At 68.0% G+C, this 54,581-nt stretch overlaps 1 protein-coding gene across 1 annotated transcript; it reads right to left on the bottom strand.

Moving 5' to 3' along the window:
- Positions 1-23,749: 23,749 nt before the first annotated feature.
- On the bottom strand, positions 23,750-41,789 carry GLDN (gliomedin). Its single transcript, XM_048519744.1, has 8 exons — positions 41,398-41,789; positions 36,263-36,314; positions 35,126-35,143; positions 34,520-34,618; positions 33,486-33,632; positions 32,170-32,298; positions 24,143-24,226; positions 23,750-24,045 (listed from the first exon to the last, which is right to left on the bottom strand). The coding sequence occupies exons 1-8, from the start codon at positions 41,704-41,706 to the stop codon at positions 23,750-23,752; spliced, it is 1,134 nt and encodes a 377-aa protein (XP_048375701.1). The 5' UTR covers positions 41,707-41,789.
- Between the last annotated feature and the right edge of the window lie 12,792 nt (positions 41,790-54,581).

The raw sequence follows: 54,581 nt of genomic DNA, 5'->3' as shown, positions 1-54,581 counted from the left end.
GGGTGGGGGGGGGGGGGGGTGGGGGGGGGGGGGGGTGGGGGGGGGGGGGGGTGGGGGGGGGGGGGGGTGGGGGGGGGGGGGGGTGGGGGGGGGGGGGGGTGGGGGGGGGGGGGGGTGGGGGGGGGGGGGGGTGGGGGGGGGGGGGGGTGGGGGGGGGGGGGGGTGGGGGGGGGGGGGGGTGGGGGGGGGGGGGGGTGGGGGGGGGGGGGGGTGGGGGGGGGGGGGGGTGGGGGGGGGGGGGGGTGGGGGGGGGGGGGGGTGGGGGGGGGGGGGGGTGGGGGGGGGGGGGGGTGGGGGGGGGGGGGGGTGGGGGGGGGGGGGGGTGGGGGGGGGGGGGGGTGGGGGGGGGGGGGGGTGGGGGGGGGGGGGGGTGGGGGGGGGGGGGGGTGGGGGGGGGGGGGGGTGGGGGGGGGGGGGGGTGGGGGGGGGGGGGGGTGGGGGGGGGGGGGGGTGGGGGGGGGGGGGGGTGGGGGGGGGGGGGGGTGGGGGGGGGGGGGGGTGGGGGGGGGGGGGGGTGGGGGGGGGGGGGGGTGGGGGGGGGGGGGGGTGGGGGGGGGGGGGGGTGGGGGGGGGGGGGGGTGGGGGGGGGGGGGGGTGGGGGGGGGGGGGGGTGGGGGGGGGGGGGGGTGGGGGGGGGGGGGGGTGGGGGGGGGGGGGGGTGGGGGGGGGGGGGGGTGGGGGGGGGGGGGGGTGGGGGGGGGGGGGGGTGGGGGGGGGGGGGGGTGGGGGGGGGGGGGGGTGGGGGGGGGGGGGGGTGGGGGGGGGGGGGGGTGGGGGGGGGGGGGGGTGGGGGGGGGGGGGGGTGGGGGGGGGGGGGGGTGGGGGGGGGGGGGGGTGGGGGGGGGGGGGGGTGGGGGGGGGGGGGGGTGGGGGGGGGGGGGGGTGGGGGGGGGGGGGGGTGGGGGGGGGGGGGGGTGGGGGGGGGGGGGGGTGGGGGGGGGGGGGGGTGGGGGGGGGGGGGGGTGGGGGGGGGGGGGGGTGGGGGGGGGGGGGGGTGGGGGGGGGGGGGGGTGGGGGGGGGGGGGGGTGGGGGGGGGGGGGGGTGGGGGGGGGGGGGGGTGGGGGGGGGGGGGGGTGGGGGGGGGGGGGGGTGGGGGGGGGGGGGGGTGGGGGGGGGGGGGGGTGGGGGGGGGGGGGGGTGGGGGGGGGGGGGGGTGGGGGGGGGGGGGGGTGGGGGGGGGGGGGGGTGGGGGGGGGGGGGGGTGGGGGGGGGGGGGGGTGGGGGGGGGGGGGGGTGGGGGGGGGGGGGGGTGGGGGGGGGGGGGGGTGGGGGGGGGGGGGGGTGGGGGGGGGGGGGGGTGGGGGGGGGGGGGGGTGGGGGGGGGGGGGGGTGGGGGGGGGGGGGGGTGGGGGGGGGGGGGGGTGGGGGGGGGGGGGGGTGGGGGGGGGGGGGGGTGGGGGGGGGGGGGGGTGGGGGGGGGGGGGGGTGGGGGGGGGGGGGGGTGGGGGGGGGGGGGGGTGGGGGGGGGGGGGGGTGGGGGGGGGGGGGGGTGGGGGGGGGGGGGGGTGGGGGGGGGGGGGGGTGGGGGGGGGGGGGGGTGGGGGGGGGGGGGGGTGGGGGGGGGGGGGGGTGGGGGGGGGGGGGGGTGGGGGGGGGGGGGGGTGGGGGGGGGGGGGGGTGGGGGGGGGGGGGGGTGGGGGGGGGGGGGGGTGGGGGGGGGGGGGGGTGGGGGGGGGGGGGGGTGGGGGGGGGGGGGGGTGGGGGGGGGGGGGGGTGGGGGGGGGGGGGGGTGGGGGGGGGGGGGGGTGGGGGGGGGGGGGGGTGGGGGGGGGGGGGGGTGGGGGGGGGGGGGGGTGGGGGGGGGGGGGGGTGGGGGGGGGGGGGGGTGGGGGGGGGGGGGGGTGGGGGGGGGGGGGGGTGGGGGGGGGGGGGGGTGGGGGGGGGGGGGGGTGGGGGGGGGGGGGGGTGGGGGGGGGGGGGGGTGGGGGGGGGGGGGGGTGGGGGGGGGGGGGGGTGGGGGGGGGGGGGGGTGGGGGGGGGGGGGGGTGGGGGGGGGGGGGGGTGGGGGGGGGGGGGGGTGGGGGGGGGGGGGGGTGGGGGGGGGGGGGGGTGGGGGGGGGGGGGGGTGGGGGGGGGGGGGGGTGGGGGGGGGGGGGGGTGGGGGGGGGGGGGGGTGGGGGGGGGGGGGGGTGGGGGGGGGGGGGGGTGGGGGGGGGGGGGGGTGGGGGGGGGGGGGGGTGGGGGGGGGGGGGGGTGGGGGGGGGGGGGGGTGGGGGGGGGGGGGGGTGGGGGGGGGGGGGGGTGGGGGGGGGGGGGGGTGGGGGGGGGGGGGGGTGGGGGGGGGGGGGGGTGGGGGGGGGGGGGGGTGGGGGGGGGGGGGGGTGGGGGGGGGGGGGGGTGGGGGGGGGGGGGGGTGGGGGGGGGGGGGGGTGGGGGGGGGGGGGGGTGGGGGGGGGGGGGGGTGGGGGGGGGGGGGGGTGGGGGGGGGGGGGGGTGGGGGGGGGGGGGGGTGGGGGGGGGGGGGGGTGGGGGGGGGGGGGGGTGGGGGGGGGGGGGGGTGGGGGGGGGGGGGGGTGGGGGGGGGGGGGGGTGGGGGGGGGGGGGGGTGGGGGGGGGGGGGGGTGGGGGGGGGGGGGGGTGGGGGGGGGGGGGGGTGGGGGGGGGGGGGGGTGGGGGGGGGGGGGGGTGGGGGGGGGGGGGGGTGGGGGGGGGGGGGGGTGGGGGGGGGGGGGGGTGGGGGGGGGGGGGGGTGGGGGGGGGGGGGGGTGGGGGGGGGGGGGGGTGGGGGGGGGGGGGGGTGGGGGGGGGGGGGGGTGGGGGGGGGGGGGGGTGGGGGGGGGGGGGGGTGGGGGGGGGGGGGGGTGGGGGGGGGGGGGGGTGGGGGGGGGGGGGGGTGGGGGGGGGGGGGGGTGGGGGGGGGGGGGGGTGGGGGGGGGGGGGGGTGGGGGGGGGGGGGGGTGGGGGGGGGGGGGGGTGGGGGGGGGGGGGGGTGGGGGGGGGGGGGGGTGGGGGGGGGGGGGGGTGGGGGGGGGGGGGGGTGGGGGGGGGGGGGGGTGGGGGGGGGGGGGGGTGGGGGGGGGGGGGGGTGGGGGGGGGGGGGGGTGGGGGGGGGGGGGGGTGGGGGGGGGGGGGGGTGGGGGGGGGGGGGGGTGGGGGGGGGGGGGGGTGGGGGGGGGGGGGGGTGGGGGGGGGGGGGGGTGGGGGGGGGGGGGGGTGGGGGGGGGGGGGGGTGGGGGGGGGGGGGGGTGGGGGGGGGGGGGGGTGGGGGGGGGGGGGGGTGGGGGGGGGGGGGGGTGGGGGGGGGGGGGGGTGGGGGGGGGGGGGGGTGGGGGGGGGGGGGGGTGGGGGGGGGGGGGGGTGGGGGGGGGGGGGGGTGGGGGGGGGGGGGGGTGGGGGGGGGGGGGGGTGGGGGGGGGGGGGGGTGGGGGGGGGGGGGGGTGGGGGGGGGGGGGGGTGGGGGGGGGGGGGGGTGGGGGGGGGGGGGGGTGGGGGGGGGGGGGGGTGGGGGGGGGGGGGGGTGGGGGGGGGGGGGGGTGGGGGGGGGGGGGGGTGGGGGGGGGGGGGGGTGGGGGGGGGGGGGGGTGGGGGGGGGGGGGGGTGGGGGGGGGGGGGGGTGGGGGGGGGGGGGGGTGGGGGGGGGGGGGGGTGGGGGGGGGGGGGGGTGGGGGGGGGGGGGGGTGGGGGGGGGGGGGGGTGGGGGGGGGGGGGGGTGGGGGGGGGGGGGGGTGGGGGGGGGGGGGGGTGGGGGGGGGGGGGGGTGGGGGGGGGGGGGGGTGGGGGGGGGGGGGGGTGGGGGGGGGGGGGGGTGGGGGGGGGGGGGGGTGGGGGGGGGGGGGGGTGGGGGGGGGGGGGGGTGGGGGGGGGGGGGGGTGGGGGGGGGGGGGGGTGGGGGGGGGGGGGGGTGGGGGGGGGGGGGGGTGGGGGGGGGGGGGGGTGGGGGGGGGGGGGGGTGGGGGGGGGGGGGGGTGGGGGGGGGGGGGGGTGGGGGGGGGGGGGGGTGGGGGGGGGGGGGGGTGGGGGGGGGGGGGGGTGGGGGGGGGGGGGGGTGGGGGGGGGGGGGGGTGGGGGGGGGGGGGGGTGGGGGGGGGGGGGGGTGGGGGGGGGGGGGGGTGGGGGGGGGGGGGGGTGGGGGGGGGGGGGGGTGGGGGGGGGGGGGGGTGGGGGGGGGGGGGGGTGGGGGGGGGGGGGGGTGGGGGGGGGGGGGGGTGGGGGGGGGGGGGGGTGGGGGGGGGGGGGGGTGGGGGGGGGGGGGGGTGGGGGGGGGGGGGGGTGGGGGGGGGGGGGGGTGGGGGGGGGGGGGGGTGGGGGGGGGGGGGGGTGGGGGGGGGGGGGGGTGGGGGGGGGGGGGGGTGGGGGGGGGGGGGGGTGGGGGGGGGGGGGGGTGGGGGGGGGGGGGGGTGGGGGGGGGGGGGGGTGGGGGGGGGGGGGGGTGGGGGGGGGGGGGGGTGGGGGGGGGGGGGGGTGGGGGGGGGGGGGGGTGGGGGGGGGGGGGGGTGGGGGGGGGGGGGGGTGGGGGGGGGGGGGGGTGGGGGGGGGGGGGGGTGGGGGGGGGGGGGGGTGGGGGGGGGGGGGGGTGGGGGGGGGGGGGGGTGGGGGGGGGGGGGGGTGGGGGGGGGGGGGGGTGGGGGGGGGGGGGGGTGGGGGGGGGGGGGGGTGGGGGGGGGGGGGGGTGGGGGGGGGGGGGGGTGGGGGGGGGGGGGGGTGGGGGGGGGGGGGGGTGGGGGGGGGGGGGGGTGGGGGGGGGGGGGGGTGGGGGGGGGGGGGGGTGGGGGGGGGGGGGGGTGGGGGGGGGGGGGGGTGGGGGGGGGGGGGGGTGGGGGGGGGGGGGGGTGGGGGGGGGGGGGGGTGGGGGGGGGGGGGGGTGGGGGGGGGGGGGGGTGGGGGGGGGGGGGGGTGGGGGGGGGGGGGGGTGGGGGGGGGGGGGGGTGGGGGGGGGGGGGGGTGGGGGGGGGGGGGGGTGGGGGGGGGGGGGGGTGGGGGGGGGGGGGGGTGGGGGGGGGGGGGGGTGGGGGGGGGGGGGGGTGGGGGGGGGGGGGGGTGGGGGGGGGGGGGGGTGGGGGGGGGGGGGGGTGGGGGGGGGGGGGGGTGGGGGGGGGGGGGGGTGGGGGGGGGGGGGGGTGGGGGGGGGGGGGGGTGGGGGGGGGGGGGGGTGGGGGGGGGGGGGGGTGGGGGGGGGGGGGGGTGGGGGGGGGGGGGGGTGGGGGGGGGGGGGGGTGGGGGGGGGGGGGGGTGGGGGGGGGGGGGGGTGGGGGGGGGGGGGGGTGGGGGGGGGGGGGGGTGGGGGGGGGGGGGGGTGGGGGGGGGGGGGGGTGGGGGGGGGGGGGGGTGGGGGGGGGGGGGGGTGGGGGGGGGGGGGGGTGGGGGGGGGGGGGGGTGGGGGGGGGGGGGGGTGGGGGGGGGGGGGGGTGGGGGGGGGGGGGGGTGGGGGGGGGGGGGGGTGGGGGGGGGGGGGGGTGGGGGGGGGGGGGGGTGGGGGGGGGGGGGGGTGGGGGGGGGGGGGGGTGGGGGGGGGGGGGGGTGGGGGGGGGGGGGGGTGGGGGGGGGGGGGGGTGGGGGGGGGGGGGGGTGGGGGGGGGGGGGGGTGGGGGGGGGGGGGGGTGGGGGGGGGGGGGGGTGGGGGGGGGGGGGGGTGGGGGGGGGGGGGGGTGGGGGGGGGGGGGGGTGGGGGGGGGGGGGGGTGGGGGGGGGGGGGGGTGGGGGGGGGGGGGGGTGGGGGGGGGGGGGGGTGGGGGGGGGGGGGGGTGGGGGGGGGGGGGGGTGGGGGGGGGGGGGGGTGGGGGGGGGGGGGGGTGGGGGGGGGGGGGGGTGGGGGGGGGGGGGGGTGGGGGGGGGGGGGGGTGGGGGGGGGGGGGGGTGGGGGGGGGGGGGGGTGGGGGGGGGGGGGGGTGGGGGGGGGGGGGGGTGGGGGGGGGGGGGGGTGGGGGGGGGGGGGGGTGGGGGGGGGGGGGGGTGGGGGGGGGGGGGGGTGGGGGGGGGGGGGGGTGGGGGGGGGGGGGGGTGGGGGGGGGGGGGGGTGGGGGGGGGGGGGGGTGGGGGGGGGGGGGGGTGGGGGGGGGGGGGGGTGGGGGGGGGGGGGGGTGGGGGGGGGGGGGGGTGGGGGGGGGGGGGGGTGGGGGGGGGGGGGGGTGGGGGGGGGGGGGGGTGGGGGGGGGGGGGGGTGGGGGGGGGGGGGGGTGGGGGGGGGGGGGGGTGGGGGGGGGGGGGGGTGGGGGGGGGGGGGGGTGGGGGGGGGGGGGGGTGGGGGGGGGGGGGGGTGGGGGGGGGGGGGGGTGGGGGGGGGGGGGGGTGGGGGGGGGGGGGGGTGGGGGGGGGGGGGGGTGGGGGGGGGGGGGGGTGGGGGGGGGGGGGGGTGGGGGGGGGGGGGGGTGGGGGGGGGGGGGGGTGGGGGGGGGGGGGGGTGGGGGGGGGGGGGGGTGGGGGGGGGGGGGGGTGGGGGGGGGGGGGGGTGGGGGGGGGGGGGGGTGGGGGGGGGGGGGGGTGGGGGGGGGGGGGGGTGGGGGGGGGGGGGGGTGGGGGGGGGGGGGGGTGGGGGGGGGGGGGGGTGGGGGGGGGGGGGGGTGGGGGGGGGGGGGGGTGGGGGGGGGGGGGGGTGGGGGGGGGGGGGGGTGGGGGGGGGGGGGGGTGGGGGGGGGGGGGGGTGGGGGGGGGGGGGGGTGGGGGGGGGGGGGGGTGGGGGGGGGGGGGGGTGGGGGGGGGGGGGGGTGGGGGGGGGGGGGGGTGGGGGGGGGGGGGGGTGGGGGGGGGGGGGGGTGGGGGGGGGGGGGGGTGGGGGGGGGGGGGGGTGGGGGGGGGGGGGGGTGGGGGGGGGGGGGGGTGGGGGGGGGGGGGGGTGGGGGGGGGGGGGGGTGGGGGGGGGGGGGGGTGGGGGGGGGGGGGGGTGGGGGGGGGGGGGGGTGGGGGGGGGGGGGGGTGGGGGGGGGGGGGGGTGGGGGGGGGGGGGGGTGGGGGGGGGGGGGGGTGGGGGGGGGGGGGGGTGGGGGGGGGGGGGGGTGGGGGGGGGGGGGGGTGGGGGGGGGGGGGGGTGGGGGGGGGGGGGGGTGGGGGGGGGGGGGGGTGGGGGGGGGGGGGGGTGGGGGGGGGGGGGGGTGGGGGGGGGGGGGGGTGGGGGGGGGGGGGGGTGGGGGGGGGGGGGGGTGGGGGGGGGGGGGGGTGGGGGGGGGGGGGGGTGGGGGGGGGGGGGGGTGGGGGGGGGGGGGGGTGGGGGGGGGGGGGGGTGGGGGGGGGGGGGGGTGGGGGGGGGGGGGGGTGGGGGGGGGGGGGGGTGGGGGGGGGGGGGGGTGGGGGGGGGGGGGGGTGGGGGGGGGGGGGGGTGGGGGGGGGGGGGGGTGGGGGGGGGGGGGGGTGGGGGGGGGGGGGGGTGGGGGGGGGGGGGGGTGGGGGGGGGGGGGGGTGGGGGGGGGGGGGGGTGGGGGGGGGGGGGGGTGGGGGGGGGGGGGGGTGGGGGGGGGGGGGGGTGGGGGGGGGGGGGGGTGGGGGGGGGGGGGGGTGGGGGGGGGGGGGGGTGGGGGGGGGGGGGGGTGGGGGGGGGGGGGGGTGGGGGGGGGGGGGGGTGGGGGGGGGGGGGGGTGGGGGGGGGGGGGGGTGGGGGGGGGGGGGGGTGGGGGGGGGGGGGGGTGGGGGGGGGGGGGGGTGGGGGGGGGGGGGGGTGGGGGGGGGGGGGGGTGGGGGGGGGGGGGGGTGGGGGGGGGGGGGGGTGGGGGGGGGGGGGGGTGGGGGGGGGGGGGGGTGGGGGGGGGGGGGGGTGGGGGGGGGGGGGGGTGGGGGGGGGGGGGGGTGGGGGGGGGGGGGGGTGGGGGGGGGGGGGGGTGGGGGGGGGGGGGGGTGGGGGGGGGGGGGGGTGGGGGGGGGGGGGGGTGGGGGGGGGGGGGGGTGGGGGGGGGGGGGGGTGGGGGGGGGGGGGGGTGGGGGGGGGGGGGGGTGGGGGGGGGGGGGGGTGGGGGGGGGGGGGGGTGGGGGGGGGGGGGGGTGGGGGGGGGGGGGGGTGGGGGGGGGGGGGGGTGGGGGGGGGGGGGGGTGGGGGGGGGGGGGGGTGGGGGGGGGGGGGGGTGGGGGGGGGGGGGGGTGGGGGGGGGGGGGGGTGGGGGGGGGGGGGGGTGGGGGGGGGGGGGGGTGGGGGGGGGGGGGGGTGGGGGGGGGGGGGGGTGGGGGGGGGGGGGGGTGGGGGGGGGGGGGGGTGGGGGGGGGGGGGGGTGGGGGGGGGGGGGGGTGGGGGGGGGGGGGGGTGGGGGGGGGGGGGGGTGGGGGGGGGGGGGGGTGGGGGGGGGGGGGGGTGGGGGGGGGGGGGGGTGGGGGGGGGGGGGGGTGGGGGGGGGGGGGGGTGGGGGGGGGGGGGGGTGGGGGGGGGGGGGGGTGGGGGGGGGGGGGGGTGGGGGGGGGGGGGGGTGGGGGGGGGGGGGGGTGGGGGGGGGGGGGGGTGGGGGGGGGGGGGGGTGGGGGGGGGGGGGGGTGGGGGGGGGGGGGGGTGGGGGGGGGGGGGGGTGGGGGGGGGGGGGGGTGGGGGGGGGGGGGGGTGGGGGGGGGGGGGGGTGGGGGGGGGGGGGGGTGGGGGGGGGGGGGGGTGGGGGGGGGGGGGGGTGGGGGGGGGGGGGGGTGGGGGGGGGGGGGGGTGGGGGGGGGGGGGGGTGGGGGGGGGGGGGGGTGGGGGGGGGGGGGGGTGGGGGGGGGGGGGGGTGGGGGGGGGGGGGGGTGGGGGGGGGGGGGGGTGGGGGGGGGGGGGGGTGGGGGGGGGGGGGGGTGGGGGGGGGGGGGGGTGGGGGGGGGGGGGGGTGGGGGGGGGGGGGGGTGGGGGGGGGGGGGGGTGGGGGGGGGGGGGGGTGGGGGGGGGGGGGGGTGGGGGGGGGGGGGGGTGGGGGGGGGGGGGGGTGGGGGGGGGGGGGGGTGGGGGGGGGGGGGGGTGGGGGGGGGGGGGGGTGGGGGGGGGGGGGGGTGGGGGGGGGGGGGGGTGGGGGGGGGGGGGGGTGGGGGGGGGGGGGGGTGGGGGGGGGGGGGGGTGGGGGGGGGGGGGGGTGGGGGGGGGGGGGGGTGGGGGGGGGGGGGGGTGGGGGGGGGGGGGGGTGGGGGGGGGGGGGGGTGGGGGGGGGGGGGGGTGGGGGGGGGGGGGGGTGGGGGGGGGGGGGGGTGGGGGGGGGGGGGGGTGGGGGGGGGGGGGGGTGGGGGGGGGGGGGGGTGGGGGGGGGGGGGGGTGGGGGGGGGGGGGGGTGGGGGGGGGGGGGGGTGGGGGGGGGGGGGGGTGGGGGGGGGGGGGGGTGGGGGGGGGGGGGGGTGGGGGGGGGGGGGGGTGGGGGGGGGGGGGGGTGGGGGGGGGGGGGGGTGGGGGGGGGGGGGGGTGGGGGGGGGGGGGGGTGGGGGGGGGGGGGGGTGGGGGGGGGGGGGGGTGGGGGGGGGGGGGGGTGGGGGGGGGGGGGGGTGGGGGGGGGGGGGGGTGGGGGGGGGGGGGGGTGGGGGGGGGGGGGGGTGGGGGGGGGGGGGGGTGGGGGGGGGGGGGGGTGGGGGGGGGGGGGGGTGGGGGGGGGGGGGGGTGGGGGGGGGGGGGGGTGGGGGGGGGGGGGGGTGGGGGGGGGGGGGGGTGGGGGGGGGGGGGGGTGGGGGGGGGGGGGGGTGGGGGGGGGGGGGGGTGGGGGGGGGGGGGGGTGGGGGGGGGGGGGGGTGGGGGGGGGGGGGGGTGGGGGGGGGGGGGGGTGGGGGGGGGGGGGGGTGGGGGGGGGGGGGGGTGGGGGGGGGGGGGGGTGGGGGGGGGGGGGGGTGGGGGGGGGGGGGGGTGGGGGGGGGGGGGGGTGGGGGGGGGGGGGGGTGGGGGGGGGGGGGGGTGGGGGGGGGGGGGGGTGGGGGGGGGGGGGGGTGGGGGGGGGGGGGGGTGGGGGGGGGGGGGGGTGGGGGGGGGGGGGGGTGGGGGGGGGGGGGGGTGGGGGGGGGGGGGGGTGGGGGGGGGGGGGGGTGGGGGGGGGGGGGGGTGGGGGGGGGGGGGGGTGGGGGGGGGGGGGGGTGGGGGGGGGGGGGGGTGGGGGGGGGGGGGGGTGGGGGGGGGGGGGGGTGGGGGGGGGGGGGGGTGGGGGGGGGGGGGGGTGGGGGGGGGGGGGGGTGGGGGGGGGGGGGGGTGGGGGGGGGGGGGGGTGGGGGGGGGGGGGGGTGGGGGGGGGGGGGGGTGGGGGGGGGGGGGGGTGGGGGGGGGGGGGGGTGGGGGGGGGGGGGGGTGGGGGGGGGGGGGGGTGGGGGGGGGGGGGGGTGGGGGGGGGGGGGGGTGGGGGGGGGGGGGGGTGGGGGGGGGGGGGGGTGGGGGGGGGGGGGGGTGGGGGGGGGGGGGGGTGGGGGGGGGGGGGGGTGGGGGGGGGGGGGGGTGGGGGGGGGGGGGGGTGGGGGGGGGGGGGGGTGGGGGGGGGGGGGGGTGGGGGGGGGGGGGGGTGGGGGGGGGGGGGGGTGGGGGGGGGGGGGGGTGGGGGGGGGGGGGGGTGGGGGGGGGGGGGGGTGGGGGGGGGGGGGGGTGGGGGGGGGGGGGGGTGGGGGGGGGGGGGGGTGGGGGGGGGGGGGGGTGGGGGGGGGGGGGGGTGGGGGGGGGGGGGGGTGGGGGGGGGGGGGGGTGGGGGGGGGGGGGGGTGGGGGGGGGGGGGGGTGGGGGGGGGGGGGGGTGGGGGGGGGGGGGGGTGGGGGGGGGGGGGGGTGGGGGGGGGGGGGGGTGGGGGGGGGGGGGGGTGGGGGGGGGGGGGGGTGGGGGGGGGGGGGGGTGGGGGGGGGGGGGGGTGGGGGGGGGGGGGGGTGGGGGGGGGGGGGGGTGGGGGGGGGGGGGGGTGGGGGGGGGGGGGGGTGGGGGGGGGGGGGGGTGGGGGGGGGGGGGGGTGGGGGGGGGGGGGGGTGGGGGGGGGGGGGGGTGGGGGGGGGGGGGGGTGGGGGGGGGGGGGGGTGGGGGGGGGGGGGGGTGGGGGGGGGGGGGGGTGGGGGGGGGGGGGGGTGGGGGGGGGGGGGGGTGGGGGGGGGGGGGGGTGGGGGGGGGGGGGGGTGGGGGGGGGGGGGGGTGGGGGGGGGGGGGGGTGGGGGGGGGGGGGGGTGGGGGGGGGGGGGGGTGGGGGGGGGGGGGGGTGGGGGGGGGGGGGGGTGGGGGGGGGGGGGGGTGGGGGGGGGGGGGGGTGGGGGGGGGGGGGGGTGGGGGGGGGGGGGGGTGGGGGGGGGGGGGGGTGGGGGGGGGGGGGGGTGGGGGGGGGGGGGGGTGGGGGGGGGGGGGGGTGGGGGGGGGGGGGGGTGGGGGGGGGGGGGGGTGGGGGGGGGGGGGGGTGGGGGGGGGGGGGGGTGGGGGGGGGGGGGGGTGGGGGGGGGGGGGGGTGGGGGGGGGGGGGGGTGGGGGGGGGGGGGGGTGGGGGGGGGGGGGGGTGGGGGGGGGGGGGGGTGGGGGGGGGGGGGGGTGGGGGGGGGGGGGGGTGGGGGGGGGGGGGGGTGGGGGGGGGGGGGGGTGGGGGGGGGGGGGGGTGGGGGGGGGGGGGGGTGGGGGGGGGGGGGGGTGGGGGGGGGGGGGGGTGGGGGGGGGGGGGGGTGGGGGGGGGGGGGGGTGGGGGGGGGGGGGGGTGGGGGGGGGGGGGGGTGGGGGGGGGGGGGGGTGGGGGGGGGGGGGGGTGGGGGGGGGGGGGGGTGGGGGGGGGGGGGGGTGGGGGGGGGGGGGGGTGGGGGGGGGGGGGGGTGGGGGGGGGGGGGGGTGGGGGGGGGGGGGGGTGGGGGGGGGGGGGGGTGGGGGGGGGGGGGGGTGGGGGGGGGGGGGGGTGGGGGGGGGGGGGGGTGGGGGGGGGGGGGGGTGGGGGGGGGGGGGGGTGGGGGGGGGGGGGGGTGGGGGGGGGGGGGGGTGGGGGGGGGGGGGGGTGGGGGGGGGGGGGGGTGGGGGGGGGGGGGGGTGGGGGGGGGGGGGGGTGGGGGGGGGGGGGGGTGGGGGGGGGGGGGGGTGGGGGGGGGGGGGGGTGGGGGGGGGGGGGGGTGGGGGGGGGGGGGGGTGGGGGGGGGGGGGGGTGGGGGGGGGGGGGGGTGGGGGGGGGGGGGGGTGGGGGGGGGGGGGGGTGGGGGGGGGGGGGGGTGGGGGGGGGGGGGGGTGGGGGGGGGGGGGGGTGGGGGGGGGGGGGGGTGGGGGGGGGGGGGGGTGGGGGGGGGGGGGGGTGGGGGGGGGGGGGGGTGGGGGGGGGGGGGGGTGGGGGGGGGGGGGGGTGGGGGGGGGGGGGGGTGGGGGGGGGGGGGGGTGGGGGGGGGGGGGGGTGGGGGGGGGGGGGGGTGGGGGGGGGGGGGGGTGGGGGGGGGGGGGGGTGGGGGGGGGGGGGGGTGGGGGGGGGGGGGGGTGGGGGGGGGGGGGGGTGGGGGGGGGGGGGGGTGGGGGGGGGGGGGGGTGGGGGGGGGGGGGGGTGGGGGGGGGGGGGGGTGGGGGGGGGGGGGGGTGGGGGGGGGGGGGGGTGGGGGGGGGGGGGGGTGGGGGGGGGGGGGGGTGGGGGGGGGGGGGGGTGGGGGGGGGGGGGGGTGGGGGGGGGGGGGGGTGGGGGGGGGGGGGGGTGGGGGGGGGGGGGGGTGGGGGGGGGGGGGGGTGGGGGGGGGGGGGGGTGGGGGGGGGGGGGGGTGGGGGGGGGGGGGGGTGGGGGGGGGGGGGGGTGGGGGGGGGGGGGGGTGGGGGGGGGGGGGGGTGGGGGGGGGGGGGGGTGGGGGGGGGGGGGGGTGGGGGGGGGGGGGGGTGGGGGGGGGGGGGGGTGGGGGGGGGGGGGGGTGGGGGGGGGGGGGGGTGGGGGGGGGGGGGGGTGGGGGGGGGGGGGGGTGGGGGGGGGGGGGGGTGGGGGGGGGGGGGGGTGGGGGGGGGGGGGGGTGGGGGGGGGGGGGGGTGGGGGGGGGGGGGGGTGGGGGGGGGGGGGGGTGGGGGGGGGGGGGGGTGGGGGGGGGGGGGGGTGGGGGGGGGGGGGGGTGGGGGGGGGGGGGGGTGGGGGGGGGGGGGGGTGGGGGGGGGGGGGGGTGGGGGGGGGGGGGGGTGGGGGGGGGGGGGGGTGGGGGGGGGGGGGGGTGGGGGGGGGGGGGGGTGGGGGGGGGGGGGGGTGGGGGGGGGGGGGGGTGGGGGGGGGGGGGGGTGGGGGGGGGGGGGGGTGGGGGGGGGGGGGGGTGGGGGGGGGGGGGGGTGGGGGGGGGGGGGGGTGGGGGGGGGGGGGGGTGGGGGGGGGGGGGGGTGGGGGGGGGGGGGGGTGGGGGGGGGGGGGGGTGGGGGGGGGGGGGGGTGGGGGGGGGGGGGGGTGGGGGGGGGGGGGGGTGGGGGGGGGGGGGGGTGGGGGGGGGGGGGGGTGGGGGGGGGGGGGGGTGGGGGGGGGGGGGGGTGGGGGGGGGGGGGGGTGGGGGGGGGGGGGGGTGGGGGGGGGGGGGGGTGGGGGGGGGGGGGGGTGGGGGGGGGGGGGGGTGGGGGGGGGGGGGGGTGGGGGGGGGGGGGGGTGGGGGGGGGGGGGGGTGGGGGGGGGGGGGGGTGGGGGGGGGGGGGGGTGGGGGGGGGGGGGGGTGGGGGGGGGGGGGGGTGGGGGGGGGGGGGGGTGGGGGGGGGGGGGGGTGGGGGGGGGGGGGGGTGGGGGGGGGGGGGGGTGGGGGGGGGGGGGGGTGGGGGGGGGGGGGGGTGGGGGGGGGGGGGGGTGGGGGGGGGGGGGGGTGGGGGGGGGGGGGGGTGGGGGGGGGGGGGGGTGGGGGGGGGGGGGGGTGGGGGGGGGGGGGGGTGGGGGGGGGGGGGGGTGGGGGGGGGGGGGGGTGGGGGGGGGGGGGGGTGGGGGGGGGGGGGGGTGGGGGGGGGGGGGGGTGGGGGGGGGGGGGGGTGGGGGGGGGGGGGGGTGGGGGGGGGGGGGGGTGGGGGGGGGGGGGGGTGGGGGGGGGGGGGGGTGGGGGGGGGGGGGGGTGGGGGGGGGGGGGGGTGGGGGGGGGGGGGGGTGGGGGGGGGGGGGGGTGGGGGGGGGGGGGGGTGGGGGGGGGGGGGGGTGGGGGGGGGGGGGGGTGGGGGGGGGGGGGGGTGGGGGGGGGGGGGGGTGGGGGGGGGGGGGGGTGGGGGGGGGGGGGGGTGGGGGGGGGGGGGGGTGGGGGGGGGGGGGGGTGGGGGGGGGGGGGGGTGGGGGGGGGGGGGGGTGGGGGGGGGGGGGGGTGGGGGGGGGGGGGGGTGGGGGGGGGGGGGGGTGGGGGGGGGGGGGGGTGGGGGGGGGGGGGGGTGGGGGGGGGGGGGGGTGGGGGGGGGGGGGGGTGGGGGGGGGGGGGGGTGGGGGGGGGGGGGGGTGGGGGGGGGGGGGGGTGGGGGGGGGGGGGGGTGGGGGGGGGGGGGGGTGGGGGGGGGGGGGGGTGGGGGGGGGGGGGGGTGGGGGGGGGGGGGGGTGGGGGGGGGGGGGGGTGGGGGGGGGGGGGGGTGGGGGGGGGGGGGGGTGGGGGGGGGGGGGGGTGGGGGGGGGGGGGGGTGGGGGGGGGGGGGGGTGGGGGGGGGGGGGGGTGGGGGGGGGGGGGGGTGGGGGGGGGGGGGGGTGGGGGGGGGGGGGGGTGGGGGGGGGGGGGGGTGGGGGGGGGGGGGGGTGGGGGGGGGGGGGGGTGGGGGGGGGGGGGGGTGGGGGGGGGGGGGGGTGGGGGGGGGGGGGGGTGGGGGGGGGGGGGGGTGGGGGGGGGGGGGGGTGGGGGGGGGGGGGGGTGGGGGGGGGGGGGGGTGGGGGGGGGGGGGGGTGGGGGGGGGGGGGGGTGGGGGGGGGGGGGGGTGGGGGGGGGGGGGGGTGGGGGGGGGGGGGGGTGGGGGGGGGGGGGGGTGGGGGGGGGGGGGGGTGGGGGGGGGGGGGGGTGGGGGGGGGGGGGGGTGGGGGGGGGGGGGGGTGGGGGGGGGGGGGGGTGGGGGGGGGGGGGGGTGGGGGGGGGGGGGGGTGGGGGGGGGGGGGGGTGGGGGGGGGGGGGGGTGGGGGGGGGGGGGGGTGGGGGGGGGGGGGGGTGGGGGGGGGGGGGGGTGGGGGGGGGGGGGGGTGGGGGGGGGGGGGGGTGGGGGGGGGGGGGGGTGGGGGGGGGGGGGGGTGGGGGGGGGGGGGGGTGGGGGGGGGGGGGGGTGGGGGGGGGGGGGGGTGGGGGGGGGGGGGGGTGGGGGGGGGGGGGGGTGGGGGGGGGGGGGGGTGGGGGGGGGGGGGGGTGGGGGGGGGGGGGGGTGGGGGGGGGGGGGGGTGGGGGGGGGGGGGGGTGGGGGGGGGGGGGGGTGGGGGGGGGGGGGGGTGGGGGGGGGGGGGGGTGGGGGGGGGGGGGGGTGGGGGGGGGGGGGGGTGGGGGGGGGGGGGGGTGGGGGGGGGGGGGGGTGGGGGGGGGGGGGGGTGGGGGGGGGGGGGGGTGGGGGGGGGGGGGGGTGGGGGGGGGGGGGGGTGGGGGGGGGGGGGGGTGGGGGGGGGGGGGGGTGGGGGGGGGGGGGGGTGGGGGGGGGGGGGGGTGGGGGGGGGGGGGGGTGGGGGGGGGGGGGGGTGGGGGGGGGGGGGGGTGGGGGGGGGGGGGGGTGGGGGGGGGGGGGGGTGGGGGGGGGGGGGGGTGGGGGGGGGGGGGGGTGGGGGGGGGGGGGGGTGGGGGGGGGGGGGGGTGGGGGGGGGGGGGGGTGGGGGGGGGGGGGGGTGGGGGGGGGGGGGGGTGGGGGGGGGGGGGGGTGGGGGGGGGGGGGGGTGGGGGGGGGGGGGGGTGGGGGGGGGGGGGGGTGGGGGGGGGGGGGGGTGGGGGGGGGGGGGGGTGGGGGGGGGGGGGGGTGGGGGGGGGGGGGGGTGGGGGGGGGGGGGGGTGGGGGGGGGGGGGGGTGGGGGGGGGGGGGGGTGGGGGGGGGGGGGGGTGGGGGGGGGGGGGGGTGGGGGGGGGGGGGGGTGGGGGGGGGGGGGGGTGGGGGGGGGGGGGGGTGGGGGGGGGGGGGGGTGGGGGGGGGGGGGGGTGGGGGGGGGGGGGGGTGGGGGGGGGGGGGGGTGGGGGGGGGGGGGGGTGGGGGGGGGGGGGGGTGGGGGGGGGGGGGGGTGGGGGGGGGGGGGGGTGGGGGGGGGGGGGGGTGGGGGGGGGGGGGGGTGGGGGGGGGGGGGGGTGGGGGGGGGGGGGGGTGGGGGGGGGGGGGGGTGGGGGGGGGGGGGGGTGGGGGGGGGGGGGGGTGGGGGGGGGGGGGGGTGGGGGGGGGGGGGGGTGGGGGGGGGGGGGGGTGGGGGGGGGGGGGGGTGGGGGGGGGGGGGGGTGGGGGGGGGGGGGGGTGGGGGGGGGGGGGGGTGGGGGGGGGGGGGGGTGGGGGGGGGGGGGGGTGGGGGGGGGGGGGGGTGGGGGGGGGGGGGGGTGGGGGGGGGGGGGGGTGGGGGGGGGGGGGGGTGGGGGGGGGGGGGGGTGGGGGGGGGGGGGGGTGGGGGGGGGGGGGGGTGGGGGGGGGGGGGGGTGGGGGGGGGGGGGGGTGGGGGGGGGGGGGGGTGGGGGGGGGGGGGGGTGGGGGGGGGGGGGGGTGGGGGGGGGGGGGGGTGGGGGGGGGGGGGGGTGGGGGGGGGGGGGGGTGGGGGGGGGGGGGGGTGGGGGGGGGGGGGGGTGGGGGGGGGGGGGGGTGGGGGGGGGGGGGGGTGGGGGGGGGGGGGGGTGGGGGGGGGGGGGGGTGGGGGGGGGGGGGGGTGGGGGGGGGGGGGGGTGGGGGGGGGGGGGGGTGGGGGGGGGGGGGGGTGGGGGGGGGGGGGGGTGGGGGGGGGGGGGGGTGGGGGGGGGGGGGGGTGGGGGGGGGGGGGGGTGGGGGGGGGGGGGGGTGGGGGGGGGGGGGGGTGGGGGGGGGGGGGGGTGGGGGGGGGGGGGGGTGGGGGGGGGGGGGGGTGGGGGGGGGGGGGGGTGGGGGGGGGGGGGGGTGGGGGGGGGGGGGGGTGGGGGGGGGGGGGGGTGGGGGGGGGGGGGGGTGGGGGGGGGGGGGGGTGGGGGGGGGGGGGGGTGGGGGGGGGGGGGGGTGGGGGGGGGGGGGGGTGGGGGGGGGGGGGGGTGGGGGGGGGGGGGGGTGGGGGGGGGGGGGGGTGGGGGGGGGGGGGGGTGGGGGGGGGGGGGGGTGGGGGGGGGGGGGGGTGGGGGGGGGGGGGGGTGGGGGGGGGGGGGGGTGGGGGGGGGGGGGGGTGGGGGGGGGGGGGGGTGGGGGGGGGGGGGGGTGGGGGGGGGGGGGGGTGGGGGGGGGGGGGGGTGGGGGGGGGGGGGGGTGGGGGGGGGGGGGGGTGGGGGGGGGGGGGGGTGGGGGGGGGGGGGGGTGGGGGGGGGGGGGGGTGGGGGGGGGGGGGGGTGGGGGGGGGGGGGGGTGGGGGGGGGGGGGGGTGGGGGGGGGGGGGGGTGGGGGGGGGGGGGGGTGGGGGGGGGGGGGGGTGGGGGGGGGGGGGGGTGGGGGGGGGGGGGGGTGGGGGGGGGGGGGGGTGGGGGGGGGGGGGGGTGGGGGGGGGGGGGGGTGGGGGGGGGGGGGGGTGGGGGGGGGGGGGGGTGGGGGGGGGGGGGGGTGGGGGGGGGGGGGGGTGGGGGGGGGGGGGGGTGGGGGGGGGGGGGGGTGGGGGGGGGGGGGGGTGGGGGGGGGGGGGGGTGGGGGGGGGGGGGGGTGGGGGGGGGGGGGGGTGGGGGGGGGGGGGGGTGGGGGGGGGGGGGGGTGGGGGGGGGGGGGGGTGGGGGGGGGGGGGGGTGGGGGGGGGGGGGGGTGGGGGGGGGGGGGGGTGGGGGGGGGGGGGGGTGGGGGGGGGGGGGGGTGGGGGGGGGGGGGGGTGGGGGGGGGGGGGGGTGGGGGGGGGGGGGGGTGGGGGGGGGGGGGGGTGGGGGGGGGGGGGGGTGGGGGGGGGGGGGGGTGGGGGGGGGGGGGGGTGGGGGGGGGGGGGGGTGGGGGGGGGGGGGGGTGGGGGGGGGGGGGGGTGGGGGGGGGGGGGGGTGGGGGGGGGGGGGGGTGGGGGGGGGGGGGGGTGGGGGGGGGGGGGGGTGGGGGGGGGGGGGGGTGGGGGGGGGGGGGGGTGGGGGGGGGGGGGGGTGGGGGGGGGGGGGGGTGGGGGGGGGGGGGGGTGGGGGGGGGGGGGGGTGGGGGGGGGGGGGGGTGGGGGGGGGGGGGGGTGGGGGGGGGGGGGGGTGGGGGGGGGGGGGGGTGGGGGGGGGGGGGGGTGGGGGGGGGGGGGGGTGGGGGGGGGGGGGGGTGGGGGGGGGGGGGGGTGGGGGGGGGGGGGGGTGGGGGGGGGGGGGGGTGGGGGGGGGGGGGGGTGGGGGGGGGGGGGGGTGGGGGGGGGGGGGGGTGGGGGGGGGGGGGGGTGGGGGGGGGGGGGGGTGGGGGGGGGGGGGGGTGGGGGGGGGGGGGGGTGGGGGGGGGGGGGGGTGGGGGGGGGGGGGGGTGGGGGGGGGGGGGGGTGGGGGGGGGGGGGGGTGGGGGGGGGGGGGGGTGGGGGGGGGGGGGGGTGGGGGGGGGGGGGGGTGGGGGGGGGGGGGGGTGGGGGGGGGGGGGGGTGGGGGGGGGGGGGGGTGGGGGGGGGGGGGGGTGGGGGGGGGGGGGGGTGGGGGGGGGGGGGGGTGGGGGGGGGGGGGGGTGGGGGGGGGGGGGGGTGGGGGGGGGGGGGGGTGGGGGGGGGGGGGGGTGGGGGGGGGGGGGGGTGGGGGGGGGGGGGGGTGGGGGGGGGGGGGGGTGGGGGGGGGGGGGGGTGGGGGGGGGGGGGGGTGGGGGGGGGGGGGGGTGGGGGGGGGGGGGGGTGGGGGGGGGGGGGGGTGGGGGGGGGGGGGGGTGGGGGGGGGGGGGGGTGGGGGGGGGGGGGGGTGGGGGGGGGGGGGGGTGGGGGGGGGGGGGGGTGGGGGGGGGGGGGGGTGGGGGGGGGGGGGGGTGGGGGGGGGGGGGGGTGGGGGGGGGGGGGGGTGGGGGGGGGGGGGGGTGGGGGGGGGGGGGGGTGGGGGGGGGGGGGGGTGGGGGGGGGGGGGGGTGGGGGGGGGGGGGGGTGGGGGGGGGGGGGGGTGGGGGGGGGGGGGGGTGGGGGGGGGGGGGGGTGGGGGGGGGGGGGGGTGGGGGGGGGGGGGGGTGGGGGGGGGGGGGGGTGGGGGGGGGGGGGGGTGGGGGGGGGGGGGGGTGGGGGGGGGGGGGGGTGGGGGGGGGGGGGGGTGGGGGGGGGGGGGGGTGGGGGGGGGGGGGGGTGGGGGGGGGGGGGGGTGGGGGGGGGGGGGGGTGGGGGGGGGGGGGGGTGGGGGGGGGGGGGGGTGGGGGGGGGGGGGGGTGGGGGGGGGGGGGGGTGGGGGGGGGGGGGGGTGGGGGGGGGGGGGGGTGGGGGGGGGGGGGGGTGGGGGGGGGGGGGGGTGGGGGGGGGGGGGGGTGGGGGGGGGGGGGGGTGGGGGGGGGGGGGGGTGGGGGGGGGGGGGGGTGGGGGGGGGGGGGGGTGGGGGGGGGGGGGGGTGGGGGGGGGGGGGGGTGGGGGGGGGGGGGGGTGGGGGGGGGGGGGGGTGGGGGGGGGGGGGGGTGGGGGGGGGGGGGGGTGGGGGGGGGGGGGGGTGGGGGGGGGGGGGGGTGGGGGGGGGGGGGGGTGGGGGGGGGGGGGGGTGGGGGGGGGGGGGGGTGGGGGGGGGGGGGGGTGGGGGGGGGGGGGGGTGGGGGGGGGGGGGGGTGGGGGGGGGGGGGGGTGGGGGGGGGGGGGGGTGGGGGGGGGGGGGGGTGGGGGGGGGGGGGGGTGGGGGGGGGGGGGGGTGGGGGGGGGGGGGGGTGGGGGGGGGGGGGGGTGGGGGGGGGGGGGGGTGGGGGGGGGGGGGGGTGGGGGGGGGGGGGGGTGGGGGGGGGGGGGGGTGGGGGGGGGGGGGGGTGGGGGGGGGGGGGGGTGGGGGGGGGGGGGGGTGGGGGGGGGGGGGGGTGGGGGGGGGGGGGGGTGGGGGGGGGGGGGGGTGGGGGGGGGGGGGGGTGGGGGGGGGGGGGGGTGGGGGGGGGGGGGGGTGGGGGGGGGGGGGGGTGGGGGGGGGGGGGGGTGGGGGGGGGGGGGGGTGGGGGGGGGGGGGGGTGGGGGGGGGGGGGGGTGGGGGGGGGGGGGGGTGGGGGGGGGGGGGGGTGGGGGGGGGGGGGGGTGGGGGGGGGGGGGGGTGGGGGGGGGGGGGGGTGGGGGGGGGGGGGGGTGGGGGGGGGGGGGGGTGGGGGGGGGGGGGGGTGGGGGGGGGGGGGGGTGGGGGGGGGGGGGGGTGGGGGGGGGGGGGGGTGGGGGGGGGGGGGGGTGGGGGGGGGGGGGGGTGGGGGGGGGGGGGGGTGGGGGGGGGGGGGGGTGGGGGGGGGGGGGGGTGGGGGGGGGGGGGGGTGGGGGGGGGGGGGGGTGGGGGGGGGGGGGGGTGGGGGGGGGGGGGGGTGGGGGGGGGGGGGGGTGGGGGGGGGGGGGGGTGGGGGGGGGGGGGGGTGGGGGGGGGGGGGGGTGGGGGGGGGGGGGGGTGGGGGGGGGGGGGGGTGGGGGGGGGGGGGGGTGGGGGGGGGGGGGGGTGGGGGGGGGGGGGGGTGGGGGGGGGGGGGGGTGGGGGGGGGGGGGGGTGGGGGGGGGGGGGGGTGGGGGGGGGGGGGGGTGGGGGGGGGGGGGGGTGGGGGGGGGGGGGGGTGGGGGGGGGGGGGGGTGGGGGGGGGGGGGGGTGGGGGGGGGGGGGGGTGGGGGGGGGGGGGGGTGGGGGGGGGGGGGGGTGGGGGGGGGGGGGGGTGGGGGGGGGGGGGGGTGGGGGGGGGGGGGGGTGGGGGGGGGGGGGGGTGGGGGGGGGGGGGGGTGGGGGGGGGGGGGGGTGGGGGGGGGGGGGGGTGGGGGGGGGGGGGGGTGGGGGGGGGGGGGGGTGGGGGGGGGGGGGGGTGGGGGGGGGGGGGGGTGGGGGGGGGGGGGGGTGGGGGGGGGGGGGGGTGGGGGGGGGGGGGGGTGGGGGGGGGGGGGGGTGGGGGGGGGGGGGGGTGGGGGGGGGGGGGGGTGGGGGGGGGGGGGGGTGGGGGGGGGGGGGGGTGGGGGGGGGGGGGGGTGGGGGGGGGGGGGGGTGGGGGGGGGGGGGGGTGGGGGGGGGGGGGGGTGGGGGGGGGGGGGGGTGGGGGGGGGGGGGGGTGGGGGGGGGGGGGGGTGGGGGGGGGGGGGGGTGGGGGGGGGGGGGGGTGGGGGGGGGGGGGGGTGGGGGGGGGGGGGGGTGGGGGGGGGGGGGGGTGGGGGGGGGGGGGGGTGGGGGGGGGGGGGGGTGGGGGGGGGGGGGGGTGGGGGGGGGGGGGGGTGGGGGGGGGGGGGGGTGGGGGGGGGGGGGGGTGGGGGGGGGGGGGGGTGGGGGGGGGGGGGGGTGGGGGGGGGGGGGGGTGGGGGGGGGGGGGGGTGGGGGGGGGGGGGGGTGGGGGGGGGGGGGGGTGGGGGGGGGGGGGGGTGGGGGGGGGGGGGGGTGGGGGGGGGGGGGGGTGGGGGGGGGGGGGGGTGGGGGGGGGGGGGGGTGGGGGGGGGGGGGGGTGGGGGGGGGGGGGGGTGGGGGGGGGGGGGGGTGGGGGGGGGGGGGGGTGGGGGGGGGGGGGGGTGGGGGGGGGGGGGGGTGGGGGGGGGGGGGGGTGGGGGGGGGGGGGGGTGGGGGGGGGGGGGGGTGGGGGGGGGGGGGGGTGGGGGGGGGGGGGGGTGGGGGGGGGGGGGGGTGGGGGGGGGGGGGGGTGGGGGGGGGGGGGGGTGGGGGGGGGGGGGGGTGGGGGGGGGGGGGGGTGGGGGGGGGGGGGGGTGGGGGGGGGGGGGGGTGGGGGGGGGGGGGGGTGGGGGGGGGGGGGGGTGGGGGGGGGGGGGGGTGGGGGGGGGGGGGGGTGGGGGGGGGGGGGGGTGGGGGGGGGGGGGGGTGGGGGGGGGGGGGGGTGGGGGGGGGGGGGGGTGGGGGGGGGGGGGGGTGGGGGGGGGGGGGGGTGGGGGGGGGGGGGGGTGGGGGGGGGGGGGGGTGGGGGGGGGGGGGGGTGGGGGGGGGGGGGGGTGGGGGGGGGGGGGGGTGGGGGGGGGGGGGGGTGGGGGGGGGGGGGGGTGGGGGGGGGGGGGGGTGGGGGGGGGGGGGGGTGGGGGGGGGGGGGGGTGGGGGGGGGGGGGGGTGGGGGGGGGGGGGGGTGGGGGGGGGGGGGGGTGGGGGGGGGGGGGGGTGGGGGGGGGGGGGGGTGGGGGGGGGGGGGGGTGGGGGGGGGGGGGGGTGGGGGGGGGGGGGGGTGGGGGGGGGGGGGGGTGGGGGGGGGGGGGGGTGGGGGGGGGGGGGGGTGGGGGGGGGGGGGGGTGGGGGGGGGGGGGGGTGGGGGGGGGGGGGGGTGGGGGGGGGGGGGGGTGGGGGGGGGGGGGGGTGGGGGGGGGGGGGGGTGGGGGGGGGGGGGGGTGGGGGGGGGGGGGGGTGGGGGGGGGGGGGGGTGGGGGGGGGGGGGGGTGGGGGGGGGGGGGGGTGGGGGGGGGGGGGGGTGGGGGGGGGGGGGGGTGGGGGGGGGGGGGGGTGGGGGGGGGGGGGGGTGGGGGGGGGGGGGGGTGGGGGGGGGGGGGGGTGGGGGGGGGGGGGGGTGGGGGGGGGGGGGGGTGGGGGGGGGGGGGGGTGGGGGGGGGGGGGGGTGGGGGGGGGGGGGGGTGGGGGGGGGGGGGGGTGGGGGGGGGGGGGGGTGGGGGGGGGGGGGGGTGGGGGGGGGGGGGGGTGGGGGGGGGGGGGGGTGGGGGGGGGGGGGGGTGGGGGGGGGGGGGGGTGGGGGGGGGGGGGGGTGGGGGGGGGGGGGGGTGGGGGGGGGGGGGGGTGGGGGGGGGGGGGGGTGGGGGGGGGGGGGGGTGGGGGGGGGGGGGGGTGGGGGGGGGGGGGGGTGGGGGGGGGGGGGGGTGGGGGGGGGGGGGGGTGGGGGGGGGGGGGGGTGGGGGGGGGGGGGGGTGGGGGGGGGGGGGGGTGGGGGGGGGGGGGGGTGGGGGGGGGGGGGGGTGGGGGGGGGGGGGGGTGGGGGGGGGGGGGGGTGGGGGGGGGGGGGGGTGGGGGGGGGGGGGGGTGGGGGGGGGGGGGGGTGGGGGGGGGGGGGGGTGGGGGGGGGGGGGGGTGGGGGGGGGGGGGGGTGGGGGGGGGGGGGGGTGGGGGGGGGGGGGGGTGGGGGGGGGGGGGGGTGGGGGGGGGGGGGGGTGGGGGGGGGGGGGGGTGGGGGGGGGGGGGGGTGGGGGGGGGGGGGGGTGGGGGGGGGGGGGGGTGGGGGGGGGGGGGGGTGGGGGGGGGGGGGGGTGGGGGGGGGGGGGGGTGGGGGGGGGGGGGGGTGGGGGGGGGGGGGGGTGGGGGGGGGGGGGGGTGGGGGGGGGGGGGGGTGGGGGGGGGGGGGGGTGGGGGGGGGGGGGGGTGGGGGGGGGGGGGGGTGGGGGGGGGGGGGGGTGGGGGGGGGGGGGGGTGGGGGGGGGGGGGGGTGGGGGGGGGGGGGGGTGGGGGGGGGGGGGGGTGGGGGGGGGGGGGGGTGGGGGGGGGGGGGGGTGGGGGGGGGGGGGGGTGGGGGGGGGGGGGGGTGGGGGGGGGGGGGGGTGGGGGGGGGGGGGGGTGGGGGGGGGGGGGGGTGGGGGGGGGGGGGGGTGGGGGGGGGGGGGGGTGGGGGGGGGGGGGGGTGGGGGGGGGGGGGGGGGGGGGGGGGGGGGGGGGGGGGGGGGGGGGGGTGGGTTGGAGGGGGGGGTGGGGGGGAGGGGGGGGGGGCGGGGGGGGGGGTGGGTGGGGGGGGGTGGGGGGGGGGGTGGGGGTGGGGGGGGGGGGGGGTGGGGTTATGGACTACAGTTCCCATCATCCCCTGCCAGCATGATGCTGGCAGGGGATGATGGGAACTGTAGTCCATGACATCTGGAGGGCTGCGAGTTTGACACCTGTGCCTTAAACATTTGCTCTCTCACAGCCAGAAGCTAACTCAACCTGGCGTTCCTCTTGCCTGTCCCTGTTTCACCTGCACAATTCCATAATACCTCCTGGGGAAAGGACACACCTGTTCTGTCCACAGTGGGTATCACATGTGAACTCAGTAGGATTTGTAACAGTAAAATCCTGTTCAAATGCTTTGAGATGCCCTGTCCCAAGAACGTTCCCTATATCCTCTAGTGACACTTCAATACCTGTGAAATGTTCCGTCATCCAAATCCGCTCATCGCTGTGATTGGCCGGATCCACCATCCACACCCCAAAAGTCTCTTTCATGTTCTTAATCTCGACCGGGCTTCCGACGGACTTGACGATGCATTCTAGCGGAGAGAAAGAGCCATCAGAGAAGCCCGAGGCGGCTAAGGCATCGAACGGATCGTAAAAGATGCGTTTCGCTCGGGTTTCGCAAAAGGTTACCTGAATTTTTGTGGTGATAGAGGTTGGCCTTATCTTCGGCTTTTTCGACCAGAGTGTCGTCATTTGGAACAGCACAGGTCTCCCCTACATTTGTGGGCGGGAGAGAAGGAGATACCTTTTGAGCCTTAAAGGTAAATTTGCAATACAGCCTACAGCAAAGGGCAAAAAACAAGATAACCGATAATGGACAATTGAGAGCACTAGTAAATATCAAAGGACTGCACACAGACCCCATTTCAGCCTTACAAAAACCCTGAATGTCTCATACATGGAACTGGGTGGGATGTGTCTGTGTCCGAATTTGTTCACCATACCTAGAGAAATGATGCATGGGTCCTTTAAAAGGGGCTTGGACAGATTTATTAGCTTTAAAAGGGGCTTAGACAGATTGATGGAGGAGAAGTCGATCTGTGGCTACCAATCGTGATCCTCCTTGATCTGAGATTGCAAATGCCTTAGCAGACCAGGTGCTCGGGAGCAGCAGCAGCAGCAGCAGCAGGCCATTGCTTTCACATCCTGCACGTGAGCTCCCAAAGGCACCTGGTGGGCCACTGCGAGTAGAAGACTGCTGGACTAGATGGACTCTGGTCTGATCCAGCAGGCTCGTTCTTGTGTTCTTATGTTCCAGACATCAGAGAACATTCATAGGAGAGTTGCTTTGAACCCCATCCATTGAATTTTATTTAAAAGAAAAGTGCCCTACCATCTTAATGCAATAAATGTTGTTGGAACAGTGCTTAAGATTCCCAGACCGATGTCAAAGATGAGAGGGAGAAATCTCACAAAGAGATCTTCAGGCCTTGGATGACAGCCAGAGGAAAACATTATTGGCCTTACGGCAAAAGGTGGCCCGGGCCTTGACTGTTCCACAGAACAAGATAAAAGGTTGTTTAAGAAGGCTGCTGGGACTGTGTGTGGGTAAAGTGTAATCAAGTTGCAGCCGACTTAGGTTGCTCCCATAGGGTTGAACTATATATGTGTACATATCAGGGTTTCCAAGGCAAGGGGCATTCAGAGGTGGTTTGCCACTGTCTGCCTCTGAGTAGCGGCTCCAAACAGCATGGTGTAGTGCAGGGGTAGGGAACCTGCGGCTCTCCAGATGTTCAGGAACTACAATTCCCATCAGCCTCTGTCAGCATGGCCAATTGGCCATGCTGGTAGGGGCTGATGGGAATTGTAGTTCCTGAACATCTGGAGAGCCACAAGTTCCCTACCCCTGGTGTAGTGGATAAGAGCACACTAATCTGGTGAACCGGGTTTGATTCGCTGCTCTGCCACTTGAGCTGTGGAGGCTTATCTGGGGAATCAGATTTGCTTGTGCACTCCAACACGTGCCAACTGGGTGACCTTGGGCTAGTCATAGTTCTTCAGAGCTCTCTCAGCCCACCCTCCTCTCCTGCAAGGAGACAAAATCTCTCTTCCCCTCACAGCAAACACCGTATGAGGTGGGAGGGGCTGAGAGAGCTCCAAAGAACTGTGACTAGTCCAAGGTCACCCAGCTGGCATGTGTTGGAGTGCACAAGCTAATCTGGTTCACCAGATAAGCCTCCGCAGCTCAAGTGGCAGAGCGGGGAAACATGTTCCAATAACTGTAACATAAGTCTCGAGGAACATGTTGTTCCAGGAAAGGAACTTCTTCTGCGAGTAGAGGGGAATCTGATAAAAGTAAAATCTCCAAGCACAGCCTCTTTGCAAGAGAGCGCATGACACGAAACAGATTCAAGCTTGCTTCCAACAAAACCAACGTACGTACGGATCGTAAATGGTTTAGCAAACAAAACAAAATGATTTGCTAGGCACTGCAAATTCGATAATAAAAACGACTGGGCAGCCCCAAGTCAATTATGCCGTTTCTTTATAGCCCCGGCCACCAGTATCATAAATAACTTTAAAATCTGATCCTGTGTTTACTGGCAACGTCTTTCTTTCCCTGTGATTAGATGGTACATCACCTATGAGGTGGGTGGGGCTGAGAGAGCTCCAAAGAACTGTGGCTAGCCCAAGGTCACCCAGCTGGCGTGTGTGGGAGTGCACAAGCTAATCTGGTTCACCAGAAAAGCCTCCACAGCTCAAGTGGCAGAGCGGGGAATCAAACCCGGTTCTCCAGATTAGAGTGCACCTGCTCTCAACCACTATAGCACACTGGCTCTGGTCTTAACCACTACACCCCGCTGGTCGCCATCTCCTAGAAGACAAGGTTTAAAATGGCTGCTAAAAATCCGTATCGACCGTTATCTCATTTTCTTCTCTTCTGTCTTAGATAAGCCAGCAACCAGACACAGCAAGGAAGGGGAAACAGTGGGGCGCCAGCTCCCACTGCGAGCTATCAAGCAGCCCCCAAAATAGTACAAGGAGGAGAGGCCAACGTTCCGCCGCAACATCCTTGAAGTGGCACGTTCTGTTCCGAACACTGGAAGAGGGCTCTGTTCCCACTTCACGGGCTCATTACTCAACTTGCAAACGGTGTCCCTCTTCTCTTCACAAAAAGGTGAGGCGGTTCAGAAATAGCACGGCCATTTCTCACGGTGTTTCGTTTGGAAGGCTTTAAGGGTGCTAAACAGCAACCAGAAATTTCTGGGGCGAGAAGGGGGAGGTTGAGACTCAACATGGCCGACAACTGAGGAAAGCTGGCCCAAGATGTATATAATGATGGATGAAAACCTGCAAAGTATCCTCAGGAGGAGGGGAGGAGGAGGAGGAGGAGGAGGAGGAGGAGGAGGAGGAGGAGGAAAAGAAGGGGGAGGAGGAGGAGGAGGAGGAGGAGGAGGAGGAGGAGGAGTTTGGATTTATATCCCCCCTTTCTCTCCTGCAGGAGACTCAAAGGGGCTGACAATCTCCTTGCCCTTCCCCCCTCACAACAAACACCCTGTGAGGTAGGTGGGGCTGAGAGAGCTCCGAGAAGCTGTGACTAGCCCAAGGTCACCCAGCTGGCGTGTGTGGGAGTGTACAGGCTAATCTCAATTCCCCACATAAGCCTCCACAGCTCAGGCGGCAGAGCTGGGAATCAAACCCGGTTCCTCCAGATTAGATACCCGAGCTCTTAACCTCCTACACCACTGCTGCTGAAGAAGAAGATGAATATGATGATGATGATGGTGGTGATGATGATGATGATTTTGGGTGTATATCCCACCTTTCTCTCTTGTAAGGAGACTCAAGGTGGCCTACAAGCTCCTTTCCCTTACTCTCCCCACAACAGACACCTTGTGAGGACGGTGGGGCTGAGAGAGTTCAGAGAGAACTGTGACTAGCCCAAGGTCACCCAGCAGGAACGTAGGAGTGCGGAAACACATCTGGTTCACCAGACAAGCCTCCGCCACTCAGGTGGAGGAGCAGGGAATCAAACCCAGTTCTCCAGATTAGAATCCACCTGCTCCTAACCACTACACCACACTGGCAGGGCACAGGTGTGTGAGGGTGAGGAGGGGGCTGTGCTTTAGACCCCCTCATTACCTGCAGCTGGATGGGAGATTCTTTGAAGCCCCCACCCCGCTGGGCCAAGCCACGCCACCTTTTCTCCCACATTCTGATCACCAAGGTATAATTACAACTTAGGGGGGGGAAAGTCTTTATATAACAAGCTTTTCAAAACAGCTTAAAATCCTGGGCGGTATTTCCAGCTGGCCCAACCGAAGGGACAGCCTCCTCCGCTTTTTTTCTAGCATCAATGCAGCAGTAACCTTAAACTTGTTTTCTTCCCTACAGGATCCACCGTTTCCCACAGAGAGCCACAAAGCGAGAGAAAACCGATAGCGCGAAACAGAGGAGGCAAATGCCGCCGGTTTGTTTTTCCCTTTTGAAGGAGCCTATTCCTCTCGCTCTTCTAGAACGACAAACAGGAGCGCTGATGTGATGGAGCGGTGACGGCGATGGATTGGAATCCAGCTCCACGGGTTCAAGACACGGCTCCACCACAAAGATGACTGGCTGAGCTTACCAGCCGCTCACTTTCAGCCCAGTGGTGGGATCCAAAAATTTTAGTAACAGGTTCCCAAGGTGGTGGGATTCAAACTGTGGTGTAGTGCCAGTGGGGCTGGGTGGGCACGATGGGGGCGTGGCCGGGCATTCCGGGGGTGGGGCATTCCTGGGCGGGCTGTGGCAAGGACGCAGCCGCTGCGCCGGTCCTTGGGCGGGAAACGAATGCACGCAGGCGCAGGCTGCCACACACGCTGGTGCACCTCCTGCTAGACTGCTTCAAGTTCTGCGCGCTACTGCTGAGAGGAGGGGCAAAACTAAGGAAAAATCCCGTGGCAAAATCACCAATTAGTAACCCCCTCTCGGCACACACAAATAATTAGTAACCTACTCTCGGGAACCTGTGAGAACCTGCTGGATCCCACCTCTGCTTCAGCCTAGGGAGCAGCAGTGGCATAGTGGTTAAGAGCAGGTGCACTCTAATCTGAAGAATCGGGTTTGATTCCCTGCTCTGCCACTTGAGTTGCAGAGGCTTATCTGGGGAACTAGATTAGCCTGTGCACTCCCACACACGCCAACTGGGTGATTTTGGAGCTCTCTCAGCCTCACTTACCTCACAGGGTATTTGTTGTGAGGGGGATAGGGAAAGGAGATTGTAAGCCCCTGTGAGTCTCCTTACAGGAGAGAAAGGGGAGGTATAAATCCAAACTGTTCTACTTCTTCTTCTAACCTACCTCGTGGGATTGCTGTGATGCTAAAATGATAAAGGGAGAACCATGAACCCTCTGAGATCCACAGGAGGAGGAGAAGAAGAAGAGTTTGGATTTATATCCCCCCTTTCTCTCCTGTAGGAGACTCAAAGAGGCTTACAATCTCCTTGCCCTTCCCCCCTCACAACAAACACCCTGTGAGGTAGGTGGGGCTGAGAGAGCTCTGAGAAGCTGTGACTAGCCCAAGGTCACCCAGCTGGCATGTGTGGGAGTGTACAAGCTAATCTGAATTCCCCAGATAAGCCTCCACAGCTCAGGCGGCAGAGCTGGGAATCCAACCCGGTTCCTCCAGATTAGATACACAAGCTGTTAACCTCCTACGCCACTGGATAAAAACGTGAGTATGGACCAAGATGGGAGACAGTCCAAGATGTTTCCAAATTTGTCTCCCTCTTCCAACAAACAGCCCCTAGTAAATCTCATTCTAAAAAGGACAGTCTTGTAGCCCCTGTTTTTAGATGACAAACCAAATGAAGCTTTTGAACTCCCGGGAACAGTGCGTCAGTTCGTTACAAAAACCCAAGAAGGGAAGGAAAAGAGGGAGAGAAAAGTGTTACAGGGGGGGACGGAGCAGCCCCCTCCTCTGCAGTTTGTAGGGGCTTCAAATTGAAGTCACCCTGCAGTTGCAAAGTTTATGAGATCAGCAGAGACTGGTGTCAAACAGGTTTTGACTTGCACTAAAGGCTACTGGAATGGAGAAGCCATAATTTAAAAAAAATGGCCCTTCTCTCTGGAAGAACATGAACGTCACCAGATTTTCCCCAACACTAAACAGAACGCGCCGGTCCCTCGTAAAGCAGATAACAGAGGTGGGAAAGTGATAGTCCTTATGTTAACAAAGCAGATTAATTTCTGGCAGAAACAGCTTCTCTGATCTAACGTATCTTGAAATCCCTTTTTCACCGGGTGCCGTCAAACCGATTACGTCCTGAAACATATCCTAAAAGAGCCAGACCACGAGATCCTCAAACAATAGCCAAAAACACTCTCCGCCAAAACATGCCTATTTTGTTCAGGGATGACAAGTTCTGTCGGACACGGAAACTTATTCACCGTTTTGCAATATTTTGGCTGTTCTGAACAAAATGGCATCATGCTCCTGCCAGACAGCTTTTTAGACAAAACAACAGCTTTTCCTTGAAATGGAGATGCCACCTGAAATGGGAACTCTGTAAGAGAGCCAGCGTGGAGTGGTGGTTAAGAGCAGGTGGATTCTAATCTGGAGAACCGGGTTTGATTCCCTACTCCTCCACCTGAGTGGCAGAGGCTTATCTGGGGAACCAGATGGGTTTCCGCACTCCTACATTCCTGCTGGGTGACCTTGGGCTAGTCACCGTTCTTCAGAGCTCACAAGGTGTCTGTTGTGGGGAGAGGAGAGAAAGGTGAGGTATAAATCCAAACTCTTCTTCTTCTTCTAATATGTAGGCCTGTTTCCCAACATCATCATTTCCCCTCCCACTTCCTGGGCAATAATATAGAGCGGCAGTAGAGAAACATATGACTGTACTGCACACTGCTAGCAAGAACTGGACACAGGGATGCCCTTTATCTACAGCAGTCTTGCGGTGAATGTAGTTTTGACGGGGGCTAGTTGTAAAGGAAAAACATAGACTAGTAGAAATGGACCCAAAAAATATTGTCAGCCAAGGTGTCTGTTGTGGGGAGAGGAGAGAAAGGTGGGATATAAACTCTTCTTCTTCTTCTTCTTCTTCTTCTTCTTCTTCTTCTTCTTCTTCTTCTTCTTCTTCTTCTTCTTCTTCTTCTTCTTCTTCTTCTTCTTCTAATATGTAGGCCTGTTTCCCAATGTCATCGTTTCCCCTCCCACTTCCTGGGCAATAATATAGAGCGGCAGTAGAGAAACATATGACTGTACTGCACACTGCTAGCAAGAACTGGACACAGGGATGCCCTTTATCTACAGCAGTCTTGCGGTGAATGTAGTTTTGACGGGGGCTAGTTGTAAAGGAAAAACATAGACTAGTAGAAATGGACCCAAAAAATATTGTCAGCCAAGGTGTCTGTTGTGGGGAGAGGAGAGAAAGGTGGGATATAAACTCTTCTTCTTCTTCTTCTTCTTCTTCTTCTTCTTCTTCTTCTTCTTCTTCTTCTTCTTCTTCTTCTTCTTCTTCTTCTTCTTCTTCTTCTTCTTCTTCTAATATGTAGGCCTGTTTCCCAATGTCATCGTTTCCCCCTCCACCCTTCCACTCCTGGGCAATAATATAGAGCGGCAGTAGAGAAACATATGACTGTACTGCACACTGCTAGCAAGAACTGGACACAGGGATGCCCTTTATCTACAGCAGTCTTGCGGTGAATGTAGTTTTGACGGGGGCTAGTTGTAAAGGAAAAACATAGACTAGTAGAAATGGACCCAAAAAATATTGTCAGCCAAGGTGTCTGTTGTGGGGAGAGGAGAGAAAGGTGGGATATAAACTCTTCTTCTTCTTCTTCTTCTTCTTCTTCTTCTTCTTCTTCTTCTTCTTCTTCTAATATGTAGGCCTGTTTCCCAATGTCATCGTTTCCCCTCCCACTTCCTGGGCAATAATATAGAGCGGCAGTAGAGAAACATATGACTGTACTGCACACTGCTAGCAAGAACTGGACACAGGGATGCCCTTTATCTACAGCAGTCTTGCGGTGAATGTAGTTTTGACGGGGGCTAGTTGTAAAGGAAAAACATAGACTAGTAGAAATGGACCCAAAAAATATTGTCAGCCAAGGTGTCTGTTGTGGGGAGAGGAGAGAAAGGTGGGATATAAACTCTTCTTCTTCTTCTTCTTCTTCTTCTTCTTCTTCTTCTTCTTCTTCTTCTTCTTCTTCTTCTTCTTCTTCTTCTTCTTCTTCTTCTTCTTCTTCTAATATGTAGGCCTGTTTCCCAATGTCATCGTTTCCCCTCCCACTTCCTGGGCAATAATATAGAGCGGCAGTAGAGAAACATATGACTGTACTGCACACTGCTAGCAAGAACTGGACACAGGGATGCCCTTTATCTACAGCAGTCTTGTGGTGAATGTAGTTTTGACTCCGAGGCTAAGAACATAAGAACATAAGAAGTAGCCTGCTGGATCAGACCAGAGTCCATCTAGTCCAGCATTCTGCTACTCGCAGTGGCCCACCTTTACAACAGGCTAGTTGTGAAGGAAGAACATAGACTAGTAGAAATGGACCCAAAAAAATATTGTCAGCCATATTGTTCCACAGCTGAACCCCAAAAGCAAAAGCCAGGTAGCACCTTTGTTTAAAAAAGCACCCCAAAATAACACAACACAGCATCACAACTTTAGCTTTGGGTTTGCAACATACAGAGAAGACAAGGGCAATGTGGTCTGAAGATTCACTCACCTACACACTTGGCATTGAACGTGTTCTCTTCCACTTGGGGTTTTGCTTTTCGTTTCCCTGGTGGCCCCGGAGGCCCCGGAGGCCCTGGGGGGCCGGGGGCCCCCGGAGGCCCTGGCTCGCCTCTCGCGCCTGAAAAAAACACACAAGATACAAGTTGAGGTAGGCCTCTGAGTTTCTAGCACAGTTGAATTATGGTCAGTTTATGATGTTTTCAAGAAAACTCATCTCGGGGGGGAAAAAACCTCTCTGGCTTTGACCTGAATTTAAATACAGCCCAATACTAGTGCTCGTGATCTTGATCACCTTCACATGAACCAAGGAACAAGGTTGGCCAAACCCCAAAAAACTTGCACAAGGAAGTGTTAATACCAACAACGACTAAAGTGCATATATGCAACGTTCACAAAATAACATAATCAGGAATGATTCCATGAGTCCATAAAGTTCTCCCGACCGTAATACTATAAATATTTCATTCACAGTCCAATGGAAAACATGGAAAAGGCACCGGTTCAAGAAACAGCAACCTGCCGCCAAATTGTACAAGTTCAAAGGAGCAGCAAGGTTCAAAGAAGCAGCAGCAAAACGCCTGCGCGCTGAAGTGCGTTTTCGCTAATCTTCTTCAGTGCATGTGCGTCCTCTTCAGTGCATATGTATAGTATTAGTACTTATTTCCATCATTCAAACATTGCTATATGCTACCAAATTATGTTGCAAATCATTCACTAGGTGTTCTTTCTAAGATTCTTAGTAACGTTACTAAGATTATGTTATTGTGTGAATATTGCATATATGCACTTTAGTCATTGTTGGTATGAACACTTCCTTGTGCAATCCTGTTGTGTGGCAAGTTTTGGGGGGTTTGGCCAACCTTGTTCCTTGGTTCTTGTTTTAGTCTTGCCCTCACTCTTCCTTTCCATCACCTTCACATGAGCCATAGCACCAGCCATAGCACATGAGCCATAGACTTTATAACATAAAAATGAGCACATTAAGTCATGAAATGCATCATTAAACACAAGGAGGAGCTGACAGCGGATCCCAACAAGCTTCCTGTAGTGGCGTATCTGCCAGAGGGACATGGGGGGTCAATTTACCCTGGGCCGTTAGATTATGTGGGGGGCAGCCAGGCACCCTTCAGCCCAGCCCAGCCCAGCCCAGCCCAGCCCCGCCCCACTAGGCTGCCCAGGACCACTGCCGCCGGCTAAGGTAAGTGAGGCACGTGGGTGTCTTGGAGAAGGTGTTGCCCCGGGCGCCATTTTCCCGCGGTATGCCTCTGACTTCCTGCCTAACGTTCCAAGGGCGTCTCCTCTCACCTTCTGCTGTGAGATCATTGCTCGCATCCCCTTTATCTCCCTTGGCGCCTCGTGACCCTTTTTCTCCCAGCGTCCCGTTTTTCCCAGGTAAGCCAATTTCCCCGGGATCGCCTTTTTCTCCTTTCTCTCCAGGGTCTCCTTTTGGTCCTGGTTAAAAAACAACAACATGAGGTAGAAAATACATTGGAAAGAACGGCTTAGATCTCCTAGAACATTTCACCAAAAATATTCCAGCCGTTCAGCAGGGCTGAGAGACACAGCTTCAACTGGATGATGGAATCCAGCATTCAGATGAAGCTCTCCCTTCCCACCCACCCTGAAATGGGGAGGGGGGAGTTCTCTCCACCAACACTTCTGAAGTTCATGGAGTGGGGGGCACTGAAAAATTTTCAGTTCACTTAAAAAAAACCCAAATCAATTTTTTAAAAAGCTGAATAAAGCCAACAGGCTTTTTTCGGCTGTTCGGCTTTATTCGGCTTTATTTCGGCTGTTCGGCTTTATTCGGCTTTATTCGGCTTTACCGAATATTTCCCTGTTTCAAAAACCTGAATTTACCAAGCACAATTGTCCAAGTTGGGACTACAGGTACAAGAACGTATCCCTGGGAGAAAGAAAGGTCTTTAACCTCTGGAGTGCCTCTGCCCACTTAGGTTGGCCTCTGGCTCCCTCTGACCTGGAAAGACTATGTTTTCCAAAGCTCAGGCAGAGATTTTGCCTTAGGGGCTACAACACTGCTTACTCCAGGAGGAGCAGCTGCGTCAAACTGGCAGCAAAATAAAACAGAAGTCTGGCGGCACCTTAAGACCTGTGGCTCAGCTCTGACAACAACTCATTTCCCTAAAATGGGAACGTCTCATGGGAAGAATGCTTTCGACTTGGGGCCTGGTCAAACATAGCATCCCCCACACGTGGTCAGCAGTGGTCCGAAGGAGGACTGCATCGTATGATTTGACTGGAGTTGCGAATCAGCCTCAAGGAACCGAAAGAGGGTAAGGGAAATAGAGGAGAAAAATGTCGTCCACGTGGAAACGCACCTGATTTCCCTCGTCTTCCGGGTTCTCCCTTCGGCCCAGGAACACCAGGAAACCCATCGGATCCATTAAAACCAGGCATCCCATCCAGACCAGGTGGGCCTGATTAAATCAAGAAGAAGAGGAGGAGGAGGAGGAGTTTGGATTTATACCCCACCTTTCTCTCCTGTAAGGAGACTCAAAGGGGCTTACAATCTCCTTTCCCTTCCCCGACCCCACAACAAACACCCTGTGAGACGGGTGGGGCTGAGAGAGCTCTGAAGAGTTGTGTCTAGCCCAAGGTCACCCAGCTGGTGTTTGTTGGAGTACACAAGCTAAACTAGTTCCCCAGATAAGCCCACCACAGCTCAAGTGGCAGAGCGGGGAATCAAACCCGGTTCTCCAGATTAGAGTGCACCTGCTCTTAGCCACTACACCACACTGTGATATCTGAGAGGCTGAGAGAGAACAGTGGCAATTGTACAGTGGCAGTGGCAGGCCCTCCCTTGGCTATGGGGCCTTGGCAACTCACTCCAAACACCACCACCCATGCCACCCGTTTTTTACCCACTGTAAAAGAGTACTCTCCGCTACATCAATGACAGTACCATGAGAAAAGGAGCAAATTACCTGGTAATCCTGGGGGCCCTAGAACAAAACCAAACAAAGAACAGAAAGTGAATGGCAAGCACGACTCCATACTAACACTGAGAAGAAAATTCTTATTGGTAAGAGCAGTGGTGGGATCCAAAATTTTTAGTAACAGGTTCCCATGGTGGTGGGATTCCAACAGTGGCGAAGCGCCAATGGGGCTGGGCGGGGCACAATGGGGGTGCGGCCGGGCATTCCAGGGGCGGGGCATTAATAATTTCTCCGTGACTGTAAAAAACTCTTACTGTAAAAAAAAGTTCCTAATTTCCAGCTGGTATCTTTCTGTCCATAATTTAAACTCATTATAGCAAGTCCTATCGTCTACTGTCAACAGAAACAACTACTTCTCCTCTAATTGACTGCTTGTCAAATACTTAATACTTTCAAATACTTAATTTTGTTCCTAGAAATCAAAAGAAGGATACTTTACCGTATTACTAAGACATGTTTTTAAAACAGCCCAACAGGGAGAATTATCCCGTTTTCGACCTTCGCTAACCAGCCACATAGGAAACAACAGGACTTTATGATTTTTGGACCTAATGGAATTTCTAACGGAAAAGCAGGCCCAATTAGTAACCCCCTCTCGGCACACACAAATAATTAGTAACCCACTCTCGGGAACTGGTGAGAACCTGCTGGATCCCACCTCTGGGTAAGAGCTGGGCCAACCAAATCAGAACAGGTAAGACTGTGCCAGCCAATTCTGAACAGGAGACCAAAATAGTTTGAAAAGGAATGCCTCACTGTAACACGCATCAGAGCAGGGGTCCCCAAAATGGTGATGGTGGGCACCATGATGCCCTTTCTGGTGCCCAAGTGTTTCTAGAAAGTGGGCAGGACAAGGTGGGGATTTTGCTCAGCAGGGCTTCTGATAGGCTACTGGAGATATGATTGACTGTGCCAGACAAAAACTGAGGGCTGCTGGGAAGTGTAGTCCTTGGCCATCCAGTAGGGCCCAGGTTCAGCACAAGGATCTTCACTTTGTGACGGAAGGTACTCTGTGACCACCATTTTGTGGCTTCCTCCATCTTGACTTCTTGCACCACTTGAAGTGGCAATGACAGGGGGCCAAATCTATCCATCAGTTCATAGGCCACCTTTTTGAGGACTTACCTGTTAAGCACACACCTTTGGTGTCGTTGCAGAGCTCCAACATCACCCGGACCTAAAAGAATGAAACACAAGATCAGTGTTTCAAGGCAAACATTTCATCGAGACCTCTTCCTATTTGACCTCAGTTCCAGTGATGAAAACTGGACGGGTTTCCTAACCCCAAGGCCATGCCAAGTTGTACCCCCCAAGGAGCACCATTCTAACGCATTCGCGCTCTTACGGACTGCCCCTGAACACAGAGGAGGCTACCCTGCTGCACCCCTGTGCGATTACTGACTCTACACCTGTTGCATGATTTTAACAGACGCTGACAGACTCCATCTAGAATTTTAACTGAAGGCCGTTTTTTATCAGTTGTTTTAATTTGACGGTTTTAGTTTGGATTATCTCGGTTGGCTTATTATTTTTCCCCAAACAAAAAAAAAGGTAAAGTTTCCCCTTCAGTCGTGTCCGACCCTGGAGTACCACTGCGAGCAGTGATTTTATAGGCAAGCCTCTTTTGTGGGGTAGTTTGCCATTGCTTTCCCCCGGCTATTCTTTACCCCCTAGTTATGAGCCAGGTACTCATTTACCGACCAAGAAATGGACGGATGGCTGAGTTGGCCATGAGGCAGCTGCCAGGATATCTGACCCACCGGGGGCTCGAACTCCTGGCCGTGTGAGTGGCAGTGCAAGCACTTAACCACTACGCCACGCGACTCCTTCCCCAAACAAGCAAGCAAGCAAATAAATAAATAGATGCGGAACTAACAGCCAGCGTTTGGTAAACACTGACTTAATTGTACTCAGCTAATCACAATAGAAGGTATTATGAAAACCCTGGGCCTTGACCCCAGACCAGGTTTAACTATCCATCTGTTCTTGACCGTTTGCTCCCCTGGACATTAATGTTTCATTACGGCTTAGCCACTCAGCTCTGAAGGGAAAGAATAGCATGGTGCAGAGGTTCAAAGCAGGTAGACTCCTCCACCTGTTTGATTCCCCACTCCTCCATCTGAGTGGCAGACTCTTATCAGGTGAACTGGATTGGCTTCCCTGCTCCTCCACACGAAGCCTGCTGAGGCACCTTGAGCTAGTCACAGTTCTCTCAGAACTCACTCAGCCCCATCCACCTCACAAGGTGTCTGTTGTGGGAAGAGGAAGGGAACGGAGTTTTGTAAGCCCCTTTGAGTCTCCTTATAGGAGAGAAAGGCGGGGTATACATCCAAACCCTTCTTCTTCTTCACTTTCTTTTAGGAGAATGACTTCACATGTTATCAAGTCAGGCTCTATGCCGAATTATACACGGGGCATATAAGTTTTGTAACCACAGTACAAAATCAACAATAAAAAGCTGGAAACTGATTCCCTGCAAAAAAAGCTATGATTTTTTTAAAATAAAGAAAAGAAAATTCATCCCTTCACCACAGCATACGTTAACAGGCGGGCTAGTAGTTTGTTCTTGAGGACTAGTAACTTTGCAGTAAGCCATAAGGCTGTTAAATAACTTGAGCTGCTTGTCGGATTTATTTCACTTCACACTTATAAATGGTCCCTACAACCAGACCTTGCTTTTTCTCTCTTTTTAACAAAACTTTATTGAGCTTATAATAATACAACAAAATAAAATACAAGAGACACAATCTAACAAGAGAGATGTAGGTAGGTAGGTAGGTAGGTAGGTAGGTAGGTAGGTAGGTAGGTAGGTAGGTAGGTAGGTAGGTAGGGAGGTAGGTAGGAAGGAAGGAAGGAAGGAAGGAAGGAAGGAAGGAAGGAAGGAAGGAAGGAAGGAAGGAAGGAAGGAAGGAAGGAAGGAAGGAAGGAAGGAAGGAAGGAAGGAAGGAAGGAAGGAAGGAAGGAAGACATAACATAAGAAATAGAACAGATAAAAAGAGTAAAGGAGACCACGCTTGCAAAAGCAAAAATTAATGCTATACAATGCTTATTTGTCTAAAAAAATTAGAAAAAACCTATATCTGAACTAACAATACATTTAAACTGACTGTCTACATCTACTATTGAACCTATATTTCATTTTTTTTCTGCTTTAAATCTGGCATCATACATCTTCCATTAGATGACTTTCTAAATGTTACGTTTTCTCTCAGCCTGTCAGTCAGGATATTCATATTCTCATATTGCAGGATCTTCTCTTTCTCGTTCCAGAGAGCTCCGTTCGTTGCTCTTTGTACAGATATCAGCGCTGACGAGGAACGCACTGTAACATCCCCAAAGAAAGGCGAATGCGGCCATTCTTTCGCTTGTCAGGCAAACTAACTTTTGAAAGGAGGCCACCGGCTGTGCTTAGTTGCTAAGGCTGTTTTAAAAGGGGGCATGTTTTAAAATCAAACTACGTCGTGATTAGGTCTGACAGCACCCCAATCCCAAACATACGTGCCTGAGTAAAGTTCTAGCAAATTCTCTAAATGTTGTGACCTGGGACGTTGTGGCTTGCACCACAATGGCTGGCACACTGCAATCCCCATACCCCCCTCCCCCTTTTTTTGACTGAAGGTTTTAATGAATTTCCAAGACATTAAAGGCTATGAAGAAGAGAAGAGTTTGGATTTCTACCCCCTCCCCCTTTCCCCTCCTGCAGAGCAGCTTACACACTTCCTTTCCTCCCTCTTCCCGGAACAGGCGCTTTGTGAGGGCTGAGAGAGTTCAGAGAGAACTGTGCCTGGTCCAAGGTCACCCAGCAGGCTTCATGTAGAGGAGCGGGAAAACACGTCCAGTTCGCTAGAGTCTGCCATTCATGTGGAAGAGTAGGGAATCAAACCCGGTTCTTTAGATTAAGGTCCACCACTCTTTGCCACTACACCATGCCGGCTTATGGTGGGAACAGATGGCAAGATTTGGCCCCTACAAGCTTCTGTACTCCAAAACTCTTCCTCATATAGAGAGCAGCAGTGGCGTAGTGGTTAAGAGAAGGTGCATTCTAATCTGGAGGAACCGGGTTTGATTCCCTGCTGTGTTTCTTGAGCTGTGGAGGCTTATCTGGGAATTCAGATTAGCCTGTGCACTCCCACACCCACCAGCTGGGTGACCTTAGGCTAGTCACAGTTTTCTGGAGCTCTCCCAGCCCCACCCACCTCACAGGGTGTTTGTTGTGAGGGGGGAAGGGCAAGGAGATTGTCAGCCCCTTTGAGTCTCCTACAGGAGAGAAAGGGGCGATATAAATATAATATAAAGGGGGAATATAAATCCAAACTCCTCCTCCTACTCCTCCTACTCCTTCTTCTTCTTCTCCTCAGTAGATGCGCAGATTTGGCAAAAAGGGTCTCAGACATAGATAGTTCTTTCAATATCTGTTCAATTTCATCCTTTCAACAGCCCCGAGAGGTGGGCCAGCCGGGGGGGTATTCAAACCCCAAACACCCCCAGGGCCTAGTCCATCGCTCTGCCCACGGTTCCGCACTCTATTCCGTCAGATGGCTTTGAGAAGAGAACAAAGCGGCAGGGAGTCGAACGCAGAGCCATTCCAAAAACAAACAGACCGTCTTGATGAGCGCCGAACCGAGGGCCGCGTCTCCGCCTTACATTCCGGACTGCGCCTTTTGCTCAACTAACAATGAGCATCTTATTGCAAATTTGGGCCTTCGTTTTTCCGCGGCCGGAAAATTCACGGCCGCGAGGGCATCATTATCGGGACACCCAGCGGGCGGCGGCTCCCTCGCGCCTTTAGTCTGCTAGCACAATGGCACCGTGATTACCCCTTTTTTGGAGCATCTCCCCATCAGGCTATTTTGTCAACAGCAATTGCTGTGAGATTCTATTAAAAGAAAGCACAAGAAAGGGTGATTTGGCCGGCAACGTGGTGTTGGCAGAAAAATCCGGGGGACAGGAGAAACGGCGACTGATTTTGTTTCCCCCACCAATTATCCCCACGCAAAGGACAATTTTGCCTGCTGAAATGTCTGCATTCAGCTGCTATTGAAGGCGCAGGAGAAGAGCCAGTTTTGAAAGAAAAAAGTTAAGATGTGCCTGTCGGCCCTGTAACTTGCTTCACGTCGGCGCTGCTGGCTTCAAGCACCTCTGCAGCACTTGCAGAGGCATCAGACAGCTTTCAGGCAGGGGCCCGTTGCTGTATTTGCACCTCAAAGGACACAGGAGGAGCTAGGTTTCAGCCTGTGGGCACCTTTGGAACTGACACAGAGTGGAAGACACAATCCTAAAAAGGAGGAACGGGAAAACAAATCTAGTTCAGCAGATAAGAATGTCCCGCTCACATGGAGGAGTAGGGAATCAAACCCGGTTCTCCAGATTAGAGTCCCCCTGCTCTTAAAAATGACACCACGCTGGCTCTGAAAAGTTGGCAACTCTTTTGAACTATATAGGAGAAGCACTTGTGACTTTGGAAGCAAAGACTGCCTCTCCCAGGGGGGGAATCTTTTTGGATCATGGGTCCAATGTCGGGTCAGATCACGTTAGCGTGGGATTTTTCTTGGGATGTACGTTGGGGCACCTTCACTTTGCCAGTGGCTCAAAACAGATTTCGTGGCAGTGACTCTAGTGAAATTTTAAAAACCCATAGGCACTCAGTGGCCGGCAAGAGATCGGCAGCACGAGAAGGGGCAGCTTTTGTGCTCTCAGCCAGCAATAAGTGAGCGTTTGCTGCTGCTCTCCTTTCTGCAGTACGGAACAAGCTGTCCCTGCTGGAGTTTTCAAGTGCCGCCGGATCTCAGCCCAGAGACTGGCTGTCTTTTCAAACCCACTGATCACACACAGGTGCAGCCCTGACGGCTTCTCACCTTGTACCTTCTGAGCAGCACACCTGGAACCCTGCCAGCGCTGAGGAGGGGGGGTGGGGGGGAGAGAACCAGACTAGGCAGGCAAGTCACTTTAGGGGCAGGATCCGGTTCCCAAGGGGGGCTGGAAGTAGTGGAGCTGGGGCCTGCCCCCAAGAGGACTTGAAGCTGTGCTGCTTCAATGCAAACAAGGTGCTCCTAAGCATCTTTGAGTAGATCCTGAAAAAAGCCCTGCCGAGCAAAAGGGTGGCCAAGCAAACATCCTAGGAGGAGGCATTTTCCCCACCTCTGGGCCGCCACCTGTCTTGCCCCCCAACCAGCCCCACCCTGGGTGCAGGATCAGGTCAGGTGGGTCCCCCTTAACCTTGGGGGGGGGGGGGAAGAGACCCTGCCCAGAGCGCCCCCTACCGGCACCACGGAGCGGCTGAGCAGCAGGAAGGCGTCGTCGTGCTCCAGGCGCAGCTTGGCGCAGGCGCGCCCCCGCTGGCTCCGCTTGGTCCTCCCGGTGGTGTCCGGCGGCGGGGCGCTGGGCTCGGCGTGAGTCCGGAGGGCGCTGGCCGGCTCCGGCACCGGCGCCGCCGCCTCCTCCTGCAGCTGGCGGACGGCGGCGCTCAGCTCCCGCCACTGGCCCAGCAGGAAGACGGTGCCGGCCGCGCTGAGCGCCGCCAGCAGCCCCGCCGCGGCCACCAGGCAGCACAGCAGCGCCTGGCCCGGCATCGCGCACTCCTGCCTGCCTGCCTGCCTGCCGCACGCCCGGGTTAGAGGAGGGTCCTGTGGCCCGTGGGCGGCTGGCGGCGGGGCGGCATGGAGGGGAGAGGGCCGGCCCCGGGGAGGGAGGGAGGCAGGCCGGCCGGCCGGACGGGGAGGGAGGGAGGGAGGGAGGGAGGGAGCACGCGGCGACCCCCGGGCCAGAAGGCGCGGGCGTGGGAAGGCTGCCGGAGCGCACGGGCCGCCCTCGTGGCGCGCCAGGCGCCTGCCAGCGCCCGAGGGCTCCCTGTTGGCAACCGCTCCCGGTGGGGTGGGGGGTGGTGGTCTGGAGATGCCGACTTCCCCCTTCTCTCCCCCTTGCCAACCTCCCGGTGGGGCGCCTGGAGATTCCGAATGGAGATGCTTTCTTTCATTACCAGCCCCTACCCTACTTAGAGGGTTCGAGAGCAGCAGTGGCGTAGTGGTCAAGAGCAGGTGCATTCTAATCTGGAGGAACCGGGTTTGCTTCCCCGCTCTGTGGCTTGAGCTGCGGAGGCTGATCTGGGGGATTCAGATTAGCCTGGGCACTCCCACACACGCCAGCCGGGTGACCTTGGGCTAGTCACAGTTCTTCATAAGAACAAGCCAGCTGGATCAGACTACAGTCCATCTAGTTCAGCTCTCTGCTACTCGCAGTGGCCCACCAGGTGCCTTTGGGAGCTCACGTGCAGGAGGTGAAAGCAATGGCCTTCTGCGGCTGTTGCTCCCGATCACCTGGTCTGTTAAAGCATTTGCAATCTCAGATCAAAGAGGATCAAGATTGGGAGCCATACATAGACTTCTCCTCCATAAATCTATCCAAGCCCCTTTTAAAGCTATCCAGGTTAGTGGCCATCACCACCTCCTCTGGCAGCATATTCCAAACACCAATCACACATTGCATGAAGAAGTGTTTCCTTTTATTAGTCCTAATTCTGCCCCCCCCAGCATTTTCAATGGATGCCCCCTGGTTCTAGTATTGTGAGAAAGAGAGAAACATTTCTCCCTGTCAACATTTTCTACCCCATGCATAATTTTATAGACTTCAATCATATCCCCCCTCAGACGTCTCCTCTCCAAACTAAAGAGTCCCAAACGCTGCAGCCTCTCGTCATAAGGAAGGTGCTCCAGTCCCTCAATCATCCTCGTTGCCCTTCTCTGCACTTTTTCTATCTCTTCAATATCCTTTTTGAGATGTGGCGACCAAACTGCTCTTCGGAGCTCTCTCAGCCCCACCAACCTCACAGGGTGTTTGTTGTGAGGGGGGAAGGGCAAGGAAATTGTCAGCCCCTTTGAGTCTCCTACAGGAGAGAAAGGGGGGGATATAAATCCAAACTCCTCTTCTTCTACTGATAGACAAACATGGCAAGGCACCAGCCACGGTTCTTACCTGCTGTTTAGGATCCCAAACATTCCTGCTTTTAGCATCTTCAGTTTTGCAGGTATACTGCCCTGAGCTGTGGAGGATCCATTTAGCTACCCCTGGCTAATGGCTTCTGCCCTCCTTGGCAGCCTCCCAGTGGTTGGGCTGGAGATGCCGTACCCCACCTTCTCTCCAGCCGAGTCTCCGCTCTGGCCTCCCAGCCAGCCTTTCCACAGCAGACCACCTGGGTGACCCTCTGAAACTTTACAACGAGCACTTGTTCAGGACGGCATTTGGAGTCCCACCTGCACAGAGGTTTCACCTGCACGTGCAAGGTTGTTCTGGGACCGGGGAGACAGCGAGGGAGGTTTATTTTCCTCTGTAGAACTGGTACAGTGACCTCTTGCTTTGAACCCCGCTCCCCACGGACCGCTTGCCTAAACTCACCAGAAATATAACCACAGTCCACAGAATCCATGCAGCCGGTGTAAGCAAAACAAATAAAAGCTAATGTTTCTCGTTTGCTAATAACAAAAGCAAGGTGCAAAATACCCACCCGACCTGCCGTGTAAATCTGCACGTGCCAACCTGGAACGGGGTTGCATGTTTGAGACTGGGCAGAGTATGGATCTTGATGTTTTAAATAATCCATTCGTAGCTGGAGGTATTAGGCAAAAATAGTCACTGCAGGATGGCATTTGGAAAACAGCAGGAGAGAAATAGCATTCCAGGTTCTCCATCTGTCTGGCCTTCGGGCTGTTCTGGCTTTTTGAAAAATTGCTGATGTTTTCTTTAATTACCGCATTTAGAAATGCAGGTTATTACCAATCCTACCCTACTTAGAAGAGAAGAAGAGTTGGATTTATATCCCCCCCTTTCTCTCCTATAGGAGACTCAAAGGGGCTTACAAACTCCTTTCCCTTTCCCCCTCACAACAAACACCCTGTGAAGTGGGGAAGGCTGAGTGAGCGCCGAAGAACTGTGACTAGCCCAATGTCACCCAGCTGGCATGTGCTAGAGTGTACAGGCTAATCTGAATTCCCCAGATAAGCCTCCACAGCTCAGACGGCAGAGCAGGGAATCAAACCCGGTTCCTGCAGATCAGAGTACACCTTCTCTTAACCACTACGCCACTGCTGCTCTTACTTACGGGCAATTAAGGCAAGGCACCATCCACGGGTTCTTACTTGCTGTTTAGGATTTCAAATATGCCTGTCTTTAGCAGCTACAGTTTTGCAGATATACTGCACTGAGCTGTGGAGGATCCATTTAGCTATCCCTGGCTAATGGCTGTTGAAAACCTGCCACTGTTCCTCCATATTGCGTATCAGATGTTTACTGCCTATGCGCATGGAGGTTTGAAGGAGTTGTCCCATCTGATAAAATATTAGGCCTCTCTGCTGCGATGAATTCCTCATCCTCAAGCCGTCTAGAAGAAAAGTTTGGATTTATACCCCACACACACACACACACACACTGTAAGGAGACTCAAAGGGGCTTACAATCTTCTTTCCCTCCCCCCCCCTCCCCCAACAACAAACACCCTGTGAGGCAGGTGGGACTGAGAGAGCTCCAAAGAACTGTGACTAGCCCAAGGTCACCCAGCTGGCATGTGTTGGAGTGCACAAGCTAATCTAGTTCACCAGATAAGCCTCCACAGCCTCAAAGGGTGACCACAAACTCCTTCCTATCCCCACAATGGACATCTTATGAAGTAGGTGTGGCTGAGAGAGTTCTGAGAGAACTGTGACTAGGGAAACTGAATGGATGTGAGGAAGTCACCTTGAGTAATTATCTCGATTAAGATTGAAGAATTGTAATCTGAAGAAGAATCTATCAAAAACGGTTACAGTAGCGCAACCCGTTTATTATTGGATATTCAATTGACGGACTTGGCTCAGACTGGTCCGCATTGCCATATAGACTTACTTCTACTGACTGGAATGCAGTATATGCAGCTATTGATAAGTGATTGATTATCTTCAAAGAAGAGGTCCCGTCCAAGTACCTATACGGACGAAGACATAGGACCGAGTGAAGAAGACATCGTTTAGTCACCTGGACTATGTTGTAGGGTGATGTGATATGTGTAGTATTGTAAGAGTCTAGGCTCTGATGTTGTTTGCACTTTTCACTGGTTGCACTTTATGTATTGCACTTTATATGTGGGCTTAGCGCAATTGATATAGCAGCGGTTGATGCAGCGCATTTGTTGTTTGTAGAACTATGACTAGCCCAAGGTCACTCAGCAGGAACGTAGAGCGGGGAAACAAATCCGGCTCACCAGACAAGAGTTTGTTGCTCATGTGGAGGAGCGGGAAATCAACCCTCCTCCGCCTGCTCTTAACCACTACACCACTTTGGCTCTCCGAAGATGCGGGCCATCAGCCCACCGTGTGAAGTACATTACAGAAGTTTGCAGAAGTTTTTTTCTTTCGACTGCCACTCACGAGGAGTACCAGCTTTAGGAGAAGGCGAGAAAATCGTCCCGCATCTCCCAGTTATAATCTTCCAAAACATTGTGCCCCTTTTTTATCTCTCCTCGCGCACCAACATTTAAAATGTCCCCGATTCCCATTGAAGTTTAACGTGAAACTACAGCAGGACACATCGAAGAAAGACAGCAATTCAGTGCATCAAATCCCCACCGAACAAAGGACTTGAATGTGACGGTTAAAAATAAGAGCAACCGTCTGGCAGCCGGAGGAGCTTTTCCCAGAAAACCCGCCGCGTATTCCTGCAAACAATCCGACGTTTGTTTTTGGGAAGGAAAGATGAATCAGACAGGAAAGGTGACCCAGAGGGAGCCATCGGAACGGACCAGAGTGCACCATGCAAATGAATGAATCAAACGGAAGCAGAGGCCAGGGTTATAACTCGCCCATTCATGGATCCAAATCGAGGGATGAAAGCAACCAGGTCACAAAACGGCATGAAAGCGGTTGATACAGTCCGACGGGATTCCATGACTTCATTCTGGCTGCGGCCCACAAAACGGTCTGGGTTTTAGTCGATTGCCAGCTTGGGTCTCAACATAAGAACAAGCCAGCTGGATCAGACCAGAGTCCATCTAGTCCAGCTCTCTGCTACTCGCAGTGCCTTTGGGAGCTCACATGCAGGATGTGAAAGCAATGGCCTTCTGCGGCTGTTGCTCTCGAGCACCTGGTCTGTTAAGGCATTTGCAATCTCAGATCAAAGAGGATCAAGATTGGTAGCCATACATCGACTTCTCCATAAATCTGTCCAAGCCCCTTTTAAAGCTATCCAGGTTAGTGGCCATCACCCCCTCCTGTGGCAGCATATTCCAAACACCAATCACACGTTGCATGAAGAAGTGTTTCCTTTTATTAGTCCTAATTCTTCCCCCCAGCAGTTTCAATGAATGCCCCCTGGTTCTAGTATTGTGAGAAAGAGAGAAACATTTCTCTCTGTCGACATTTTCTACCCCATGCATAATTTTATAGACTTCAATCATATCCCCCCTCAGACGTCTCCTCTCCAAACTAAAGAGTCCCAAACGCTGCAGCCTCTCCTCATAGGGAAGGTGCCCCAGTCCCTCAATCATCCTCGTTGCCCTTCTCTGCACTTTTTCTATCTCCTCAATATCCTTTTTGAGATGCGGCGACCAGAACTGGACACAGGACTCCAAGTGCGGTCGCACCACAGCTTTATATCAACGTCTGCCGGATCACAATTGGCCCCTTCCGCACGTGCAGAATAATGAAGAGTTTGGATTTATACCCACCTGGTAAGGAGACTCAAGGTGGCTTCCAAGCTCCTTTCCCTTCCTCTCCCGACAACAGACACCTTGTGAGGCAGGTGGGGCTGAGAGAGTTCTGAGAGAACTGTGACTAGCCCAAGGTCACCCAGCAGAAATGTAGGAGTTCAGAGTAGGTGAACTGTTATCCGGAGAACCGGGTTTGATTCTCCACTCCTCCACATCAGCAGCAGACTCTTATCTGGTTAACTGGATTTGTTTTCCTCCTCCTACACATGAAGCCTGCTAGGGGACCTTGGACTAGTCAGTCCTCTCTGAACTCTCTCAGCCCCACCTACCTCACAAGGTGGCTTTTTTGGGAGGGAAGGGAAAGGAACTTGTAAGCCGCTTTCAGCCTCCTTACGGTTACGAAAAGTGGGTGTAAATCTAAATTCTTCTGCTTCTGCTTCTTCTAGTCCAGTGGTGGCGAACCTTTGGCACTCCAGATGTTATGGACTACCATTCCCATCAGCCCCCCACCAGCATGGCCAATTGGCAGGGGCTGATGGGAATTGTAGTCCATAACATCTGGGAGATATAAGTGCAAACGTGTTCTAATCACCTACACAGCAATGTTCTTCCGATAGCAATGAAGTCTATTTCAACCCGCACATGTAACAGATTAATTCTGCAACGGTCAATTGAGTGATCAGCAAAATGCAGCAGGTCAGAGGATCCAGCGTATTGTCCCAAATTCTATGTATGGCAGGTCTGCAGTTCTGGGATTGCATGTATGTGAGTTTTAATGTACTGCCAAGCTGCTTCCAACTTACAGCAACCCCGTGAATTAACGACCTCCAAAATACCCTATAATTAGCAGCCTCGTTCAAGCCGTGTTTCCTTGACTGAGTCAATCCATCTTCCTCTTTTCCTGCAACGTTCAACTTTTCCTAGCATTATTGTCTTTTCTAGTGAGTCTTGTCTTTAAATGGTGCTGGCTTTGCCAATAACAACCTCTATTAATAGACTCCATGACCTATTCTGCCCCCCAAATTTAATTTAGAAAAAGAAGATCACTAAGGTTTCCGCAGTCACAGCAATGGCCCCAGCTTGTGTGCCAGAGTTACTATAAAAGAAGTTTTCTTTCTGCCAAACATGTCCTAGGAAATGGCAGAAAAGCTCTGAAGCATGTGTAGAAAATCAGTCTCTTAACACGTCAGCCCAGAAGATCCGGCAAAAGCACTTTATCGTCATTTTTTCCTCTCTCTATCCATTCTAAGAGGCCATTTGGGTACTCAAAGCTTCTTTCTCACCTGCTAAGGACTTCCCACACCGTCCTGTTGACGGCAGGAGGCTCACAACTAATGAGGAAAAGGCCTTGTTGGTTGTTTACTCGCTACTCGAGGAGATAAACCCAACACTCTTTCCCCCTTTCCTTCTCGTCTGCCCCTGGAACGTGTTTTGAAGAACATCTCTCAGCAAGGGAGTGCCATAGAGAGGAAGTGTGTGAAAACGGCGGCTTCTCCGTCCCGCAGATGGGAGCCCAGCTGTTTGGCAAGAATCGAGTATTCTTAGCAGCTGCAAACTAAGAGCAGCTCCAACGACGACGCTGGAAGCAGTTTGTGTGGCATTTTCTTCTCCCTCTCCTGTGCCAGGGAAACGGCGAAGAGGCAGGAGTAGGAGACGGCAATCAAAATGTCAAAATTCTTGCATGCAGAGGGGAACGGCAGGAAACAGTGCAGGGGGCGGCAATGAGTGAGAGGACCTTTCGACCCTGGGTCACTATTATAAACATGGTATAGTTTGGGCAGGGACCAAGATGGCCTTGCCGTTGAGACATCTGTTTGGCAAGTCCAGTGAGATGTTTCCAGTGGAGTTGCAAACAAGTCAGGTCAGAGGCGGGATCCAGCAGGTTCTCACCAGTTCCCGAGAGTGGGTTACTAACTGGGTCCGCTTTTCCGTTAGAAATTCCACTAGGTCCAAAAATCATCAAGTCCTGTTGTTTCCTATGTGGCTGGTTAGCGGGTAAGCAGGATAACGATTATTCTCCCTGTTAGGCTGTTTTAAAACATGTTTTAGGAAATATAGGTAAAGTTCCTGGTTTAGGAAAGAAGTATCCTTTTGATTTCTAGAAAACAAAATTAAGTATTTGAAGAGTATTAAGTATTTGACAGGCAGTCAATTAGAGGAGAAACGTAGTTGTTTCTGTTGGCAGTAGGCGATAGGACTCTGCTATAATGAGTTTAAATTATGGACAGAAGATACCAGCTGGAAAATTAGGAACTGTTTTTTTTTTACAGTAAAGAGTTTTTTTACACGGTAACAGAGAAATTATTAATGCCAGCCCTGGAATTCCTGGCCGTGCTCCGTGGTGCCCCACCCAACCCATTGGCGCTGCACCACTGTTTGAATCCCACCACCATGGGAACCTGTTACTAAAATTTTTGGATCCCACCACTGAGTCAGGTGACCTGGTAACAGAGTCAAATGTTGAATCGACTGGTTGTTGTGGGTTTTCCGAGCTGTGTGGCCGTGGTCTGGCAGATCTTGTTCCTAACGTTTCACCTGTATCTGTGGCTGGCGTCTTCAGAGGTCTATATCACAGAGAAGTGTGTTACACACTGTGTCCAGTTCTGGACACAGTTTGTAACACACTTCTCTCTGTGATAGTTCTGGATAGTTCTGGATGCGGTGTGTAACACACTTCTTTCTGTGATACACCTCTGAAGATGCCAGCCACAGATGCAAGCCGAAAGCAACTTTAGTAACAAGATCTTACTTCAGATCCACAACCACCTAACCTAACAACCTGTTGAATCCCCCTGCAAGCGAAAGCCTTCGACAATACGTTGAATAGACCTTGTTTCCAACAGCTAAGATCCGATTAAGGAACGTGTGCATGTAGAAAAGAATCCATTTCTACTTTTTTTTTCTGGAGCTGCTACCATAGCATATCAACCGCAAGGTAAAGTTCTTTCTTTATGCACGCATGACTGAAAGCCGGCATAACCTAGCGGTTAGAGTGTTCGACTAGGATCTGGGAGAACCCAGTTTGAATCCCCAGGAAGTTTGCTAGGTGACCTTAGACCAGTCATATGCTCACAGTCTCACCTGCAGGCAAAGTTGAAGACATGTAAACAGCAAAACAGCATGTAAACAGCCCATTAACAAGATAAAACCACCCACAAAGCAGATCTATCAAAACAGTTTGCCGCCCTGAAAGAAAAGGCTCTGGCATGCCTTCCTGAATGCAGATAGCGAAGGCGCCTTCCACACCCACTCTGGAAAGCCATTCCAAAGGAGTGGACTGTCTACAGAAAAAGATTTCTACTGTCTGTTACCAAACAGGCAATCACAAGAAGGGAAAAGGCAGAGGTGGGATCCAGCAGGTTCTCACCGGTTCCCGAGAGTAGGTTACTAATTATTTGTGTGTGCGAGGGGGGGGGTTGCTTTTCAATGGGTGATTTTGCCATGTGATTTTTTGCGCCCAGATTCGCCCCTCCTTCTCAGCAGTAAGCGCCAGAACTTGAAGCAGTCTAGCAGGAGGTGCAAATCGGCGCTATGGCGTGGCGTGCCTCGCCTGCATGCATTCGTTTCCGCCCAAGGACCGAAGCGCCAGTGGCTGCACTCCCTTGCCACAGCCCTGCTCCAGGAATGCCCTGCCCGGAATGCCTGGCCACGCCCTGTCGTGCCGCTCAACAGCCCCATTGGCACTATGCCACAGTTTGAATCCCACCACCATGGGAACCTGCTACTAAAATTTTTGGATCCCACCACTGGAAAAAGGGAATGACGAAAAGTAACTGGAAAAGACAGATGGATCAGGTCCCCCCAAAAGGTCAAGAAAAAGAAAGAAACCCTGTATAAAAACAGACAGGTGTCTTTAATGAAGAAAAGAAAAACCCCTAAAAGGCTGATGCATGCCCTTCAAGCAAAGTATACAGATGTCAGGGACAAAATAGTGCAATAGGCTGATTCAATCTATCTCCCATAAATCCAATAACCACCAATTGCAAAGATAAGCAAAAGTGTGACATAGAAGCGCCAGATGTATACTATATAAACACACATGTATCATGTGCAATAGGTGAATAGATCTTTATACACATACACACAATGACCTATTTGTCTGTCATACATGAAATATAAAATGTGTATGTGTGTAAACAGCTATCAAGTCACATCTGATTTCTGGTGATTCCAGCAAGGGGTTTTCAAGGCAACCAAGAAGCAGAGGTGGTTTGCCATTGCCTTCCTCTGCAGAGCGTTCCTTGGTGGTCTCCCATCCAAGATTTATAGTGACCCCAGCAAGGGGCTTTCAATGCAAGCAAGAAGCAAAGGTGGTTTGCCGGTGCTTTTCTCTGCACAGCCTTCCTTGGTGGTCTACCATCCAAGGTTTACGTACTGACCCTGCTTAGTTTCTGAAATCTGATAAGATATGTATATGTATATCTGATAAGGGTGGGTTGGTGATAATTTCCTCACCTCCTCTTGGGTGAAGACAGATGCAAAGAATTCATTCAGCTTTTCTGCAATCTCCCTGTCATCTTTTAGCACACCCTTTGTTCCTTTGTCATCTAACGGGCCTACCGCTTCCCTTGCTGGCTTCCTGCTTTTGATGTACTTGAAGAACTGTTTGTTGCTGGTTTTGATGTTCACAGCCATGTGTTCCTCATAATCCTTTTTTGCCTTACAGCTAACTTGCTTCTCTTTTGCCACCATTTGGGTTCTCTCTGGGATTCGTTATGAGTTAAGTTGTACTTCCATTTTCTAAAAGACATCTTTTTTTACCTAATAATTTCCTCAACGTGCCTTGTTAACCATAGTGGCTTTCTTTTGGAGTGAAGGCTGCCTTTCTAACCTGCGGAACACATTCCAGCTGAGCTTTTGTGACTGTGTTTTAAATAACCTCCAAGCATCTTGGACATTTTGACTCTCTTGATTTTCCCTTTCCAGCTTCCTGCGCACTATCCCCTCATCTTTGAGAAATTTCCCTTTCTGAAGGCAAATGTAACTACATTAGTAGTTGTCCTTGTTAGCATGCAGAGATACTGAATCTGACAGCATTGGTGGTGGCTGTTCCCTATCGACTCAACAACACTGACTTCCCGCACCAGGTCCTGGGTCCCACATAGAATTAGATCTAGGATCACATCTCCCCTGGTTGGTTCTACAACCATCTGCTCTAAACCACAGTCATTTAGCATATCCAGGAATGTTCTCTCCTTACTATGGCCTGAACATGCATTTATCCAGTTTATATGGGGATCGTTAAAATGCGCCCATTACCACGACATTTTGCTTTTGTTGGCCTCTCTAATTCTTTTTTCCATCTCAGAATCCTCTTGTGCGCTTTGGTCAGGGGCGATAATATATTCTAATGTTAAACTATGCTTCACCCTGGTATTGATATCCACAGTGCTTCTGTAGGGGAATCCAGCTCCCCTGCATTGTCTATTTTATGTGACACTATGCTCTCTTTTGATGTAGAGGAGCCACTCCACCCCAATCGCCCTGTCCTATCCTTCCTGTAGGAGCCTGTAACCTGGGATAACAGCATCCCACTGGTTCTCCTCATTCCACCATGTCTCTGTGATGCCCACTATATCAATGTCCTCCTTCAAACTCTGTGCTCCAGCTCCCCCATTTTGGGTCGAGATGCTTCTACTATTAGCATAGAGACACTTTTATACTCTGTTTCTGTCCCTGACCTGGGAGTTTTGTGTTTTGCCCTCTAGCCTTTTGTAGCCACTATCACCTATCACATTGCTGTGCTCTTCACTTGCATGTGGATGATTTAACAAGCCTCCCTCTCTGCCTCCCTCCCCATGGACTCTGTATTCCGAACCAGAAGTCACCTCAGCTCCTGTCGGCTTTCCCCAGGGATCAGTTTAAAAGCTGTTCTGCCACCTTTTTAATGTTGGCCAGCAGCCTGGTTCCTCTTTGGTTAAGATGAAGCCGTCCCTTTGTACAGGCCTGCCTTATCCCAAAAGGTTCCCCAGTTCCTGACAAATCTGAAACCCTCTGCCTTGCACCACCTTCTCATCCACGCATTGAGACCCTGTATCTCCAGCACCTAGCTTCTAAGCCCTCTTGGCGTGGAACAGGTAGCATTTCAGAGAATGCCACCTTGAGGGGTCCTGGATTTTAACCTTTTTCCTAGCAGCCTAAATTTAGCTTCCAGAACCTCGGCTACATTTCCCAATGTCATTGGGTACCAATGTGGACCACAACTGCTGACTCCACCCCAGCACTGTCTAACAGCCTATCTAGGCGTGGCGTGACAGCGTCATAACCTTCGCACCAGGCAGGCAAGTCACCATGCGGTCATCACGCCTGTCACAAACCCAACTCTCTATATTCCCTGATGATCGAATCACCCACTACAAGGAGCCCCCACCTCCCGAGGGGGTATCCTCAGTCGCAGAGAGGATATCTGACCACCAACTAAGGGGGTCCCATCTAAGGAACATCTTCCCCCACACTTGACTGGCACCCTCTGTCACCCAGACTCTCATTCTCCATGACATCTGAAGAGATGTCACCTTGGGAAGTGGGACCCGGCTGCTGGGTCCCTGAAAGCCTTGTTTGTTGCCCTCTCTGCCTCTCAGCTTCTCAGGTCTGCCACCTTGGCTTCAAGAGAGCGGACACGTTCCTTGTATGCCAGGAGCTCATTGCCTTGAGGGCACACCACCACTTCTGGCCTAGTGGCAGATAGTCGCCACATGTGACACTCAGTGCAAACACTGGGGAAGCCCCCATCCCCCCTGCTGGCTTCCTGCCTTCATATCTGCTTTTGTTTATATATTTAGATATTAAACTTTTAGTCAGTGCCTTTGAGCTATCTGTACCTACTATCCCCTCAAAAAAATGTCCTTGATAATTAATTAATTAATTTATTTTTAAAAAAAGAAGAAGAAATTAGCAGCTGGTTCCAGAGACTGAACTAAAGACTGAATGACTCACCTCAGGAGCCCCTGACCTTTAGCAGCCCAGGACAAAGAGTGGCCTCTGTTAACCTGGTAAAGCCCACCTCCAGCAGTCTCAGCTCTTAGCAACCTTACAAAGGGAGAAAAGAAGCCCTGCAAACCCTGGTTAAAATACACTGTTTTAAAGATGTGTGGCTTTTGAGAAAAGCCCTCCAAAAGATGAACACCAGCAGGTCACTCTGCTCTTCCTGGCCAGTTGCCTTGTCCACTGCTGCTCCTTTCTGCTCCTTTCTGCTGGTTCCAGAGACTTCCAGAGGAAAATTCCAGAGGAAAATTCCTGCACCTGAACCAAGCTTCTTAGGAGGCGAATCCGAGGAACTAACAAAGATAGTGGTAGACAAGGAAGAAGTTCTGGCAGCCATTGATAAACTAAATGTTACAAATCCCCTGGCTAGATTGCATTCACCCAAGAGTTCTTAAAAGAGCTCAAGCATGGGAAATTGCTGATCTTCTCCCTTTAATATGCAACTTACATCAGCAGAAATCAGGCTCCATCCCTGAAGACTGGAAGATGGCCAATGTCACACCAATCTTTAGAAAGGATCTAGGGGACCCGGAAATTACAGGCCAGTGAACGACATCTGTTCCTGGTAAATTAGTAGAATCTGTCATTAAATATAAAATTATAAAACATGTAGAAAAGCAAGACCTGCTGAGAAAGAGTCAGCATGGCTTTTGCAGAGGCAAATCTGTCTTACAAACTTACTAGAGTTCTTTGAGGGAAGTAAACAGGCATGTGGATAAGAGGGAACCAGTGGACATTGTCTACTTGGATTTCAAAAAGGCTTTTGACAAAGTTCCTCACCAGAGACTATTG

Source organism: Sphaerodactylus townsendi, linkage group LG17, assembly GCF_021028975.2.
Source record: "Sphaerodactylus townsendi isolate TG3544 linkage group LG17, MPM_Stown_v2.3, whole genome shotgun sequence".
NCBI lineage: Eukaryota > Metazoa > Chordata > Lepidosauria > Squamata > Sphaerodactylidae > Sphaerodactylus > Sphaerodactylus townsendi.
Note: the sequence above shows the minus strand (reverse complement) of the source record. Positions and strands in the feature narration are given on the sequence as shown.

Excerpts from the sequence above, each read along its gene's own strand:
- GLDN (XM_048519744.1), bottom strand. The coding sequence starts at position 41,706 with ATGCCGGGCCAGGCGCTGCTGTGCTGCCTGGTGGCCGCGGCGGGGCTG. Across the intron at positions 33,633-34,519 it reads CGGAAGACGAGGGAAATCAG|GACCAAAAGGAGACCCTGGA; the intron begins GTGCGTTTCCAC and ends TTTTTTAACCAG. Across the intron at positions 32,299-33,485 it reads CAATGATCTCACAGCAGAAG|GCGCGAGAGGCGAGCCAGGG; the intron begins GTGAGAGGAGAC and ends TGTTTTTTTCAG.